The sequence below is a fragment of the Eurytemora carolleeae genome, unplaced genomic scaffold, assembly GCF_000591075.1.
Source record: "Eurytemora carolleeae unplaced genomic scaffold, Eaff_2.0 scaffold136, whole genome shotgun sequence".
In the NCBI taxonomy this organism is placed as follows: domain Eukaryota; kingdom Metazoa; phylum Arthropoda; class Copepoda; order Calanoida; family Temoridae; genus Eurytemora; species Eurytemora carolleeae.
The window spans coordinates 109,091-171,151 of record NW_019396066.1 but is presented as its reverse complement, the minus strand read 5'-3'; the positions used below and the strand labels follow the sequence as shown (position 1 = coordinate 171,151).

General features: G+C 31.8%; 2 protein-coding genes across 8 annotated transcripts; one reads left to right on the top strand and one right to left on the bottom strand.

Annotated features, from left to right (window-relative positions):
* Positions 1-4,085: 4,085 nt before the first annotated feature.
* LOC111710135 (anoctamin-4) lies at positions 4,086-36,669 on the bottom strand. 7 transcript variants are annotated; one of them, XM_023484222.1, is made up of 38 exons: positions 36,510-36,669; positions 36,173-36,255; positions 35,572-35,605; positions 33,899-33,987; positions 33,806-33,826; positions 30,745-30,786; positions 27,390-27,469; positions 26,694-26,751; positions 26,053-26,094; positions 25,927-25,955; positions 25,019-25,075; positions 24,638-24,744; positions 24,433-24,540; positions 24,008-24,092; positions 23,475-23,534; positions 20,274-20,379; positions 19,223-19,298; positions 18,016-18,052; positions 17,373-17,438; positions 16,246-16,312; positions 15,287-15,378; positions 14,489-14,568; positions 14,231-14,315; positions 13,646-13,746; positions 13,479-13,527; positions 12,540-12,683; positions 10,916-11,015; positions 10,466-10,553; positions 9,905-9,965; positions 9,273-9,334; positions 9,147-9,208; positions 8,405-8,484; positions 7,934-8,048; positions 7,509-7,564; positions 6,354-6,405; positions 6,033-6,123; positions 5,269-5,337; positions 4,381-4,518 (listed from the first exon to the last, which is right to left on the bottom strand). In XM_023484222.1, exons 1-38 carry the CDS (start codon positions 36,667-36,669, stop codon positions 4,445-4,447), a joined length of 2,868 nt encoding a protein of 955 aa, XP_023339990.1. In that variant the 3' UTR covers positions 4,381-4,444. The 7 variants fall into 7 exon arrangements, with proteins under 7 accessions (XP_023339974.1, XP_023339990.1, XP_023339959.1 ...); XM_023484191.1 differs by lacking the exon at positions 19,223-19,298 and adding an exon at positions 19,082-19,157; XM_023484182.1 differs by lacking the exon at positions 25,927-25,955 and adding an exon at positions 25,549-25,598.
* Positions 36,670-45,563: 8,894 nt separating this feature from the next.
* Positions 45,564-57,299, top strand: LOC111710252 (F-box-like/WD repeat-containing protein TBL1X). The gene is made up of 17 exons (XM_023484321.1): positions 45,564-45,642; positions 46,836-46,883; positions 47,452-47,596; positions 47,982-48,236; positions 48,698-48,732; positions 49,306-49,367; positions 49,731-49,815; positions 50,156-50,252; positions 50,887-51,015; positions 51,500-51,560; positions 52,479-52,512; positions 52,723-52,846; positions 54,831-54,887; positions 56,222-56,293; positions 56,596-56,634; positions 56,893-56,939; positions 57,042-57,299. The coding sequence occupies exons 1-17, from the start codon at positions 45,613-45,615 to the stop codon at positions 57,249-57,251; spliced, it is 1,530 nt and encodes a 509-aa protein (XP_023340089.1). The 5' UTR covers positions 45,564-45,612; the 3' UTR covers positions 57,252-57,299.
* The last annotated feature ends 4,762 nt before the right edge of the window (positions 57,300-62,061 follow it).

The window sequence follows — 62,061 nt, the reverse complement described above, 5'->3', positions numbered from 1 at the left end:
AACAAATAATTCACTCAGGCATTAAAAAACTGTGGCTAGGAACCAACAAACACATATATAAATATCAATCATACTATAATCAAAACGATAAGCATAAGTATATATAAAAATAGTTACCACAGTGATCCCAGAATTCTGGACACGGTTAAAACTTGCAAGACGAATAAACATATACTGATATAAATTATTCACTACTCCGCGAGAAATCTTGCGCCTGCGTAGTCAGTCTGTAAACAGTTCCTAAAACTAGTTCTTTCACAATACATTCCGTACAGATCTTCAGGGAGAACTCAGAAATACACAGGGGTGACAAGCAGACTTTATACACGCAGCATGGCTCGCGTAACAATCACAAATACAAGGATTTCACAAAAACTACCTTGTTTTGTAAATTGCCGCTGCATGTTTGATTTGTGATTCTCTAAAATAATATAAATTTTTTCTATCTTTATATTATACAAAACTGCAATAGTATCTTCACAATTTAAGGAATTTGTGAAATTTAGAAAAACAAAATACAATTCTCAATTAAAATTCACTTTTTAATAAAAAATGTTAATGTATCATTCATCATGTTGAGAATTTTTTAAAAAAAGGTTCTTGGTGGAAATAAAAGCCAAATATTTTTTTATTGGAGCCAGAATGCGGGCGTGGAGACAGAATGGCGGGAGGCTTGGTGACGTCACGGAGGCTGGGAGACCAGTTTTGCGGGGCCGGGAGGTAATTCTGCAAATCTGGAGGCTCGGAGGTCATTTTTGCGGGGATCATGTCGCTTCTTCACCCCCTCCCTCCTCCAGTGTAAATATATATTATTATATTTGATATAATTTATAATTGCAATATATTTCAATCCCAAGAAAATATAGATAATTTTTTATATAGACTGTAGAAACATTTCCATCTATATTTTTCATCAATTGAAGCTTACACCATGAGTATTTTGAGGGATTGCCTGATTTTCTGCCACCCTCTCCCCTTAAGAAAATTACATAAATAATTTATTATAACGCTTGTAATATGGAAGTGTGTATATGGTAAAATAGTTTACATAGTTTTAAAGGTATCAATATTTTTATCAAAAAAAGGGGTTTTAAAGGGGGGGCACAACATTTTTTTGCACGCTGACAAAAAAAGCTTAACATTTAATCCTTTATTTCTTATAAATAAGACCATATTGACCTCTGTTAATGGCCCTATACGGTGTAAAATATTGTTAAAGCTTTCTTTATTGCACCTCAGTTTCGAAAATAAATCTTCAAGTACGCCACCATGAAGAACCAGAAAAATATTACGAATCTTAGATCCAATTCGCTGATTTAATTAGTGCATTTCATGATTATGGACTCCTCCGAGCAAAACTACTTTTTTAAATGGTATTTTTAGGGCTTTTAAGTGTGATTTTAAAAAATCGAGCCGTGTCACACAAGTCCAATTTTACCTTGCATGTACTGTACTTAATTATCTCTGTTAGTAATAATTATTATTTAAACTAGAAAAAACATTTTTGAAAATGAAAAACTCAACTTAAACTTAAATTCTATGAGATGAAAAAAAGGTCAAAGGTCCAGAAAATAGTTATGTCTTGCAAAAGTTTCTGATTTGAAAAAAAAGTAATCTATATAATAAAGCTCTTCGTTCATTTATATGATTGCTATGGCCATGGCCAAACGGCTGAATCAAATAGGCTAAATTTTACCCTTGTGGATGACTTAAGCTAAATAAATTAAAAGCTTTTTGTTTTAATTCTATTTTTGAAATTCCACGGGCAACGCCTGACACTTCAGCTCGTTTGAAATAAAAATAAAGATTACAAAACGGCGGTGCAATGAAAATTAAGTAAATTAAATTCAAACTAAAAAAATGGTCTTATATACTACCTCCAATCTCAAGCCTTCATTGGCATTTAAAAATAATTGTTTAACCTCGTTATCCCTGATAGCGCCCATCCGATTAGGATGTTAATGTGCATTCTAAACAGATCTTTCATTTGGACTTCTTGGTGGCTCTGGTCCACGTATACAATCTTCTTAATCTTCTAGTGCACTAAATGAACAGCAAACTAATTTTTTTGTTCTTCACTCTTGAGTTATCGATTTGAAAAGTGTGAAAGCTCTGAGTTCTAGGGGAGGAGGCCACTGCCCCCCCCCCTCCTGTTTACGCCTTTGATTCCATACCAAAGTTTTTTTCTGTTAAGAGTAGGATTCAAATTTCCCTCAATATTTTTTCTAGTGTAGTACAGCCCTAGAAAAATGACTTAGTCAATTAAATTCTAATTTGAGACCATTAACTATTTGCTATTTCCAGCAAACTGTTCAGAAGTTTGGCAATTTGAATATCCTGAGCCATTTTGTCCCTAAAAGGATGGAGGAGGGGGGCACGTGGATTTAATGGTCACAATTTCTCTTATTAAACATATTTTTTCAGCCTTCTTTATTAAATACTTTTTTGCCGGCATATACGTTTTGAATAAAAAGTATTAAACAAACAAATCCGTAACTTTAAAGATTGTTAAAATATAAACCAAAACGCGTATGATTTTGAATAGAAGAAACCGAATGCCTCTAACTCTGGTTAGTCAGGGGATTAACTCCGCTTTGAGACTGCTACGTCAAAAATATAATTTGCATAGCCCTAGAAAAGAAATTCGCATATTCACTATTTAGAACTAAATGCTAGCGCAGAGTTTATGGAGCATGGTATTTGAAAAAAGAAAAATTTATCAATTTTCCCTTTTGCACGCTCGTTCTAAATCATTTGATTTAGCGAAATTCTCTTCTATAAACTTGCAAATTATATCATTTCTAGGGCTTTTTTCAAAAAGCATCATAAATGATTTTTGACCAAAAAATTAATGTTTTGCAACCGAGTGAGGAAATGTGTTAAATCCATCCGAAAAAGACAAAGGGGAAAGCAATGCTTCCTAATTCTTAGTTTATTAAGTCATATTTTGACTGGAAAGCTAATATTTTCTCAAAAAAGATTGAGTAAGACATCAAATTTGCTTGTTGCTTTTGATGCTTTCAAATGTGTATTTTGATGCTATCAGATTACACTTTTGATGCTTTACTACAGGGCCAAAGCATCCAGTGTAAAAATTGAAAGGCGAAGCGGTATACTTACTAATTTTAAATCAACCTTTCGGACTATGTTCACATTTATAAAACAATATGTCTTGACAAAATATTGAAACTGAGACAGCTTTTGCAGAAAGTTTAAGCATTAAAATTTTGTGTACATATCTTTAAAGTTGTCATAAAATCTGGAATAGTAAAACGACTTTTAGAATCAAGTTGTAACTTAAAAAATTCCAATAAGCATGAGACATAGCAACTGTGCAGTGTAAACAGACCTATTTCACCAAACTAGTGATTTGACAAGTGTTTACAAATGTATTTGCTTTGTAACATCATCAAATACACTTGAGTAATGATATCATGTCGTCTTCCTATACTACTGTTTTCTATTTATCACTAAGTACAATAAAACAATGTTTAAAAGGCTTAAAAGATTAAACACAGTTTTTTTTCAGAAACAACTTGCACATATTTTTGTATTTTGGGATATCTAAATCTAAAATCACAACTGGCTGCAAGCTTGACTCTACAACAGAAAATCGTAGTTTTCATATAAAAAAAGGGCGCGAAGCGCAACAATTTGATAAACTTGCTGTGATGTTTTTAAACAAAAGTTGATGATTTTTCCAAAAGCTTGACTTAATTTCAAACCGATGATTTTGTCTTGATAATATTATTTTAAGATTTCCAATTTAGCTTGGAAGTTTTTATGTAAAATTTAACTTGCGATGAAATTTCAGATACAGCATAAATTAACATATTTTATACATCATAATAACAACCAACCCCACCACAACAACTTCAACAACCACAACAACAACCCCAGCCACCACCACAAGAACAAGATAAACTAACATTTTTACATATTTATATGAAATCACCAACACAACAACAACAACAAAGATTTCTCTACAATATAGCATTCTCAGTTCAAATATGTTCCATAGCCGGTCTCTCCCTTTAAGTTGTAAAAATTCCTTTACACAGTATGGCAAAAAATATAGTTTTTTCTAAACAAATATATTTCAGAAAAAAAGCTAAATTATGTTAACAAAGATCTTTGAAAAGAAAGAAGTTTCCTCGAAATTTCGACAATAGTCTTCATTCGTTAGTGTGTGTGAAAAACTTTAAGCTTCAAGCATTAGCAGATATGTTCAAAACGCAGAATTATTTTTGATAAGAATATGTATTATAAAAATCGTAAAAAAGTCGTATTTGAACTTTAAGTTAAGAATATTTTATTATAAATGAATCTCCTAAAAAGTCAAGTCGTTTGACTTTGAACTTTATTCTGTATCTAACCCTATCTTGTCTATATTTTGTATTATCTAAACTTGAAAAAAATAAAATAAAGCTTGAGCATGAAATAGTTAAATATCCACAGAGTTTTTGTGCTTATAGAACTCCACTGTCAAGGCATCAGAACTTGGAGACAAATCAGAACCTGCAAAAACATTTTTATTTTATTTTATTGATTTTAGATAAATTTTTGGCGAAGTGACAATGGCAGTGTCCTGTCTTATTTTTTATAATCAAAGATTTTTGTTTAGATGCAAAAGTTTACATTTTTAAAAATTTACTTCATAACAATTAAAACAATCAGGATCCATTTTTGTTCAAGGTGGATCCAGGATCTGTATCTGGATCCGCATCAAAATGAAGTGGATCCTTTAAGCACTGACATATACATTAAATAAAGCGTGGCTCAAAAATCTTTGACATGAAGACGACATTTTATCTATCTTATTTGTATTTGATGATATAAAGCAAAATTTTTATCAGTAGCTTTAAATTTAACTAAGGTAAAATTACTCTGTTAAGTTACTATAAATTGGTATTCCCAAGGTAATAATGCAAGGAAAGTTAATTGCGGTCGCGTGTACTCTGCGTACATATTGAAACCAGTTCTCTCTGGGCGGAATTTGTAAAATAGAATAGATGCATCAGTGTTCGTCTAGTATCCGAGGAAGATAAAAGCATTTCATTTTGATAATTTTGAAAATTCACATAAAAGTTTCCTATGACCAGAACATATGTCATAGATTATTTTTGTGAAAATAGATGTAATGTAAGACTGTCACATCCGTCTTGTGTTTACTTTTCCGCCCAAAGACAGTGCACTGCAGTACAAAAAATGCGTACACCTCTGTTATTCCAGAGTTTTATGAGTCCCACTGTAGTGTAAATTAAGTACCTGTAACAGAGGCCATGTGCGGCAAACTTTCTTGACGTGATACACCCCGGCTTACTGGCTTACTTAATTCTTCGACACAAAAAAAAACTTATTTATTTTTGAATATTATAAATGTGTTTCTATTATTTTGTCCATCTCCTCCCATATTAATAATATTTTCTGAGCTGAAAACTTTAGAATGGTGGATAACAAGATTAATGCTTAACCTCCTGGTTTTACTAAACCCAAGATTATTTTAAAACGCATTCGATATCCGAGAAAGAAGTTAAAAATTTAACCAATCAGCGTGTCACGTTAAGAAAAACTCTTTAAATTTTGAAAAACTGGTTTTGATTTCTGGTGTTGATGGTGTCATATTAATTGAACTAAACATCGATTGAACGAACGTAAGTTTTGGATTAATGTTCATTAAGACTAACGTTCAAAATGACATTATTCCTTACATATGTTTTTTAGCAATTTCATATTAACATGATAAAATTTATATTTGTTTAAATGCTCTAAAAGCCGGCTTGTGAACAGCTGACTTTAATTCAATCGGATATTAGTCCAATCGATATAGAAATGTATCTGTAATTGTTACCAAACGTAACTTTTATACACTAGAAATATCCAAAAAGAGGATTGAGAAAAAAATCAGAAGTGTGTACATTGGATAATCAGATTAAGCGATCGTGATTAAGGATATCTCATTCTAAAGTTTTCAGCTCTGGTGAGGTAAAACAAAAAAGATAGATAAAAATACGTTAAATGTCCCATTTTACCTGTGGAACTAACAATGTTAGGCACTGAACTTGCTTTAAATTCTTTTTTCAATCTTTCGGTTCGAATAATTATCTCTTTTGTCACATATGCCTAAAAATAAAACAAATTATAGTAATGAAGTTTTTTTAATTTGTTTAAGAAAGAATTTTTTAAATTATTTACCTCTCTCCGTATCCGATACTTGAGACTAGCGGACATGTCAGGTATCAGGAGTCTAATCATCAACTTTTAAATTATTTACCTCTCTCCGTATCCGATACTTGAGACTAGCGGACATGTCAGGTATCAGGAGTCTAATCAACAACTTTTAAATTATTTACCTCTCTCCGTATCCGATACTTGAGACTAGCGGACATGTCAGGTATCAGGAGTCTAATCAACAACTTTTAAATAAAAATTTAAATGTAGGAAAATATGCAAAACGTTTACTCAAAAAGGTAACTGTAAAGATTCAAGATTCAAGATTTTACACAAAGTTTTTACATCTTCTTCTATATAATAAAGTTCTTCGGCTCTTCGCTCATACATATATGTATATAAGAAAATAAGTGATTTGAAGTTAAATATGTGTATATATATATATATATGTGTTTCAAAATTGTATACAGCATGGAATACTGCTATTAGAATTCTTTTTAATNCCCTGTCCTAATCCTTTAATTTTGTTCCTAATTATCAATTTTTTTGTTCCTAAAAAATCTTGCCACCCCCTCACTTAAATCCTTTGTCCGCCCCTGCAAGAATGAATAATTTATATGTTGAAGGATTCGATGATTACGTAATAACTGAAATGATAAACATGTTATGTAGTGAGTAAAAATCAATGTTTTCTATTTGTGCATAATTTTGCAGATTTTTTCTGTTTTATTTTGGAAACCTGTATTTCAAACAAAAATGAATTTAAGCAAATTTAAACTACACCATTTATATAAGTATTTATATCTTTGTGTGTGAATAAATCTTTATAATATAATATATTTGTCAGTTATAGCTGGCCAAACGGCTGTACTAAAGTGGCTGACTTTATTTGAGAGAAGTCTAGGGTACCCGGGGGTAACATTGGCCAGTAAAACTAGATTTTCCCCTCAATATTTTATTTTTTTGTGAAGTGTTTTTTAAATTCCACGGGCAACGCTGGAAACTTCAGTTAGTCATCTATATAATAAAGCTCTTGGAGTTTATATATACATATTATATATATATATAAATATATAAAATATATATTTAAACATCTAAAATGCATATTTAAACTGAAAAAGTTGAAAATACTATATATATATAAGCAATAGTTGGTCAAACGGCTGGGTAACAAAGGTTAAAAAAATCAAAATTTTTCATCACTTGCAAGTGAGTTCATAAAAGTTTTGGGTATGGTTACCATAAAGAACTCTCTTTCTTTACGGGAATAAAAAATAAGAATAATGAAGGTTCTTTAAATATAGAAAGAGAATTTGCAATCTAAAAACGTTAATTTCCTAACAGTCATGATGGTAACAGCTACTACATTCTCAAACACAACAACAAACAACAGCTGAAAACATTTTTATGGTCAAACAAATTTTAAAATAGAAAACTTTTCCCCCTGAATTTTAAATTATTATCATCTACATTTTTTTAAAATCTATGATATGCGTACAATATATGAAAATCTATGATATGCGTACAATATATTAAAATCTATGTTCTATTTGCGAACAAAATTACTTGTGAATTTCGATAAAACAATCTTTGAATATACTTTTGTATTGAATCTAAAAATGTCATCGTAAATTCGGAAACTCAATTTGCTGATATAGAATAAAACCGGTAAACTTAGAAAAGTCCAGATTTTGAAAATTTTGATTTAAATAATAATTTGACAGGGTGCAGGGACAGTTGAATTTTGAACCATCAAGAATTCCTTTGCAAACATGATATGGTAGAATATCAAGCTGCGTTGATATTTAAACTCATCCCAGGGAGGTAGATTATAGTCCTGATATCTACATAGTCCAGTACTGTTCCCATCTCCATCACTAAACATGGTAGATTATAGTCCTGATATCTACATAGTCCAGTACTGTTCCCATCTCCATCACTAAACATGGTAGATTATAGTCCTGATATCTACATAGTCCAGTACTGTTCCCATCTCCGTCACTAAACATGATGTATTATAGTCCTGATATCTACATAGTCCAGTACAGTTCCCATCTCCGTCACTTAAGAGAGAGGTACATTAAAATCCGAAAGCTAATATGTTTGGCTTAAGAAGGGTAGCAGAAAAACAAGCGAAAAAATTAAGAATCAAGCTGGAACCCATGATTCTCATTTTTTAAAGTAATTTTTATTCATATTTTATAATCTTTAATCATCAATAAGAAGAACCTACCTCTGCTCAAAGTAGGAGAGTGTAAAATTCACATAATTTTTAAGCGACCCGTCCTCACTGTAATGAACTCGATACACAATCTTTTATCGATCAAAGCTATTATTTAAAAAAAAACGTTTATTTGCTTTTGATACCAGAGTCTGAATTTAATGAATTTGAGCCGCGTCTCAAATCCTCCAAAAACCAGTTTCAATTTAGTACCGGCTTAAATCTTGAAAAATTGAATACAATTTTAAGTGGAAGCAACCATATTTGAGCCGCGTCTCAAATTTAAGCCACGGCTCAAATTCTTTAATCTGGCCTTAGTGTTGTTCATTGGATTGAAAAACACATTTAAACTTAAAATTAATAAAAAACATTTGCGTTTTATTTGCAGCAGAGTGTTCTTTGTTTACTGTACAGGGTGAATAAGTAAAGATAATTACATATTTTAGGATTTTATTAACTAGATTGAATCCTGAACAAAAAATCAATGATCAAATAAAATTGTATAGTCGTCACTCGACATATTTTTACTGTATCTGTGATATAAGTCACCAATGATAATAATTAAGCAAAATTTAAACAAAAATTTTTATCATTTTGAAAATGGAGCTGACTAAATAATAAATGTAATTAAACACAGGAATCTATGTCAAAAACAATTTATTTCCTATTTATATATTTTTATGCCTTAATTTTGCAATATGCATAACATAAAATCGTTATTTCTTGGTTTTGCAAGAACATGTTTGATTAATTCCTTGGGTATGAACTCGCTTGTGAATGCTATTATAAAAGCGTTTGTTATAACTGCTATCCTTCCTAAAATAATTATCATTTAAAAAAATTATTAAGTCCCCAAAAAAGATTTTTTTAATGTGTTTACCTAAAGTTTCTAGAATATCAAACCATATTCCAATATCTCGAACCTTCTGAGCAACTGGTCTCCTAGACATGGCACAAATTTAAAGGTTGTAAAACAAAAGGGGGGAAACAATAACTAACCATCATAAATTAAACATTTTGAACAAACCATGAGACACCCTGTATGGTTAACTATGACGTAATCTGAACAAAGAACCAGTATGTTTGACTTACCATGATACAACTTGTATATCTAACCTTTTACGATTAATAATACCATGATACATCCTGTACAACTAACCATGAAACATCCTGTATAACTAACCATGAAACACTATGTATAACTAACCATGAAACACCCTGTATAATATAACTAACCATGAGACACCCTGTATAACTAACCATGAGACACCCTGTATAACAAACCAAAAACACCCCGTATAACAAACCATAAAGCACCCTGTATAACAAACCATAAAGCACCCTGTATAACAAACCATAAAACACCCTGTATAACAAACCATAGAACACCCTGTATAATTAACCATAAAACACCCTGTATAACTAACCATAAAACACCCTGTATAACTAACCATAAAACAGCCTGTATAACAAACCATAAAACACCCTGTTAATCTCACCAAATTCACTAACCTGTGTAGAATAAGCAACTTTTTCGCATCAAGTCTCATCTCCAAGATATTGTTCAGAAAAGCTAGAAAAAAAACATAATTATGTGTTAGACAGTTTTCTAAACATTTCCTTTAAATAAATCCAAACTGAATTTTTATTTTGTAGAACTATTTTCTGAGTATTGTTGCATGGAATCCGTTTCATTTAAATGAAAATCCATATCTTTGATTTAACCCGGGAAAAAGATAGGTTCAAGATTTACTTTCAAAATACAGATCCGAATCCGATATTTACCATACAAATTAAAATTTATTATTTAAATTGACATTTATAAAAAAATATTAGAATTGTAATAAAAATGAAAGTTAAATGACAACTTCGTATTTGTTCAATACGACAGATATTGTTGGACACCTTGAATGCTGAGATGTATAACAAACTGGAGCGTATCCTATTTTGACCGATGGTTTATAAGCAATGCCTAAAAGGTGGAGTTACGGGGGGGACTAGGAAACCCTACATCTCTGTATCTACAATACTTATAGAAAAGCTGAGGGATTATCTAAGACACCCTGTATTTACCTAGTAATGGAGCTAGAGGGAAAGCACAGACGAATATGGTTATAAAACCGTACTGTATAACCATCTCAAGATACTCATAAAACAATCCCTGAAAATAAACAATTGATTTTCATATTTTTCTACTCATCTTTAAATTCACTGCTTTTACTAGAACCAAAAAAATACTTATAATTTCTATTATTTTTATCATTATTTATAATATCTATTTTTTTCAAATTACTAACTCTATCGCTCTCACAAAACATTTCATATTTAAAAAATCTAGAATTTTTGAGAGTTTATGAATGGCATAAACTCTTTAAAAGGACATATATTTTTTGGGACACCCCATAGGCGTACAATTCCTCTACACTTGTAGGATTCCCATTCTTCCCATGCGCAAAAACCTTCTTGTTCAAATAAAGAAGACTTTTTAGTTTCTTGTCTTCTAGTTCTATGTACTCCATGTACCTGATGCCCCCACTCCACGAGCTTAAAATCTCTAACGTACTGCGGAGTGTTTTCTTCCTTCTGTTTATCCTTCCCTCCCAGACAAGAGAGTGTACCATGCCTGTACAGTTTGTAGAATGTACAATATAAAAAGTATAAAAAAGTACTAAAATTACAAAAAAAATATTGATAATTTTCTAAATTTCAATAAGGGACAATGTCAAAAATATGCAAAGTTTCTTCTGTAATCAAAATCGGGGATTCAAACCGTAAAAAAAGTTATGATCAGTCACCATTTTCTGTTGAAAAATTAGCCAAAAGTCGAAAAAATGAATTTGTAAAAAAAGCTAGGATCTAAAGAACTGTTAGAAAGGCTGAAAAAATAGATTTGACGGACTGGGAAATGAAAACCGTCAACCTTTGATCAAAAGTTGTAAAGATTTAAAATGAAATTAGTTACATTATGTTTTAAGTTTTGAAATCAAAGTTTCTATGTATGATTTTAAACCCAAAACATTCATTTATCCTTTCTTGACAAATTAATTTATGGAACCTGTCATCATTAACCAATTTTTAACCCTTCATTTTGAACTAAATTTTTAAAAATTGTATCTTTAAATTTTAGAAAGATAAAGACAATAAGTTCGCCAGAAAGAAAGCGTCAGAAAATTTTTATCATGATTACTTGAACCTTTTCTTTACATTAACTAGATCTCTTAGTTTAGCAAGATTTACTTTTTAGATTTTTTTTTAGCAATTTCATCAAATATTTTAATTTTAAAGGGACTGGAGAGTGGAAGTGTAATACTAAGTTACCCCCCCCCATCTTCAGAGTGGCATGTTATATTCACAATGGTACCCTTTAAACCTTTGTCTAATCCTTGGTCGGAGCAAAGATACACGAGATATATTTGTATAATTGAACAAATTTTTTTTTCAATTGTCGGTTCTCTTTACAAGTGACTTGACAATTCATGCTTCTTTTTAGATCGAAAAACGCATAAATTAAAACTTCCATATTGTTACTAAGATGGGGGTTCAAAGATAATATTGGGAATTGTATATGCCACTCTTAAAATGAAGGGTTTAACTTAAAATTGTGTTTAACAATGTCTATCTGTATATATATTATATAAAGTTGTAATCTCTGTTTGTCTGTTTGTTTGTCCGATCATAATTCAGGAAACCCTTAACGGATTGGCCTCAAGTTTTGATTGGAGAACTCGGAAGAACCACGAGAATGTTCTTAGCTTTTATGATTCTAAGTTAAATGTCGGTGGATTTTTTTAGGAAAAAAGCTAAAATCTTAATTTAATATATCAAGCGCGGTTAAACGGCGGGAGTATATATATGAGTAACCTGGGCAAGGCTGGGCTCCCAAGCTAGTATATATATAAAGTTGTAATCTCTGTTTCTCTGTCTGTCTGTCTGTTTTTTGTCCGATCATGAACCCCGGACAGATTTGCATCAAATTTTGATTGGGGAACTCGGGAGACCCACGGGAATTTTGTTAGCTTGGTTATGAGATTCAAAGTTGAGTAAGTCGACTTTTATCGGGATAGCTAATTTACGACCGAGAAGGGGTAAAAGGCGGTCCTGTAATTATGAGTAACCTGGGTTCCCAAGCTAGTTAAGTAAACAAAACCTTAATTTAATTAGATTGAAGAGTCTCCAGAGCAGAGGCATATAGTACTCTAGGATAGACATGAAGAACTGCTTTCCAAAGAAAATGATTCCTAACTGAATACATAGTTCCATGAAACAGCCACCAGGGGAACACTCTTCCTGCCTTAACAGACAGAACAAAATTTTATTTACTTAAATGAAGAACAAAATAAATGTTAGAAAACAAAAAAACAAAAAAATCTGTTTATCGAATTAAACTTTTATTCGGCTCAGTTTCATTTGCCATAACACTTTTGCAATAAATACTTTTGCCATAATTACATTTGCCATAATACATTTGCCATAAGTAACGCTTGCCATAAATTACACTTGCCATAAGTTACAATTGCCATAATGGTTACACTTGCCATAATTAAACTTGCTATAATTACACTTGCCATAATTAAAATTTGGTTAGAATTAACAAACATATAGATATATATTTTTTAATTAAAAATTAAATACAAAATACAATCTAATTTAGAGACAGTTCGAATTTGGGTTCGAATTCTAACTTAGCACATTTTAGCCGAACATTTCCAATATTTAACTTCCGTAGACAAGGCATTGTCTACATAGGTGTAGTTGTTGTTGTCTGGAACCATTGGTTTACCCTTACTTGTGGTCTCAACGGTCCTCCATTGTGAGAAATCAACTAGTCTGCTAAAAACAATGAGAAAACTAAAGGTTGGGAATTTTCATGGTAAAATTTCCCGCATTCACAATAAAAAAAGAGAGATTTATATCTTTTTAAAAATTAGAAAATTATGACAAAAGTAATTATGGCAAGTGTAACTTATGGCAAGTGTGACTTATGGCAAGCGTAACTTATGGCAAGTGATACTTATGGCAAAGATATTATGGAAAGTGTAATTATGGCAAAGATATTATGGCAAATGAAACTGAGCCTTTTATTCACCTATATCCAAAAAAGCGTATGTAAGCTCCAGGTCTGCCAATATATTGACCTAAAACATATTGTATTATTATTAACGAGTCACTCAATTAAAGTTTTAGTAAAGTCATTCAAAACATTAGTTTTTAAAACTTCTCAAGGTTTACTAAACTAAATAAAATAAAATTTACCTTTGATGAATGCTATGTAGAATATTGAAAAGTAGTAATTAACAAATTGGAAAAGATAAATTTTTAACGTCAGGGAATCATCAAACTCAGTCTGTGTTCTCCTGTGACCATTGTGTTTATATTTCATTTGTTTATTTTCTGACATTTTTGTGGGTAACCCTGTATCATATTTTAATCTCCCTGTCTGAAATGTATGCAAATTAAAAATTCAAAGTATAAAATGTTTTGATGGGATATTCTAATTTGTTTGATCAAGTTTCAAAGGAAAAAATAATTATTTCTTTAACGCAATTGCCAAACAAATTTCAATATCTTTTTAAAGGCAAATATGCATAGGTATAGTGTCCTACAAAACGCGTTTAGAAATCTAGAAATAAATAAATTAGAAATTAGAAATATAATTTATTGTCCCTTGCCTTTCTTGTTGTTGGTTTCTAACTTAATTTTTGTTTTGTTTTTTAATCATTAATATTCAATATTATTATTAGAGAAAATAATCACTGATATCAAGAATTAAATAAGCAAATCTAAAAATAAAATTTAAAAAAAGTTTTTGTAAATGGAATAACATAAATCCAACGATTCCTGAGTTCTTTTTCTGTCAACCAGAAGGCAATCTGTTCGTAGAACCAATTAAAGAGGAGAATAAGAACAAGATTAATCCCGGCTCCTAGAATGTGTAAATATATTTATTTTTGCAAAAATTCTGATTCAAGAAGTTATTGAAATGCATCAGAATTGAATCGAAAACCAATAAAAGAAGACATGCAAAGAAAACTGACAACACAATATTTTAAAAATCTAATTTGTTTGAGAAAAATGATATAAAAATAAATTATTTACCAGTCATAGATATAAATAGAGACCAGTTTCCTCTGATTGTACTGTCATGTACAGCGGCTAACGCCACCACCATACTCATCCTACAACACCATACATTATACACTGTAAAATAACCAAAAATCAGTGGAATGATTGTCGTCTTCCTTCCTTCTTAAAGATTTAATTTTTTAAACTGATTTATTTCTAAAAATGTACCAGTGCATTTTACAACCACAGGTTAAATTTTTTTTTTTTAAATGCATGTAAAAGAAATTGTATCCTTAATTACAAGTAGATTTTTCTTTGAAGGTTTGTTTAATCAAATTGACACAGGAATATCCATGCTTTTAGCTGTGAAAATTAATCTTTCTTAATTTGTGGTTACTCTATAGGATTCAGAAGTGAATAGCGGATATCTGCTACATAAAAGATGATGAAGGAAATTGCCATTACTAAATATTTTCAATAAAGGTTTAAAGGGTATCCATTTGAATCGGGCAAGCTCCGTTTTAGTCCCTTTAAAATGAAAAAATAGACGACAATTGTACCAAAGTTTATTTTCTTTATAGTATAAGGAAAGATTAATATTCCTTTCTGGAACTCACGCTGAATCTGATTGGATTAGTTTTGTAAAATATAAAGAGCAATGTTTTGTTAAAAAAATAATATTGGACAAATATAAGCAACAAAATATAGATATATTTGTTACGATAAACTTAAATATATCGACATATTTTGAAGAAAAAACTGAGGTCATAAAACAAATTATTGGTGGGGAGGGGGTAGGTTAAAGAATTATTGATTGATTGTCTGTGATACCTGTACAAAATAACAGCTATGACAGCTGCGACAGCTAGAAAGATGAGAAGATAGACAGATGTCCAGGATATGAGAATTCCTGGCAGTTTCATCTAAAACAGCTTCATGATGCAGAACTTTTTAGAAAGAGTAATTTTATTCTTTAACATTAATTAATTAACCAATTAAGTTGCTAATTAAATAAAAACAATGCGACAAAGCAGGAAAATTGTTCGGGTAACACTTATAAAATGAATTTAATCTCTTCCTGCGATGATTTAGCGGGAAAATGTTGAAGAAAGAATAAGAACGGAACATGGGAGAAAACTAGTAAGGGAAATGAGGAAAAAAATGCGAATAGAACAAAATGAGCAACGGGCAGAAATCACAAAGAAAAGGGGAAGATAATAAAGACGTCAATGAGGAAGGAAAATAGGATTATAATGTGAAAAAAAAGAAAAAAAAGCGATAATGTAAATGGACAGGAAAAAATCATTGCTGTGATTCCAACCATTTTGGTGTAAAAAGTTAAAACGGATACCAGATATTTCTAGAAATTTTACTAATACTATCTTTAGAAAAAAATTCGACATTTTATTTTTTTTACACATTTTTATATTTGCCTAAACTACGATTGACTAAGGAGAGATCATCAATCTCAACATTTTTATGACGTTTGATATTTGTGTTTTCAAATTTTTATCTATACGATGAAGACGTCTCTTCTCTTTAAGCTTTTACAAATTACAAGTTTACACGTTTATCTGTATCCAAACTGTTTAAAAGCTTGGTAAAAATATTAAAATCGAAAGTCGTCTTCAATGTTTTGATATAAACGACGACGACTGTAGAAGATTTCAATCTTAGGATTCGCATATTTTTATAAATCCAAAAAATCCTGAGCATTGGTAAAACTCAAGCCTTAAAAATGTTTTGAATAACAAAAGTCTTCAAGAAGAAACTACATCGCTGACAATTACCTTCCAGAATGGAGGTTTAGGTTCACTGGTCTGTGTGATGAAGTTTACAGTCTTATCCTTCACATTTCTGTAATAAAATAATATATTTCATATATAATATATATCCTAGCTGGAGTTTGTTTAGCCTGTTACCCCGGGTACCCATGGGTTTCCTAAAAAAAATGTCATCCCATTATGCGGTCTGGCCGTTTAATATAGTTCCAGCATCTATATACATGTCTGCTAAACTTTAATATTGCAAACTTTGTTTATTCTCGTTTAAATTTTATTGTTACATTCATTTCACTATTCTTTATCTACATTAAATTGTAAAATTTATTATATTCTTTAAATAATTTCCTTACATTTATATAAATATTATATTTGGTATGATTTATACATTCTTTGATAAACTTCTTTTTCTTTAGAAAAAACGCGTCTAAGATAACAAGCAAAGGATGATCAAATATAGAAAAAAAATGTTAGACAAAAGACTTAAAAAAAAGAAAAAAATTGCTGTATTAGATATTGTTCAGTATTACATTACATTAATTTATTCCTTTTTCTTATCAGGAATATGTTTAGTCAGAGAATATTAGGGATTGAGCAAACTTTCTTACTTTTTACTACCCTGAGCTTGATATTCTGGTCTAGGATGTATACCTGAGCTTGATATTCCATGGTCTAGAATATATACCTGAGGTTGATATTCTTGTCTAGGATATATACCTGGCCTTGATATTCTGGTCTAGGATATAAACCTAGCTTGTTATTCTGGTCTAGGATATATACCTGAGCTTGATATTCTGGTCTAGGATATATACATACCTGAGCTTGATATTTTGGTCTAGAATATATAACTCAGATTGATATTCTGGTCAAGGATATATACCTAAGCTTTATATTCTGGTCTAGAATATATAACTTAGATTGATATTCTGGTCTAGGATATATACCTGAGCTTGATATTCTGGTCTAGAATATATAACTCAGATTGATATTCTGGTCTAGGATATATACCTAAGCTTTATATTCTGGTCTAGAATATATAACTTAGATTGATATTCTGGTCTAGGATATATACCTGAGCTTGATATTCTGGTCTAGAATATATAACTCAGATTGATATTCTGGTCTAGGATATATACCTGAGCTTGACTAGATATTCTGGTCTAGGATGTTCTTCTTCAGGATCGTATCCAAAAACGTCCCATCTGAAAAAATGTAATCAAAATTAAAATTAGAAGAATTAAATGTTTTTGGGGTTTGTTTAGCTTTCTATAGGGTAATATTGTTATATGTATTTAATAATTTCATTTTGGTATATTTTATAAAAATTGTTGGCATTATCTGCTTTAGAAAGCCCTCATATTTTTTTTTGCTTGATCAACAATTAAGCATAAGAGGGAGAGATTGATAGGGGGTTTATTTAGTTAATATAAACAGGCAATTAATTAGATCTATTTATCAGATCTCAGGTTTTTAAGTGACCCCCCATTTAAAAAAAGGGGCATGCCTTATTCTAAACAGTACAATTCTCAACAAATTTTTGAAAGTGAAATCATGGATATCTCATTCATTCTTGATGAGATAAAGGTGCCGTCGTAAATCATAAATGCAACTTTGTGAAAAGGGGGTCATTTTAAATTACGTCCACAGTACCTTTAAGCTTTGTTCATTTTTAGACAAATGATATGGATAATGATAGTTTTTACAAAAGATTTTTTTAACTTTATCAATTTATTTATTTTTTAATTTTTTTTTTTTATGAAAGATTCTATAATTAGTTACCTGTGGGATATTTCCGCTGAATATCGCTTCCAGCATTCTTTTCAAACACAAATTTTTTTCGGCATTAAAGAGGGGATTTTAATAGGATTTGGAACAATATTTCCGAAATTAAATTCTTTTTCCATTGTTTCTACAAAAAGATTTCCAAGTCGTTTGTAATGAGCTGATTTTAATAAAATAAATTGAACATTTTCATATTTATTTCAGATATAACCAACATTGCATTGGCAAGTGTAACTTACTAGTTAATAAAAACAAGAAAATCGACTTTGATGTTATCTTAGTCGATTTTTTATTCAGAATGAACGGAGACAAATTTAGTTAGATCGTGTATGTAATATTCTAAAGTTTTTAGAAACTTTAATTTCTTTTTCTAGTCTGGACTCTGCCCCATAAATCATATTTTGCACTGAAGGATCTATTCTCCTGCTGCTAGGGAATCCATTAAGGGTGTATAACGGCTAGTCATTGAAATGAGATTTGCCACATTAACTCTTCTCTTCCAAAAAAAACTACAACTTTTCTAATCCTAATACCTTTGCAACCCAATCCCGGAGACTTAAGATATTTCATGAACTGTGAATTCTGTTTCAAATATCAAATCTTTACATATTCAGGGTGAAAAGATATAGGGATTAGCAAATTTGAGTTTGTGTAAATAAACTGAACTCCTTTGAGAGAATTTTTTGGATTTAAATATTTAAAATTCAGAGATGAATTCTTGAAATAAATCCTGAATTATTCCTGAAAACATTCCACAAACATTTTTAATATACTCTGATCCATGTATAGCACTGTGTACTATTCTGCACATTTTTGAAGGAATTTCAAATTTGAATATCACTTTCTGAAACAGTCCTTGATTAGGTCGAGTTCTTTATAAATATTGAACTGGTAAATTTTTCTAGTTAAAATCTGAATGGAACAGAGTTCAGCCGTTTATTTGATTTTAACATTATTTTGAAAGTTTCCATTTTCTTTTCTTTTAATTTCGTCACAATCACTATTAGTTTCGTTATTATTTTCAACAAAAAAACTTAGATTAATTGATTGATTGTGTTTATCCCTAGAAAGAATACGGCCCAAAGAGACATGAAGACTGCAAAGAATACTGTTGTACCATTGTCAAACAAATACTTGGCCTAAATCAACAATATTCCTAACATTGGCTTAGATTAATTGATTGATTGATTGATTGTGTTTATCCCTAGAAAGAATACGGCCCAAAGAGACATGAAGACTGCAAAGAATACTGTTGTACCATTGTCAAACAAATACTTGGCCTAGATCAACAATATTCCTACTTTTATTACTTGTTAAAGTATGCGTCAATTATTAGTTCTTTGATAAAAATATGTAAAAGGCAGGGTTACCCACAAATAATATTTCATTAAAACGACTAAAACTTTAAAAATAACTTTTGCATAATTTCTTAAGGCTTTTTAATAAATATTGACAAAGGAATTAAGTCTTTGTCACAAACTTTGTCCCCTCCCTTCCGTCACTAGTAGAAGATACAGTATTTTCAAAGGTTTTCAAAGGTAATTATTTGTTTGTTATTCTTAAATTTTTAAATCCCTATATCTTTGGAACCCGATGGAGTGATATTTCAAACTTAGATTATTTGATCCAACAGTATACTTAGTTTGAAATATATAAGGTCTAAGACATTGGGTTGCAAAAATATAGGGATTGAAAAATCAGAGTGTGTAGAAAAGACTCAATTCCTTTGTATTAATCATTTATGATAAAGAAACTGGATAAGTTGCCACAAATGCAAATTTTCTGATCATTTTATTTTCTAACCCTAAAGGTGAACATTTCGGATATTTCAAATTTTTACTATTTCATCTAGCAGAGTTTAGAGTCTGAAACAAAGTGAGATACAAGGATTAGAGTTTGTGATGACTAATCAGTTCCTTAGTTGAAAATATAGGGGAGAGATGTTTAGAGAAAGTAAATAATAATATTTAAAAAATATTAACAATATCTATCTACAGTGATAACCAGAATACTGCAGAATAGGAAGACGACATTTCAGCAAAAATTAAGTTATTTTATGGTGATACAAAGCAAGTTGGAGAACTCTGTACGACGACGAAATTAATCTTTGCTTTTTTTAATTAGTTGAGTTGGTTGACTTTTGTAATGAAAGTTTTAAACCAGACAAAGCCAGGTTCCCAAGCTTAGAAATAAGGAAGAAAAACTTGTTAATTAACTAAACTAGTTTCTTAATTAATATTAATTGTTGGAATTCCCTTAGAGAGATGGCAGGCGTCCTGAAGTTTCCAGGGTTCGCAGAAATTATCACAGATCGGGCACATTGTGGTGTTTGCCATCCCACCACCAGGACATATATCATCACTGCAAATAAAATATTATAATTAAACCCATGGATATGTTGGTCACTCTAAACCGCAATAAAGTTGACAATAGAGATTATTTCTACATTTTACCGAACAAATATTTTGGTCTGAGTAGACTCTTTTCAGATTTGAGCATTTGTTACTAGAATTACGATAATAAAAAAACTTGTTGCCGTGTTATGTTAACCATAGTTATTGTTTAAATGCAGTATATATATATGTACTTTGAATACTGATCATTGGCAAGTATTCAATCAATGGAACATTTCAGTATGAACCAATTTTTACAAACGGGCAATTTCACCCCCTCCCCCCTGCACACTCTAACCTAGTCTTAGGCGGAGGGCCCCTTGCCCCTACGTACACCTATAATAACCTATATTTACTTTGTCCTTACAGCCGAGGCGCTCTGCTCATTGCTTATCTTAGCTGCGCCGCCCGGCTTTCTAGTCTATTCTTTCAACAGTGCTCGGCTCCTTAGCCTGTTCTTTCAGCAGTGCTCGACTCCCTATCCTATCCTTTCAGCAGTGCTCGGCTCCCTAGTCTATTCTTTCAGCAGTGCTCGGCTCCCAAGCCTATTATTATGGCATTGCTCGGCTCCCTAGCCTATAATTATAGCAGATGCTCGAATCCCTAACCTATTCTTACGGTGTTCTCGGCTCCCCAGCCTATTCTTTCAGCAGTGCAAGGCTCCATGGCCTTTCCTTGTTGAGGCCGGCGCTCGAATCCCTAGCCTATTCTTTCCGCAGGCAGTGCTCTGCTTTCTAGCCTATTCTTTCAGCAGTGATCGGCTCCCTAGTCTAACCTTTCAGTAGTGCTCGACTCCCTAGTCTATTCTTTCAGCAGTGCTCAGCTCCCAAGCCTATTCTTTCAGCAGTGCTCGGCTCCCTAGTCTATTCTTTCAGCAGTGCTCAGCTCCTTAGCCTATTATTATAGCATTGCTCGGCTCCCTAGCCTATTATTATAGCAGTACTCGGCTCCCTAGCCTATTATTATAGCAGTGCTCGGCTCCCTAGCCTATTATTATAGCATTGCTCGGCTCCCTAGCCTAATATTATAGCAGTGCTCGTCTCCCTAGCCTATTTTTATAGCAGTGCTCGGCTCCCTAGCCTATTTTTTCAGCCGTGCTCACTTCTTGTCACCCTAGCCTATTAATATAGCAGAGCTCGTCTCCCTAGCCAATTAATATAGCAGTGCTCAGCTCCCTAGCCTATTATTATAGCAGTGCTCGGCTCCCTAGTCTATTATTATAGCAGTGCTCGTCTCCCTAGCCTTTTAATATAGCAGTGCTCAACTCTCTATCATATTCTTTCAGCTGTGCTCGGCTCCCCAAATCAAATCAAATCAAATCATGAATGTTGGGGAAGCTTTAGGCTCCATTTTCCAACCAAGAGTTTCAATTCCTGAATGAGAAATGGTTTTTCAGCCTGGATATGAACTCAATTCTGACTTTTGCAATGTATCTAGTTAAAGGATAAATTCCAATATTTGGTGACGAAATCCCAACAACACGACCAAGTTTGAGCCATACAACCATTTTTGGCACCCATTCATTCATGATGGATCATCATTATGGTAAACATGAATGAAGGGGAGCCCCCCCGATGGTTTCCTTTGTCTCTGCTATGCATTCCTGGGAATATAAAGCAGAGTGGATGTTTTTCAGCAGTTCTAAGCTCTCTAGTCTACTCTTGCCAGCTGTTCGGCTCTTTAGCCTGTCCTTACCGCGGTGCTTGGTCCTATAGCTTCTAGAAGCCCAGCTCCCTACCTTGTTTAGCAAACAAGTATATCTCTAGATCCGTATTAATTTTATATACAACATATTACATTTTCTGAATAATAACAAATTCTGAGAATGAATATTATTCTCCACAGGGGAATACAGTTTACAAATTACAATATACAAATTATAATATACAAATACAGGGGAATACAGTATACAAATTACAATATACAAATTATAATATACAAATACTGGGGAATACAGTATACAAATTACAATATACAAATTATGATATACAAATACAGGGGAAAACAGTATGCAAATTACAATATACAAATTATAATATACAAATACAGGGGAATACAGTACACAAATTACAATATACAAATTATAATATACAAATACAGGGGAATACAGTATACAAATTACAATATGGAAATTATAATATACAAATTACAATTCACAAATTACAATATACAAATTATAATATAAAAATACAGGGGAATACAGTAAACAAATTACAATATACAAATTATAATATACAAATACAGGGGAATACAGTATACAAATTACAATTCACAAATTATAATATACAAATTACAGTACACAAATTACATTATAAAAATTACACTACACTAATTGCAATACACAAATTATATTATTCAAATTACAATATTTTAAGTATAAAATACAAGTACAATTTACAAGTACAATATATCTACAAATTACAATGTTACAAAATATACAATACAAAAACTACAATATACAATGCTGAATTACGATGTACAATACAAAGATTACATTATACCATATAAAATTTACAATTTTTTGCATATTTAGAAAGAGTTTTGTTGCAAATCACAAAAATCCGTATCGAAATTATATAATGTAAAAAAAGGCAATTCAACACATCTCTGATTCCAATTGGTTAAAGTAAAAATCTAATAAAAGTATACAATTTCATGAGAATTTGCATTGTACAGTGTACAAACTATACAGAAGATATATTTACCCGTTATTTACTAGATGCTAATTTCATGAGAATTTGCATTGTACAGTGTACAGACTATACAGTAGATATATTTACCCGTTATTTACTAGCTGCTAATTTTCATGAGAATTTGCATTGTACAGTGTACAAACTATACAGTAGATATATTTACCCGTTATTTACTAGATGCTAATTTCATGAGTTAAATTTTATTCTTTCATGTTTCTTATATCCTAGATATGTGAGGGATGGATCCCATTATTTTCAAAGCACAAGTTTTTTTGTACGTTTGATAGTTAACTGATTGAAATTGTGGATACAGTGGTTACCAGAAATACGGACGAAAAACGATTTTAATAACAATGTTTTATTTTCTTACCTGGGAGTATCAGTACTCATTGTAATTAGTCCATACAGGAAACAGATCAACCCTACCAAACTAAACCAAACCATTTCTTCATTAATCCAACCAAACTAAACCAAACCATTTCATCATTAATACAACCAAACTAAACCAAACCAATTCTTTATTATTCCAACCAAACTAAACCAAACCAATTCTTCATTAATCCAACCAAACTACACCAAACCAATTCTTCATTAATCCAGCCAAACCAAATCAAACCAATTTTTATTAACCCTACCAAACAAAACAAGACCAATTCTTAATACAAACCAAACTAAACCAAACTTTTGTGGTGAAAACAACCAAACTTCACTCATCAAAACCAATAAAATATAATCTAATAAAAAACTATTCCAATAACATTCATATTTTTTTTTCAGGGAATTCTACCGATTAATTTTCCAGCAAGGAGAGAATGGGGTTAAATTATTCCTGCCATCTAAAAGTTCCAAGCTCAAGAAAGCAAAAATTTCAAGTATATATGCAATATGCATGAATTAGTTTGCCTAGGAGGTATAAGCATAAAGGTATAGAACCCCAACCAGGCAAAGTAAAGACCGATTTTAACTCCAAAATAATCTCGGACAGCATCTGATAAAAATATATATTAATAAATCAATTTTAAATACTGTTTTGAAAAAATTTTGAAATGGACGAAAAAAACGAATATGAATAACACAATAACATCGTCTCTTGTATTATCTGAAGTCGAAACTTTTGATTGTGAATCTCTAGACTAAGCATTAATCTACTTCTTGTGCAGATCTACGGATCAATTTAATTCCTCTTCTATATCCCCAAGGGATCATACCCTGCCTGGATAACTAAAATGAAGGAATCAAGACTTGATCCTTATATTTAAAAGTGCCCACACATCAGATATCGAGATCAAACATTCAGAAAAAAAATGTCCGACCTCTGAATGTTTTACCTAGAGGTTGATATTTCCAAAATTTTCTAATAGACGCCCATTCTCTATAGAGAAGATATCGCATAGATCCAGGAGTCTTAATTGTGCCATCATGCAGCGGATACGCGGCTAATCAATCAATCAATCAATACAGTTTATTTTTAAAAGATACTAAAATGTACGGTTTTGAAACTTTTGTTCGGATAAAAATGTATTAAATAATTTCCTAAGAACACTCTCTCGCTGATTAGCCGGCTGATTCCAAATGCAAAATCGTCGGCCGTATTGTCAGAATAACGTTTTCTTTGCAGAAGGAACTCTATTATTCGAGATCTAAAAAAAAAAAAATTGAAATAATATTCATTATAATTCGTAAATTATATAACTGAAGCTGATAACAAGCCCCTTAAAGTTTTCAAACTATCATATCCAGAGCTACGAAAAATATTTTTTTTAAAGACAACCCAAGTAATGACATAGAGATATATCGAAGACGGCCCTGTCTCAAGATTAAAATAAATAGACGTGTACTGTTCAGTAGTATAATTATTTATTTTTATGTTTATTGTATTGTATGTAATATGTATATTGTATATTGAATACTCGCCTCGTAGACTGGGAGAAGAAATTGACCTTGTCATGATCAAACAGATATTCTTTATCCCTGAAAACACGAAAAGAACATAATTAAAAATAAATAAATTTATTGTTTCTAGAAATATTCCCTTTCATCCTTTTCTAAGACTCAACGAAAATAATAAAATTATTACTGAGACAAATGAATGGATATTTTTAAAGAAAAAATAATTTGATTTTAATTCTAAAATATAAGAACAAAAAGAAATAGAAACATTTCATAATTGATTTGCAAAAAATGTAAAGTTTTAAATTCAAGTTTTCTGTGTTAAAAATTAATGTCCGCAATGTTATAGATATTTAATCCTTTCTTAGTCGGTGAAAAAAAATAAGACAGTTTGACCAATTGAAAACTCTACTCTCTCTCCTATTGACCGAATATTTTAGTAATTAGTTAATATAAAACGCTGGACTTGTTTCAAGAAAGCTAAAATTAAAGTGTTCTTGACATAATGAAACAGAATCACTCTGGGCCGTAGTAAATTTGAATTCGAACGGGACCTGCCCAGTTTGTACCAGCCTGCCAGATAACTGCGTCTACTGACCCGATCCTATCACCATATTATGTACAATACATCGCCATAACCAGACTAACATACGACAGGGGTCAATTTTTTTGCATAGTCCCGTCGAAGGGCTAACTATGAAAACTCCCATGGCGCGTTCAGACTTTTTACAGTACCCGGCCTAATCCTAGGCCTATTTGACCGACCCCACTGGCTTAGTCCACCGTGGAATTATAAGAAATACGGCGGGAGTTTTAAGGAGAATCTTTTCTTTAAAGTGAATAGTGAGAGTAAAGACATAATTTACAGGGATATGTCAAAAACCACTTTTCACAACGTGACCATAAATAAAATATATTTGTAAATATATAACCTGGAATATATTGCTGTATACTCATTATTCTAGAAAAATCCAAAATATTGAAATCGCACAACATGAAACAGCATGATAACTTTTATATCAAGTTAAATAAAATACAAAATGTAAATATTTGGTTTCCTTCGAGTTATTCATGATGTCAGGATCAGGATAGAAAGGTTCCTAGAGAATATAAATAAATAATTCAGAATTCTGAAAAACAAATTTAAAAAAAAACTAGATGTGTTTTTAGAGTCAAATTAAATGAACTCTATAATCTGAAGTGTAAATCATTAACTACAGCATACCCAGGGTCCAATATTTCTTTAAAGACTTTTATATCCCCCTAAAAATGTTTTATTAAAAGTAAAAATGTTGGGGAAATTATTATTATTCTGATCAAAGGAACTGATGCTAGCTCAAAACTCTTATTAAATGACTTTGCAACCTAATTGTTAAACCTTTGATCATTCAATTTTTCAATTTTATTCTTGGTCAATAAGCCAAATATAAAATAGCTAATAATTTTTTCACTATCAAGGTGCAAATATATAAAAATTAAAAAATATGAGAATGAGGACGCACAAATTTCACAAAAGGAGGATTATTCATTTGGCGTCACCTCCCGGTTTTTCTTTCAAGTCTGTAATTGTACTGTACAGCTTGGTACATGAAATGAGCCCTAGTTTACAGTACGGCAATTGTTTTCTTCTCTTTTAGCACAACATCGCCTTTACCGTTAAAACATTTTAAGTATTTAATAAGAATTATTTTTTTTTTTCCTGGAGACGTTCTAACCAAGATTTAACCCCGTCTGCTACATCTGAGAAGAGTGGTATTCTGGATTCATTCAGATATATTAGATAATCATCATTTATCAGATTACACAGTTAGATATATTAAATAAGCATCCTTTATCAGATTACACAATTAGATATATTAGATAATCATCCTTTATCAGATTGCACAATTAGAAATATTGGATAATCATCATTTATCAGATTACACAATTAGATATATTAGATAATCATCATTTATCAGATTACACAATTATTAGAAATATTAGATAATCATCCTTTATCAGATTACACATTAAGATATATTAGATAATCATCCTTTATCAGAATACACAATTAGCTATTTTAGATAAGTAGAGTAAAGAGTTTTCATGATCCTAGATAGATGCTGATTTTTGTGTTGTAAATTTAAATAAACTTTCCATTTACAATAATATGCATATTTTTATATTAACAGAACAAAATAATGCAAGTATTAACTAGCGTTCAAAATTTTGAAAGAAAGGGTTTGTGGTTAGAAAATCTATTTTAGAATGTATAAATATTTCATATATTAACGAAAATTTAACTTGACGTTGACATTTTCTGAAGAAATTGTTTAAATTTGTTTTGTTAATAATATGAAACAATGCCATTGAAACTCAATGCATGATATTTGAACAGATTATTTAATAAATATCCCTGATTGAATCCATAGTACTCTCTCTACTCCCTCCTATCTGGGTCAGTTTAAACTCAAGCATATCCACTCCCTCAGCTCCCTTCGATATTGGAAATAAATATAATATCTTCTCAAACTCAAGCATATCCACACTCTCAGCTTCCTTGCATACTGAATATAAATATATTATCTGGTTTAAACTCAAGTGTATCCACTCCTTTAGCTTCCATGGATATCGGATATAAATATATTATCTGGTATAAACTCAAGTGTATCCACTCCTTTAGCTTCCATGGATATGGGATATAAATATATTATCTGGTTCTGGTTTAAACTCAAGTATATCCAGTATTCACTCCCTCAGCTCCCTTGGATATTGGATATATCCATAAATCATATCGGTCCGTTCAAACTTGATCATATCCACCCCTTTAGATCCACTCCACACTTTTAAGCTAACTTAGATGGGAATATTGATACAAAAAAACATGATAATAGAAAAAAATATATTCAAAAATTATTCAAAAATAAATCGAATCTTTTAAATAATAAACAACGAGAAAGAAATTTTTCGATTTCATGAAAAAACCAAAATCTCGTTCATTTATCCTAAAAATAAATTCATAAATAAAACTTGTCGAATGTCGACCCACAAGTTTTCAATGTTAGAGAGAAAATATTTCCAAGACTGTCGTTCAGTCGAAAGATTGAAGGGTGGCATCGTTAATTTATACGTTATAGTTAAGACGATAGAAAGTTTTTAAATGAAATAGTTCTAAACTGAATATATATCATAAAACAGTAAAAATCCAATTTAAATATTTTTCTCATTAAAAAATATTAATGAGAATTAGAAAATTTGTACATAAAGTAATCGAATTCAGCTCTAATTTTTTCTAATTTAATTTTCGAAAACATCATGTGTTTTGCTTAACATGATTCGTCACTGTGTCAAATTTAATATCCTCGATATATTAAGCAGGTTTAGGTCTTGGATAAGTATACAAGAGGTTGGCAAACAGAGAAAATAAATTTATTCTATCAGAAAAGCAGTGGTTTAGAATAAACATTACCCCCCACCCCCTCCCCCCTATGGGCAAACTTATTCAAAAAAACATTTTTATTCTACACGATGTAACTCGTTACAAAATTGTTATTGTTAAAGAAAATTAACCCACTGCAAACTTACAAATTTTAACTTAAAATTATAACCTCCCCCCCATATCGATAAATTAAAACTATATTCACATTCAAAAGAGAGAATATATTTGAACTAGCTGATTTGTCCGGCGTTGCCCAGGTTACTCATAGTTAATCACGACATTTACCCGCGCTTGGTCTTAAAAAATGATTTTAATAGCGCCTAGAATTCCCCGTGGAATTCAAACAAATTCCTAAATGTTTAAGCCTATGTTATCCACAGGGACCCATGGGTTCCCTCATAGATTTTAGCCAAGCTGTTTGGCCAGCTATAGCTAGCCTGTATAAAATATACATGGATGAGCGAAGAGTTTTATTGTAAAGATTATATCTCAATATCAATATGACAATATAAATATCAAGGAACTGAGAAGTGACACAAATTAAGGGATAATTAGGTTGGATCTCATTAATTGCTTTTCAAATTTTCACACTGAACTAGACAAAATAGATAGGTCAAATTCATGCGACATTGTTGGTACTCCACTGCTTTGCTAATCTCAGTAGTTTCTGTTTAAACTCTGTGAATCTCATTACTCTCAGTTTAAACTCGTGTGAATCTCGGTACTCTCTATTTAAACTCTGTGAATCTCGGCACTCTCTGCTTAAACTCTGTGAATCTCGGTACTCTCTGATTGAACTCTGTGAATCTCGGTTCTCTGTTTAAACTCTGTAAATCTCGGTACTTTCTGTTTAAACTCTGCAAATCTCGGCACTCTCTGTTAAAACTCTGTGAATCTCGTTTCTCTCTGTTAAAACTCTGTGAATCTCAGTACTCTCTGTTAAAACTCTGTGAATCTTGACACTTTCTGTTTAAACGCTGTGAATTTCGGTTCTATCTGTCTAAACTCTGTGAATCTCGGTTCTCTCTGTTTAAACTCTGTGAATCTCGGCACTCTATGTTTAAACTCTGTGAATCTCGGTTCTCTCTGTTTAAACTCTGTGAATCTCCGTAATTTATGTTTAAACTTTGTGAATCACGGTACTCTCTGCTTAAACTCTGTGAATCTCGGTTCTTTCTGTTTAAACTCTGTGAATCTCAGTAGTTTCTGTTTAAACTCTGTGAATCTCGGCAATCTCTGTTTAAACTCTGTGAATCTCGATTTTCTCTGTTTAAACTCTGTGAATCTCAGTACTCTCTGTTTAAACTCTGTGAATCTCAGTAGTTTCTGTTTAAACTCTGTGAATCTCAGCACTCTCTGTTAAAACTCTGTGAATCTCGGTTTTCTCTGTTTAAACTCTGTAAATCTCGGTTCTCTGTTTAAACTCTGTAAATCTCGGTTCTCTCTGTTTAAACTCTGTGAATCTCGGCACTCTCTCATTAAACTCTGTAAATCTCATTACTCTACTAGCTGATTAAACTCTGTGAATCTCCGCACTCGCTCATCAAACTTTGTAAATCTCAGTAATCTACTCGCTGCTTAAACTCTGTAAATCTCAGTACTCTACTCGATTATTAAACTCTATGAATCTCCGCACTCTCTCATTAAACTCCGTAAATCTCAGTAATCTACTCACTAATTAAACTCTGTAAATCTCAGTACACTGCTAACTGATTAAACTCTGTAAATCTCAGTAATCTACTCGCTGATTAAACTCTGTAAATCTCAGTTCTCTACTCGCTGATAAAACTCTGTAAATCTCAGTACTCTAATCGCTGAATAAACTCCGTAAATCTCAGTACTCTACTCGCTGTTTAAACTCTGTAAATCTCAGTACTCTACTCGCTGAATAAACTCTGTAAATCTCAGTACTCTACTCGCTGAATAAACTCTGTAAATCTCAGTACTCTAATCGCTGAATAAACTCCGTAAATCTCAGTTCTCAACTCGCTGATTAAACTCTGTAAATCTCAGTACTCTTTGATTAAACTGATAAAGTTGGTCAGGAACACTGGATATTTGCAAACAGAAATAGCAAAGTTTTATTTTCCAAACTTGTTAAAATGGAAGTTTTAAAACTTTGGCGTATGGTTCAACAGTATTCCGGGTAGGGCGATGGATAGCAACTTTCCAAATACTATAAACCAACTAAACCCCCCCCCCTCCCCGCCCCCTTCCTCCAATATAATAAAAAAATATATCTATTGTGTTCGGAATTTTAAAAGTTTAACTTATACAGAAAATATACTTCAAATAAAAAATGAATGTAAGAATGAAAAAAAATAAGCCAAACCTGTCGTTTTTCTTGACACGCTAGCATCTCAGCGGAGAATTTCTGAAAAAAATATTTAAGATTAATTAAAATATTCAAAAACTTGACTCAATACAATAAAATACAATAATGTAAAGAAAAATGTTCTTTCAGAACAATTTTGTTTTAAAATTCTCCAAATTTACATATTTTTGCAATTCCTGAATTTGAGTTGCTTGAAGGTAATTTGAAAAGGAAATGTGAAGTTGTCAAATGTCAAGTTTGACAGAAATATGTTCAAGGGAGAAATTTGACAAACTAAGTTTAAACCAAAATTTAATCAAAACAAGAACACCCAGAAAATGCTCTCGCATGAGAAGTACAATATCAACACAATATTTGTTAACACTTGTTCTCTTGTTAAAGGGACCGTAAGCGTGATTTACATCGGTACCCTTTTTAAAAGCTTTGTCTGATCAAGTGTTAATTAGATATTAAAATTTTGATAATCTTAGATTTTGATTGCTCCAGAAGTGACTTTACGCATTTCTACCACAGGAAAACATAAAAGGATTAAAAAATTTTTAAACCTAGGAAAACTACCATATCTTCCATATTAGTAATCAGATAAAGGTTTTAAGGGTACCGTTGTAAATCGAGCATTGCCGTCTTTCCATAGATGATTAATTAAAATAACCCTTTCTGTCCCTTAGTCGATTACTAGAAGCTCAGCCCGCCACTGCTGTTTTCATAAAAGTTTAGAAGCAAGCCCTTTTGCTTTTTATATAAATATTAAGCCTTTAAATTTTTCAAATTTCGCCCCCCCCCCCCCATTCAAAAATCAAATCCCTGCTAACACAAATAAAACAAAAGCCATGATTACGGATTAGAATTGCATTTTATCCCTAAATGTGTATTTGCGAATGCAATATTCTTTTTTCCAAGAGCAATGATTAACCATTTCTCTTGGACAGTCCTAATCTTATATTAGAAATATGCTGACAATAAATATTCTTCATGATTGGTCCTTCTATTAGGGGTGTAAGCGCTTAGCCAGGGGTAGGGGTATCAAAAATAAAAATGATATTTCGAAAAAAATATCTTTAGAAAACTTTTAAAAAAACGGGTTGAGATAAGAAATTCTCCCCGGCCCCCTTTCTCTGACAAGTCACAGTAAAATATGGTTTAGGGATAGGTTTAGAAAACATGGTTTGGTGATAGGTTTAGAAAATATGGTTTGGTGATAGGTTTAGAAAATATGGTTTGGTGATAGGTTTAGAAAATATGGGTTGGTGATAGGTTTAGAAAAAATGGTTTGGTGATAGGTTTAGAAAATATGGGTTGGTGATAGGTTTATAAAATATGGTTTGGTGATAGGTTTAGAAAATATGGGTTGGTGATGGGTTTAGAAAATGCCAAAATTACAAAATCCCCCGAAACCATTAAATCCAAGTAATCATCCATTTCCCTTACTTACAAAAACAAGGAACAATTAAATACAAAAAATTATTTTTGGAATAAACATGGAAAAAAATATAAAGATATATTTTTGCAGCCTGCATATCAAAACCAACAAACAGCTAATCTCTCAAATTTTCTTGCTTCTTTTTTAAAATCAATAAAAAAAATGTAATATGACCGTCGCGTAGACCCTTCACAATAATACAAACATATATATTTAGAAACGTTGTTTTGTTTTTAAGCATAACTTGTTTTTTCATTTGTCCTAGAAAATTAAACCAAAAATTGCATAAAAACATTATATTAAGGAGTTCAATCTATAAACTAAACTTTTAAAGAAATGAATAATAATAACTTAAAATTAGTTGAATTTATAATAAATAAATTTTATTTCTTCTATGAGTATAGATCAGTCAGGCTCTTAACCTCTCAGACTGAGTGTTAGTACTAGAAGACTGTATATGTCGAACTACGAAACCATTTCAGAATAACGAACATTTAGTCCAGAATTCTGACGATAATGTCAGGGTCCTCAGGGATATCTCACAACTGTTTATTTTTCTATAATTTTGTTCACAATTCGACAAAACTGATGCTATTTCGATACTTTCGATTATTTCGAAATTACAAAATGTTCATATAAGCAATCTCTAACATTCTGTTCGGGTTTCTTCTTTCAGAGTAGTTGCCTTGTAAAAGTTCTTTATCGTAATTGCATGCAGTTTGCTTCTATCTACACCAAAAAGTTTTCATTTGCAAAGTGTTTAACTATATAGTGAATAGTGAATCCTATAGTGTATTTAGTATGTTTAAAGATTAAGTAGTAAGTATACATTGTATAAAAGAAAAATTAATGGGGAAAAAATTTAAAATAAATTAAATCTTTTACAAAAAAGACGATTTTAAGGTATTACTTTTCTAGGCAAAAAAGGATAAATACCAAAATAGGATTCTTTACACAACGTTACATTTGTGAAAGTTTATTCTAAAACTTGTTTAAAATTAGGGAAAATAAATCAAGTGCGCTCGTTGATTTTAAAACCTTAAACCGAATAAAAATTTGAAATCAATTCTGCATTACTGCATTAATGTATAGTCAAACGGGAAAAAATACAAATATCCATAAATACTTCTTCAAGATTTCCTAAATTCCTTTATAACCCAAAAAAAAACTCAAAAACTTTTCCCTTTTTTCATTTTATTTTAGGTCGAAACTTATTTAAACGGTCGGGTGGAGTTTTTTTTAATTTTCGCATCAGTTGACCTTCTTTTTTGTATATTTTTAAGCCACTTGGATCCAGATCAAAGAAACTGAAATGTCGCGGATCCATTTTGATCCGCTAGGGATTCTTCAACGTTTTTTAACAACTGTGCAACTGATACTATATTCACTAAATCTAAACCACTTTGCATACAACATGATTTTCCCAATATTAAGCTTTCCTTCTCTCCTCTTATGTACTGAACACATGCATTATGTGCTGAACTGCACATTAAGCTTTTTTAATCAATTTTCAATTGTAAACAAAAAGCAATCCTCCAAAAGACAGTGACAGAACTAAGTAAAGCGTTAGCAACAAACAGGCATTTTTAAAAACCTCAATTTTTCTTGAACACATTTAAAAAGTTGAAATTAATTTACCCTGATTCTCCGTATACCGTCCTAAACATATTATCCATGTATTGAATAAAAAAGATGAAAAATAACAAAACTAAAAACGAGAAAAAAACTTACCCTTATTGGCATTCTAATCTTTAATATTTCAGCATATCTCTTCAATAGTTCCATGGGTGCATGAATCTTTATAAAACTCAATGCACAGCCTACAAATAAAAATATGTTAAATAAGGTTTAAGAAATAAAAATTCTATTCCTTGATAAGAATAATTAGAACTTGTAATAAACTCGAAAATATTTAAGCTTTAAGAAGAATATATAGAACTAGCTGAAGGGTTTGGCGATGCCCGTGAAAAAAAGGTTATTTTAAATAGATTTTTAGAACTTTTTAAATTAGATATTGAGACACACCGTTTTAGAGTTAAGCGGTTAGGTCACGAACAAAATATCTGGCAGAGTAAAAGAGGAATATATACTTAATGATATTAATAGATGTATGAAATACATTATTCAGAGTATTCAAAAGAAATTAACGAGAAAATAAGAATTTATTTTGAAATATTAATCAACAACAGAAAAAAAGTATAATCTTGAAATATTAAAAAGGGGGAAGAACAAATGAAAAAAAAGAGAAAGCGCGGAAGAAAAGTTTTCTCCTTTAAATATTTAATTAGAAAAGAATAAAAGTATAAAATATGATTTTCTCTTATTATTTATTAAAAGAGAGAAGAGCGATATATGAGAATTCTCAAACTACTATCTAAGAAGTTAGGATTTTCAAAAAATCTATTTGATATAATTGTATCAATATTATTTTACAAGATCGTTTATTAGTTTCCAAGTAAAGAGTTCCCGACTGTTTTATAAAACCATGAATCATAAATCCACACTTTGCAGTTTAAACATGTTTTAGCAATGACTGTATCTAAACAGTTTAACCAACTAGTATTGTAGAATGATTCATTTAAGGAGGAGGATTCTCGTAAAATGAAACCCCGGGGGATAGGTTTAGAAGAATATTTTGGTGAAAAACCATTTTCCAAATCTAAAATTCCAATTTATGTCTGATATTTAACAGATCAGATACACCGGAAATATTGATACCGATTTAATACTTTAATAAAAAGGTATTAACCTTTCCCCTCTTTATGCGAACACTCCCTTTAAGTTTAGTCTACATAACTATTAGTCATACTCTTTCTTCCAATATACAATGTTAAAACCTAAACGCTAAATATGGTGAACACGAAACAAACATTGGAAATGAATAATTCACTTACAAATAAACTTTCATTTTGTTCCTTTCAAGTTCAACTTTAAAAAAGAGCAGTAATTATCCTTTCAAATAACCCCCATTTAAAGAGACTGTAAGCGTAATTTCAAGTGAGCTAAGGCATTCACAAGCTGTATTTCTAATTCACAACTGTATTATGTTCAACCGTGTTCTGACTTCGGCTCTATTGCATAAATCCTAAAGTTCCTTTTGTAGAAAATTCAAGAATATATCATCATTTCTGCTTAGAGGAAGGTTTAATAAAGTACCGTTGTGAATCAGGCAACACCCACCTTTAAATGGAGATTCACTTTGAATTGATTCAACAATCTCTTTAAGCTAGAAAGTGTCGAAATGGTTAAATCTCTAAAAAAATATAACTGTCAAAGAAAGAGAAATGCAAATATCTTGAAATAACAAGGTCATGCACTTCTTTTAACCCATTCGTCACTCGTCTTTTGAATTCTTCAACCACAAGACTAGGAGTGCGAAGCATCCTAAATTTAGCAATAATTACCTCCTGAATCCTCAATCTCTAGCTCTAGTCCCTCCTGTCAAAATATTCATTTATAGAATATTTTAAAAAAAAGATAAAACGAAATTTTATTTGACTTTGAATATTTCAAGAAAAAAATAGATTTAAATTTATATCAAAAAGGGAAAACCGCAAAAAAATACAAAGACTGACAACAGTTTTTCTTGTTTAAGATTTTCTTGTTTCCGGTTTTAGAGATAGAGGAACCCAAGCAGATAATGAGAGAAATAACCTATTAAGTGCTCTTGAAGATAAAGAGGGGAAATTCTGAACATTCATATGAAAACGTACAATTAAGAGGGGAAATTCTGAGCATTCATATGAAAACGTACAATTAAGAGGGGAAATTCTGAACATTCATATGAAAACGTACAATTAAGCTTTTAAAGGGAACATTCACATACTTTAAACTGTAAATCATTTTCCAATTTAGAACAATTTAGAATTATTTTTTTGCTTCACCAAAAAAATTATCATTTAAAGTTTTGATCGTTCCTGGCCTCAAGAACATCTTTTAGGAGTAAGAAAAATTTAGTGTGCTCCTAAAAATGAGTCCTATAAGTATTTTGAAAAAGATATTTTCCTTGAGCAAGTTTTCTGTAAATACAAATCTTTTGAGAGATTTTGAGGTTGCTTCCATGTCCTCCGGTTTTGGACTCTCGTAAGCTGAACAAATTATACTTCTTATTATTAATACTTATTCAGTAGTTTAAGTTACTATTCAATAAACATAGGTTAAACTATAAAATACGTATTCTGAATAAAAAATCGATATTTAAAAGAAACAATCCAAAACTAACTAGAGAAAAAAACTTAATAACTATTTCGAAACATACTGAAAGCCATTCTAAATCAAACAAACAGTATTCTTTGACAATCAACACAGTAAAAATAAATCGAGTAAAGAACCGGAGAGTTACCTAGAATAAAATCGACTCTTTTCTGTTGGTCCTGAGTAAAGTAAAGACTAGATATCAGATCATCGTTCAACCCAACCTCTTCCTCATCCACCGTCTCCTCTGTGTTTAATCCCATCCTTAATCTTTGTTCAACATCTGTAAATATTCTAGTTAAGCGCATTATGGGTGGCGTTTCTTTAATTTTTTATTTAAACAACAATTATTTTTAATTGCGGTTTCTCTACCTTAGTAACAATGGAGGAAATTGTAAAGAATTAAACCCTTTATAAGGTAGAAAAACGACGCTATCTTCATCATTGCTCAGATAAAGGGTTAAATGCTGTCGTATTGATTCAGGCATGCCACTTCTAAATATCTGGCCAATATAAGTTACAATAGTTATTATAAATGTGTTAACATAAATTCGAAATATAAGGAAGACGATTGTACCGACTCAAATGCCTCTGTTAATTCTCTAGATGTGTGTGTACACAGGATCCATTTCCGCAATGAAGCACACCACACATGTAACCTTCGCTCCTCACCTCTCTACACCTCCCGGTATTCAGTCAGCTATAAACACTCAAGACATTCACAACTCCGTCTCAACCCTGGCTCCTTCATGATGATGATTCAGATACAGAACTAACAGCAGAAGACACTGCTTACACCTCCGCGCTCCACAATGTTCCAGAGTTCAGGGCGAAACCAGAGTTCCTTCCATTATCCTGCATGCACGATAAGTCCGCAATCTCTCTCCTTTAGACTAAGCCTAGTTGTGAGTAAGCCTGCCGTCAAGATTGATGATCTGCACCACCATCATGAAGTTCTACAAACACCTTCCAACTGATATTCGTCTATAGTTTCTTTATTAATTTCTAAACCAACCAATTTTAACCCCACTTGGGAAACTATTTTATAACCTATTGTTTTAATAAATAAAGATTAGAAATACCTTTAGATCTCTTTTATTTTATCGTATTGACTTTTTTAAAGTCAACAAAATGAGTAACGGATTCCATGGATTTGGTAAATTCCAAGATACGGAACCTGAGTTCGGTTTTTCCGCAATACAGTTTCTGAACCCGGTTCATTTTCGGATTCGTTCTTCAGAAACACTTCAAGTGATTCTTAATTTAAAGAGTTGCATGTACAATTTATATCGGTACCCTTAACCCTTCATCTGATAAATAATTTTCTGAGGAAAATGGGTGTTTTCTTTAGATCATCTATTTTAAAGATTTATGACAAACCCAATTTTTTTTATCAAAAAATATATAAATTATAAATAAAACTTTAATCTTCATGACAGAACCAATCTCAAGACCTGACGAGTGACGAAGGTCAACCTAGACCGAAATATATTTTCAATAAAATGTGAAACTAACACCTCCTTTTTACTATACAGAGGTTTGGTCCATCACCATCACCGCAATTTTATGTTTAAAACAATATTCGTTGTGTAGTTTTTACAAAAAGAAAGCCCAGTCAAAAAGTGAATTAAAAAAGAAAGCGAATAATGTTGACCGCTCTCTTGTGTGTATTCCTAATCCTACGTCATGAAGTTTTGTAACTTGTCCTGCGTGAGTAAAGTATTAGTTTGCCCCCCCCCCCCCCTTACATGAAAACACAAAATTTGTATTTTAATTGTCTTTCTCTGGTCAAAAATTATAATTTTTCAAAGTACACAAAAACAATGGTTGAGGTAAGGCGGACTTTAGAACATTTCTTTGATGAAAAAATGTCTGATTTTGTTTACAATAAAATTAAGCATCTTATTATTTGCAATACAAAAAATGAATCAACAATTTTTCTTATTCTAATAAAAAAATCATATTGACTTTACGAATAGGGTTTCATGTATAGGTTTCATACTTTTTTCCGGATTTTTTTATTGTAAAATAACAGTCTTTTAGACTCCCCTGTTTAATGTTTGTGCAAAATAGAGTTGCGAACCAGTTAGTCACGAAAGAGCTTGAAATAATATTAATTGTTACAGCGACTACAAATTCTTAAGAATTATTTTTTATCGAACTTCTATTGAATAGAAAGAAACAGCATGAATAAAAAAAATAAAACTTTGGTAGCACAAAATTTCTCCCCCTATCAGTACGGAGGTATACAAATTATTGAATTATATAAGGTTGTGTGGCGCCCCTGGATTCCCGGAATGCAGTACACAGCATATTCCATACTTCACATGTATTCATTTGGTCTTATTCATTTGGTCTTATTTCTTTTGTCGCTACAGTTGAGTTAAAGGCTCTGTTTATATTTAACTTTTACTTCTAAGAATCTCCTCATAAAATAATGATTTCACAAACCCGTCCTTTCTACCAGCATCGTTGTTTTTAGCTTCCCATTTTCCCTTTTCCCCCTTCCCCCTTCCCTTTCCTCCTTTTTCTTTACCCTGTCGCCCTTTTAAGCTTCCCTTTTCCCCTTTCCCCCTTTCCCTTTCCTCCTTTTTCTTTTTTAATGTCCCCCTTTATAGCTTCCCTTTTTCCCCTTTTTCCCTTTTCCCCCTTCCCTTTCCTCCTTTTTCTTTTTTCCTGTCCCCCTTTTTAGCTTCCCTTTTCCCCTTTTTCCCTTTTCCCCCTTCCCTTTCCTCCTTTTTCTTTTTCCTGTCCCCCTTTTTAGCTTCCTTTTTTCCCTTTTTACCCTTTTCCCCCTTCCCTTTCCTCCTTTTTCTTTTTCCTGTCCCCCTTTTTAGCTTCCCTTTTTCCCTTTTTCCCTTTTCCCCCTTTCCTTTCCTCCTTTTTCTTTTTCCTGTCCCCCTTTTCAGCTTCCCTTTTCCCCCTTCCCTTTCCTCCTTTTTCTTTTACCCTGTCGCCCTTTTAAGCTTCCCTTTTCCCCTTTCCCCTTTTCCCTTTCCTCCTTTTTCTTTTTTAATGTCCCCCTTTTTAGCTTCCCTTTTTCCACTTTTTCCCTTTCCTCCTTTTTATTTTTTCCTGTCCCCCTTTTTAGCTTCCCTTTTCCCCTTTTTCCCTTTTCCCTCTTCCCTTTCCTCCTTTTTCTTTTTCCTGTCCCCCTTTTTAGCTTCCTTTTTTCCCTTTTTTCCCTTTTCCCCCTTTCCTTTCCTCCTTTTTCTTTTACCCTGTCCCCCTTTTTAGCTTCCCTTTTTCCCTTTTTCCCTTTTCCCCCTTACCACCTTCCCTTTCCTAATTATTTATTTTTTTGTTAATTTTCCCCCTTATTAAAGTTCAACAAGCATGTACACAATCCTTTCCCCTTTTTTAGTGCTACACAAATATTTTGAAAATGTATTATGTGAGAGGAATTTAGTAAAGCTCCCCTGCCGTGAAAGACCTCCATGGTTCAATATATTCCTATTTGGAATCATTTTATGCCCCAACTGAGAATTATCAATATACAAAAGGGATATTGTTTAATACATAATATAATATTTACCATTTTTTAATGATTTCTGCGTTACAAAAGAGAAATAATTTGCTATAAAAATTTATATTATATTTTACAATCTTTTGCATAAACTATATATCTATTTCCATTAATTGATATATTAGTTTTAAATGTCTTTTTAAATGTATTTCCATGTCCATCATGATTCCATCTAACAGTTCAAGTTAAATCCCTAATCATAACACTTTACAGTATGCAAGTAGCGGGTCCGTCATAGTAAACAATTTTTGGACCCCCCCCCGGCCCCCCNATTGAGTCCATATGTCGAGAAGATTGGAAAATTATTGCTAATTTACAAGTAATATTTATATTTGATAACGTTTTTTTCAAAAAACCTCCTCCACGGGGTTCGGAGACTCTCCACGGGGTTCGGAGACCATTCCACAGGGTTCGGAGATTTTCCACGGGGTTCATGGCTTCTTGGCCTTCCCAGCTTGCTGTTTTTAGGGTTAGGTTAGGTTAAGACACATGGGCAATTATTATATCCATATCTAACATAAATAAGATCCATGTACAAAATTGATAGGAGAGGGGGGCCTGGGGGGGTCCAAAAATCGTATACTAGGAAATTACCCACGTATAGTTATGTTTTCACTTTTGACATTAATTATGTCGTATGTATATTTATAACCTCATCATTAATAAAGATGTCAATGTGGTATGAAAATTGTCTTTTTTAAGCACAAACAAATAAAAGGATTGTAAAAATGTGTACGCAACTGTACTCACTGTACAACACAACCGGTCTTCCCTTCTCTCAACTAACTGTAGCAGACTAAACTGAGCTGAGCTGAGAATGAGATCAGCTGGTTTGTATACTCTCTATAGCGGGCTATCCGCCAACTTTAAACTCTATCCTCGGGTCCCAACCCTACACGCCCTTCCACTTCAACCTCCCCCGCCCCCCGGTCAGAGTTCACAGAGTACACATATATTATCATTCGGAACTTCGGTTTACGAAAGTTTACGCAGCGAATTCATTATCACTGTGTGATTTCATAAAACCCTATCTTACGAATCTTACACATTAAATGTCAACTCAATTTTAATACAGAAGAGAGATCTGAACTTTTGAATTATATGTTTAATCTCGCGGGATCAAGAACTGCAATCTTCAACTTTTGCAGATCAACGGATTAATTTATTTAATCGGTGAATTATAATAAAGAGTGCTTAAAAATCACGGTTTGGAACTTTCTTCCCCTGGAATCAGGCCCGTAGCTGGGGGGGGCACTAGGGCACGTGCCCCCCTTGCACAACCGAAGGGGGGCACACTTTCCGAGACAAAAAAGATGAAATAAAAAAAATAAAAAGAAGAAAACGAAAAAAAGAGAGAAGGAAAAAAGGGGAGAAAATTGGTCCAAAATCTAATTTTTGTTTCCAACATTAGATTTCAAATTAAAGAAAAATTTAGTGCTTTCTGAAATAATTTTTTTTGCATTTTGAGAGACTTATTCTTTTCCCTTTTATAATTTTATAGATTCATGATTGATTCTAATGAACATCGTACAGCAAATACTAAAAACTTAAAAAGTAACAATTGGAGACAAATTAAAATTCTGCAAAATTTGGCCAGGATAAGGAGAAACTGTTTCGTTTGTACTCATTCTCAAGATTGAAGGGGAGTTTTTTCGAATTTTAGTTTTGTGAAAACTGAAAAATTTCAAGCTTGAGCTTTTATGATCTTTATACAGGAATTTACGTCATTTACTTTCCTTGAATTAAGAATTAAAGACTAAAAAATATTGGCTATTCGTGATTCAAAATTTCTCAGTATTACATTTATAGTTTAACTCAAAGCCCTACATCTTAAAACTCCATTGTATTTTGTTTTGATGCAAATACCTTCTCGATTATTCTTTAGAAATGAAGGGATCGTATACAGGCAAAATAATTATCTTAATAAACTATAATGTGTGACAAGTTAAAAATCTAGTGTTTTAGTCTATATTCATTATAATTTTACCCTCATTAATTTTTGGTCAAAAAAATGTTTCGCCGGCGGCGCGCCCCCAATTCATCTATCTATCCTTTTTTACTTTTCTGCCCCCCCTTTAGAAACTCCTAGATACGGGCCACCTGGAAAAGGTCTGAATATCCTGGTTTAAAATAGAAAGAATTATATCCCGGTTAAGAACATGTTAACTAAATTGTTGTTGTTTGATGTTTATTCAATTCTCAGAACATATATTCTGAGATTCAAATGAAGAACAAATCTGATTACATAAATTTGGTTATCCAGAATAGGAACACATTTGAGTATCCAGAACAGGAATAGATTTGATTATCCAGAATAGGAACAGATTTGATTATCCAGAATAAGAACATATGATTATCCAGAATAGGAACAGATTTGATTATCCAGAATAGGAACAGATTTGATTATCCAGAATAGGAACAAATTTGATTATCCAGAATAGGAATAGACAGAATAGGAACAGATTTGATTATCCAGAATAGGAACAAATTTGATTATCCAGAAGTGGAACATATTTGATTATCCAGAATAGAAACATATTCGATTATCCAGAATAGGAACAGATTTGAGTATCCAGAATAGGAACAGATTTGATTATCCAGAATAGGAACATATTTGATCATCCAAAATAGGAACATATTTGATTATCCAGAATAGGAACAGATTTAATTATCCAGAATATGAACATGTTTGATCATTCAGAATAGGAACATATTTGATTATCCAGAATAGGAACAGATTTGGGTATTCAGAATAGGAACAGATTTGATCATCCAGAATTGGAACATATTTGATTATTTAGGAACAAATTTGATTATCCAGAAGTGGAACATATTTGATTATCCAGAATAGAAACAGATTTGATTATATCAAGAAGAGGAACATATTTGATTATCCATAATAGGAACAGATTTGATTATCCCGAATAGGAACATATTTGATTATCCAGAATAGGAACAGATTTAACTATCCAGATTAGGAACAGATTTGGGTATCCAGAATAGGAACATATTTGATTATCCAGAATAGGAACATATTTGACTATCCAAAATAGAAACAGAATTGAGTATCCAGAATGGGAACCGCTTTGATCCAGAATAGAAACAGATTTGATTATCCAGAATAGGAACAGATTTGATTATCCAGATCATTTTTTATCATCCAACATGACAAATTCTTTGATTATCCCTGCAGGTTTAGAGCATGTAAAAATATAAGTAAAGAATAGATTTTAATTTCCAGTTCATTGAATATACAAGTTAAGAACAGATTTGGATGATATACATATGATGGAAGTTTTAATGCCTGAGAAAAAAATGGACAGCTAGCTTTAATGTCGTCTTGGTTAAAAAATCACAGAGGAACGGATTGATTAGAGACTGGAATATGATTTACCTGTGGAATAATTATCACAGGGTAACCTTTAACGTATAAGACTTTGAAGAAAATTTGGTAAATGAATAAGGACGTTTAAAGCTGGAAGGAGCCATAAGCAAAATAGATAATTAGATCATCTTTTGTGAAAAACCCTGTAGGTTATAGGAGAACGTTTTATCCAAGCCCTTCTTTAAATATCAAGGAGAAATGAATAAGGTTTAGAATGAAACTTTTTTTTGGTGAACTCTGATGAGACTTCAGAGACACAACGAAATTTTAGCTTTTAACCTGTAGCTTTAAAATAATTAAATAAATAATTTAAAAGGCATATTAAAGATCTTATTCATGACCCAATTTAACTTTCAGATCTTTAAAAATTTCAGATCGTCTTTTCAGATCGTCTTTTCAGATCGTCTTTTTAGTCTCATCCTTTGTGGGTAGAATTAGAATCACTATTTAAATTGTTACCTCCTCACAATACCCAAATATCTGAACAATCTCTTTAACTTCTATTTTTAATAGAACTTTTTTCAGTTTTTAACCAATCTTTAAGGAAAATACAAATACTAATGAAATGTGTTGTCTGCATTATCAATGCGGTATAAAGTCATGTTTAGGATTATAGTCTTTCTGATGTAAAATCTATTTTAAGCTTTATTCATACCATATTTTAAATTATGAGCATTCTTAATTATTCATAGCATTATTAATATTTATAGTTATTGATTAAACATTGAAAAGCCTTTCACTTTTTCTTAGCTAATAAAACATATAGGTTGAAAACTAAATCAAACGATCAGAATAAATGCATTTAATATTTTAAATTACAGAATTTTAACATAGTTTCTGTAAGTGGAGTATATATGAAAATAGTTTCTGCATTATCAAAGTTTTCATTTTATATTCCTCCCATATTACATTGATAAAGGAAATGAAAGAAAATATCTATTTTCGTATCAAACTGAGAAAAAGATGATCCTGCCACTGAATTTTCAGTTAGGTAAATACAGATATCGTAGTCGTCGATAATCAGATAAAGATTTCTCTTTATTCTCAAATTAAATCAAAACTTCATTCTGAAAACCTTAAATTTTATTTCACGACAAGAATTTTAATTTTTGGGAAAATATTAACTTTCCCAAATTTATTTCTATAAATAGGTATTGAATGCAAAAGAATGCAAAATCAGGGAGCCGGACTGTAAACAGTGTATTGTATTAAAGTGTCGTCAAGACATTAACTTTCCCAGGGTAGACCTCCCCCCCCCACACACATACACTCAGTTTAATAGAAGGATTCGAACTAAACCTATACCGCTTGAAATAAGAAATCATGACTGAATAATGACGCTTACCCCCCCCCCATACTCAGTTTAATAGAAGGATTCGAACTAAACCTATACCGCTTGAAATAAGAAATCAAAACTTGAAAATGAATCTTCCCCCCCCCCCCCATACTCAGTTTAATAGAAGGATTCGAACTAAACCTATACCGCTTGAAATAAGAAATAATAGAAGGATTCCAACTAAACCTATACCGCTTGAAATAAGAAATCATGACTGAATAATGACGCTTTGATAAAAATTATTATCAAATATCAACACTTTACAAAAACTTCTATACCAAGGGATTATTTATTCAGTTTAGAATATCGGGGGGGGGGCGGGGGTAAATGTTGCCCCCGAACTCTGATACAGGTTCTAGAGAGGGGCCAAATTTTTTAAACATGGGATTCCCAAACAGTTCTTCATGGTTGTATTGTATTTTAAATGATCATTGATCTAATAAAAATATACATAAAGAACAAGCTTTTCTTTCCTACATGATTATTGAATATTCACTCTATCCCATTAATGCAGAATCTGTAAAAATGTCCAATTACCACTTTCCTTTAAAGATACATCTTGTATAACTAAACTTTTGATTTCTTATATCCAAGTTCAATCAATTTCCAAGACTTCTGTCGACTTGGAAGTGTCGCATTCGCACCGACTTGGCTTTGATCTCAGTGTTACATAGCCCTAGACTTGAATATTTTAGAACTAAACTAAACCACAAAGCCTTGTTTTTAGCTTTAGTTTTAAAGAAGTAATCGGCAAAATACTAATAGATTTTTGTGTGAATTGTAGTAAATTATAAAAATACGATAAATTGTTCAAATAGGCAGATTTATTTGCTCTTTTTTTATAAATACTGATAAACTTTAAACATTTTGAAGTTTTTAACTGTTGAATCTCTAAAAGTGGCCAAAGACTGGATATTTACACAAGATATAAAAGTGAATATTATAGATCACAACATAAAATATTTCTAGAATTAATAAAAATGGGATAAACCAAGAATAATGCAATGGGCTGCTGTGCTTCAGCTAGTAATCAGGTATATATGTGCACTTTTCTACAAAGTCGGCATTTATATCAATACAATGAAGACGACCTTTTAATTAAAGTTTTGATTTTAACAAGCTTTTTTTAAATTATAAGTTAACATGAAAACAAAGGGAAGTTGTTAATTGAGAGCTTCTCTTTGTTTCCATGTTTATGTGCAAGTTTGAAAGCATAATGGATAAATCAAAATTTAAATCGAAAGTCGTCTTCATTGTATTGATTAACATATTCGACGACTACTACAGTAATCTGATCATTGGTCGGTTCAGATCCAAAAATTGGATTTTCAATCCGGCTTCTATTCTTACTATTCTTTCTATAAATTCAAATTGTTAAGCCTCCTGATGAACAGGACTGAATACGAGTTTTTACATCAAAACCCATCAAGAAGAAAATTTTGAAAATATTTTTTTGATTTAAATTTTCTTTCTTCATCAAACAAATTCCTTGGTTTAATTAAGATTTTATTTTCCCAAAAAGTTTCTATAATGACAGGGAAATTATAGTTATTCATTTTAAAAGAGATTTTAAAACACGTCAATTTTATTGTTTTCTTGTTGTAAATATAAAACACTAGACTTTTATGGCGCTTCGCGCCCATCTTCTATTTACATTGTGAAGATGTTCTTTTTGTTTACATTTTAAAACAAAGAAGAAAAATTTTTTGCTGATTTTAAAAAAAAAATCTCGGATTTTCAGGAATTTAAATTTTTTACAAAATCAAAATCCTAACACACTTTTTTTATCATTCATGAACCTTCCCTATGGTCACGTGATGTCCCACAAAAAATGTGGTCCCGATCGGTTCAGCCGTTTTGACGTTTATTGGATACAAACAAACAGACAAACAGACAGACAAGCCAAATTTATATATAGATTGCAGTAAGCCATTAAAGAATTTAAACCGTGTCGCTGAACCGCAAAAAACCGGTTCCAATAGAGCGCCCCGGCTCATGTCACTAAATACAATTTCAAGTGGTACAAACCATGTTTGAGCCCCGTCTCAAATTTGAGTCACGGATCAAATTCTTTAAGTACCCATCTTTAAAAATCCTTAAACCAACTGTGGATTTCAAAGTATAAGATTGCCTTTGTATGTAGTAAGATGAAAAATAAAATAAAAACTGAAATTTGAAAATTAAACAATTCATTTTAAAACCATTAAAATAAAACAAAAATGTTTAGGTCACTCCACACGATACTCCAGTTAAACATAAAAAATATGGGTTCGAGGTAAAAGTATGAAAGTAATTAATGATTATTTTTTAATTTCAAAGGGAATGTCAACAAATTTTAAAGTGACCCTTAAAGGGACTGTCAGCGTAATTTCAAGGGACCCTCCATGCAATACCCGATTTACAACGGTACCCTTAAAATCTTTGTCTGATCAAGTATGAGTTGTATGGATATCAATATTATAATTTTGAAATTAATTATTTTTAATTTTAAGTTCTCTGGAAAAGTGACTTGTGTGGCGGATATGAATGTCGTCATCTGAGTTGTTTCCAGAGAAATCCAAGGGGGCGGATTCGATCAGCTGATTCTAACTTGTGATATTTATTCCAGATATTTCTTTCATCATTTACTATATAGATTTAGATTTTTAATAAAGTTAATCGTTCAGAACTCTTTTTCCTGTTCAGTAGTAGCGCGCCAAACTTGTGCATTTCACTGCAGAAAATCCTCAGATTTTAAAACCTAGAAAAACTACAATATCTTCCACATTATTGATATGATAAAGTTCCTTAGAATTACGCTTACAGTCCCTTTAAGAGATTTTTAAATTGTAATGTATTGTTAGGAGAAGGAGATTGTATTAAGTAGACAAGATACCTCCTCCACAATACTGATCAATGATACCAAATCTAAGGGAAATAAACCAAACAAAATACCAGACAAATCTTCAAAACCATCAGAACCCGTCAAACCGTATGTCCCAATCAAACGTAAGTTTTAACTTTTAAATTAAACATTTCTTTATATATTTGGCTCAGAAATAATTTCTTTATAGGAGGGGCCNACAATGCTGCTCATGTGGTCATGTCTGATTTGGAGGCAGTCGAATTTAACTACTTGAGTGTTTAAATGTACAATAAAGAATATGTGTTAATACATGAGAGTGTATCCATAGCTAAAATTTCGGATTTTTGAAAGAAAAAAATCAAAAGATTATTTAACACAATTGTAAGGGTTAATTAAAAATTTGCCAGGAAAAGAATTTAGAGTTGTCAGGGTATTCTTTACGTATATATTGAGCAAGTAAAATGCTTAAAGATAATCTAATGATATGGGACGCTTTTTATTCGAATTTCTAATATCATATTGTTTCAGCTAAACCACCTCCACCGAAGAAAGAACTTGAGATAATATCCAACTCTATACTTGACGGTCATATCCAGTATGTAGATTTAGCAAGCTGGGCTCCAGCTGCAGATACTGTCTTTACGGCAAGCCGTGACCGGCGCGCTATCCTGTGGGACGTGAGTGTGCCGGCTGCCGTAGAGAAGGTTGAACTGGAGGGAACGGATCTGGAGTATCCAGTATCTTGTGTGGGATGGAGTGATGACGGAGAAATGATCGGATTGGGTTAGTCCCGTGTTATTTTAATAAAAACACCTCAGCTGGAAGTGTAAAGTTTGGTTCTGGCTCAAAACTGCAATTTTGAATTTAACAGTTCTACAAACGAACAGAGTTTTTTTTCACAAACTCTAATTTTTTAATCCCTGTATCTTTGTAACCCGATATCGTTTTAAAATTAGTTATGCTGGTCAAATTGTCTAATTTTGAAATATGAAGTTTTCCACCATCCTGTTTAAAAAATATGATTATGTTGCATAAACCTATTTTTTGCGGTTTTCTGAATATTCAATCATGAATGAAGACGAAGTTAACAGAGTTTTGAATTTACTCCACGGTATTAAGGATCAATGTTTTTTTTTCATTAACTTCTAATTTACTTGTAATTAAGTAGTATTAGACTTACTTAAATTTATAAAGCTTATAAATATAAACAAATAATAAATAAATAAATAAATAAATTGTTTCAGGTCATGAGGATGGAAAAGTCAGCCTTTGGGAAAAGGTAATTACGTTAAACTAAATAAAACTGTTTCTGTGGTTACCACTTTGCACCCTTATACCGCCTTCAGAGGAAATTTCAAATCCAAATAAGACAAACTTAAAGATGTTCAAAGTTCTTTTTATTAGATACAACACTAAATTCCGATTAATTTAAAATTTTTCGTACGTGATTATTTTTTACCGGCCCGGCCAATAGTTACAATAGAACGAAACAATTTTTCATCAGATGAAAAAACCTTAAATTAAAGAAAGGCCTAAACAGAACCGAATTGCTTCGGAAAAAATTGGAATTCCTAATCATAGAGCAGATTTAATCCCAGTACGGTAGGATAGGGCCGGTACAAATTTATTAGAGCAGTCCCCATTCCTGACATTTCTAAATTGTAGTGACGTAACGTTATACTTTTACCGATAGATTGTCTCCTAGAATTGGTTTTACTAATAATCCCAAGCCAGGAATATTCAAAAATGTTTAAACTAAATCTATTTTATATGCAGTAGAATAGAGTGATTAATGAATTTATTATTTCATGCTGCGTCAATATTTTATATTTTGATAAATGTTTATGTTTAGACCGGGAACCATTTGTTTACGTGGTGGCCACACGAGGCTCCCGTCAACTGTGTTTTTGTCAGGTAAAGATAGTCCCATGTAACATTTAGATCTTTGAAATCATTTGCCGCATTCATTTGGCACCCTACTTTTTTACTTCATTTAATAAACCAAAATTGTCGAAATATAACAAAATTCTTAGATTCTGGTGATATACATATTTAAAGCACATGAAGGTATTTAAAATTGGCCTTTATGCAAAAATGATTTTTTTAAAGAGATAATTGTGCAAGAAAATGACCGATATTGAATTGTTGCTTTCTATGGTAAAAAACAAGGATTTCTGTGGCACTGATTATAAGATACATGTTCTAAAAAATATTGATTTGGAACGTTGTTTTTCATTTAAATTTTTTTTTTTTTTGATTTAAGATTCAACTTTTTAGGTGGGAGGAAACAGGTCCTACAGTTCTTTCAGCAGGAGACTGTGCAGCAGCCAGTAAATATATATTAGATGCAGAAGTACAGGAGGTATGTACAAAATACAGATTTAGTAAATATATACACTAGAAGGTATTTATGTACAATATACAATTAACTATTATACGGGATTCAGATGTATACCGGAGAACAGAAATAGTTAATATAAACATAAACTAGATTTAGACGTATGCACATTGGAAAATGTACAGATATATTAAATATGTATCATCGTTCGTACGGTGCAACGTTCAGGGTTCAAATGTACATATATTTGAGATCAATGAATGATTGAAATGTGCATAGTACAAAGTAAACATAAATTTTACGTTGATAAACAATATACATGTAAAAACACAGTTTATACATATTTCCATATCGAATATTTTAGTTGACCCAGCTGTACTTCAGTAACTCAGTAGACCTCAGCTGGGTTGAGTGGGTTGATCAAACTAAATTCTTAACTTCAGATGTGGCGGGAAATATTGGTAATTATCAACTTAATACCGAAGATGGTAGAGCAAGCCAATAATGATTTTAGCAAACCTTCACTTTAGTTGGCTTACTCTACCATTGTTCATAGAGTAAAGAAATTGAGTCTTTGCCACAACATCTGATTTTCCTATTTCTATAAATTTTGCAACCCAATGTAGATACTTCAAAATAAAAATATCAAAGGTTTACACTATTAGGTTACAAAGATATAGACATTATAAGAATTGAGTTTGTGGCAAAGACGTTAATTCCTTCTGTCGCGGCTTTACTAGAAGCAACTGTTGATTTTTAACAAAAATGGATGTTTTAGATTTGGATCGGCTCATACGATTACGTTAACAGTTCTTTTATAAACCTTTTGATTTTAATATATATACATATAGAATGTATTTACTCATACAGTGAGCAGACTGCACATATAATCTTGAATTTTACATAGTTCAAATAAGAAAAAAAAATAGATTGGGTTTAACTTATTTGTAGAAATTGCAATTTTCAAAACGTTATTTCTTCTAAACATTTTTTTTATTAGTTCTAAGTTTTATTTCAGTCTCTTTGCCCCACTAAACATCACATAATAAACCTCAGCCCTCAGCATGTTATAAATCTTATCCATTTTCCATTCAGAGCTTCATAATTTTGACCTTGAGAGATTACAGAAGAAGATTAAAGACGGTAAATACGAAGACAAGGAGAAGGCACACAGAACCTTCCCTGGACACTCAGCTGGGGTTTATCAGGTTAAAATGAAACCAGGTAAAAACAAGAATAAGGGGACGGGAAGGAGCTCGGAAAAAATATCATAAAAGTATATCTTTTGCGGATTTAAAAAAAAGACGTCTTATCGTATGGTAAAAGATGGCAAGGAACGGGAGGAAAGGAACGGTGGGAAGGGATTTTGGGAAGGGAAGGTGGGAAAGGACGTTGGGAAGTTAAGGTAGGAAGGAAGGCTGGAAAGGGGCTGTGGGAAGGTAGGTTTGGAAGGGAAGGTGAGAAGGATGGCTGGAAAGGGACGGTGGGAAGTGAGGTTGGGAAGGGAAGGTGGAAAGGGACAGTTGGAAAGGAAGGGTGGAAACTAAAAGGATATGGTTTAAAGATTGGAAGGTAAGATGATTAGGGAAGGTAGGATGAGAAGGGGAGAAGAGAAGGTGAAAAGGGAAGGTTGGAAGGAAGTTTGAAAGATGTGAAAGATGTGATGTGAAGAGAAGGTTAGAAGAAAGATCAAGAATATATTCTCCAGGTTCTAGTGGAACCTTTGCATCCTGCTCAGTTGATTGCTCCGTGAAAGTCTGGGATATCAGGTTAGTTTATAAATACATTTTTTCGACTTAACAATAACTGACTAAAAACTGACTTTAAACAGACTCAGTTTTAGGCGGAGGTCGCGATTTAAATCCTTCAGAAAAATAAGATCTCAAGATTTCCATTCAGACTAAAATAAAGGTCGGGCCTTGAGATGGATTGGAGTTCATTTTTATTTAAAATCTAAAAAAACTCATAATATCGTGTCTAACTTTAAATATTAGGTATTGACTTTTATTTCTCAAACTGACTTTAATGACTTTGAAAAAAACATGTGCTTAAAGGGATTGTTCGCTAAAATATTAAAGGGGGATATTTCATAATATTCTTTATTTTAGTTATGTATGATGAAATTTAAACGACGATTAGTTGACCGCCAGGTGTCTCTGCTCTCGATGTATCTGCTTGGATTCACGTGGCAGAGACACCAGGCTGACAAAAAATCTTCGTTTTTAGTTCATCGTATATAAAACAAATAGAAATATTATATGGTATCGACTATATACGAATGTGTCAAAAAAGGGTGATTATAGATTGTAATATCTGAATGATTTCTTTAGAATTAAATTGATTTGTTCACGATCTGATTCGAATATTGCAACTTTGGAAATTTGTATGGACGCTACGTTCTTCAGTATTATTCGTGTTTAACCATTTTCTCCTTATAGACGCAACAGATAGAAGTAAGATTTGTAGAAATCACTATCGAATATTTTTCGACGTAAGCCTATACCCCCTTTCATTTTTCGCGAACACTCCCTTTTAATGGATAGTATTGAGATTCAATTGAATCAGCCTAGAGTTGTAAAATTCATCTGAAGAGTGAAGACTAGTAGTTAAGAATTTTGACTAGTTCACAGACCACTTTTCTTAGTTTATTATATAAATTATTGTAATTTAATTAATTCGTGTTTCAGAAATAAAGAAGATCCTTTGGTGCACAGTTTAGAGGTTATTATTATTTTGTATTATTATTATTATTATGATGTTTTTAACCCTATCAAGCATTTTTAAAATTACGAGTTTAAAAGTAAGCAAAGAGATTCTGTTAATTGACAACACTTCTCTTTGCTTAAATGTTTAAGCGTTTCTGCTGTTTCAAAGCTTGGTAGAAATAGAAAGTCTTCCTTCTGTTGATAAATACGACTACAACTTTATCAGGATCATATTGGATATGTGACCTGCTTATGCTGGGTTCCCTCTTCTGATTTGCTTGTCTCTGCTGGATTCGATTATACTGTCAAAATATGGAACTCAAGAGCTGGTTTTCTCATTCATTCACTTGGTAATAATTCATTTTTATCTTAGATTTACTAAAGAGTTTCATGTCGAATTCACAACGGTATCTTAATCTGAACAAAAATTTTCATTATACATACCCATCACAATAATCTCACAAGAAGGGGATGATTAATGGTATACTGTACCTTTTTAGCCGTCTATAGTCTGTTTGTATACTGTACAACTTTCCCTAACTTCCTTAAAGAGATTGTAAAGGAAATAGAAGATTGTTGCTGAAAGATAATCACTTTAGCTCTTGATTGCGACCCAGGAAAGTTAAATCTGATGTTCCTGTCTCAAGAAATTGATATAAAACTGTGTCAAATTTATACGAAAATTCGTATATATATTCAATTTTGTATAGAATTAGTAGGTTTAAACAGATCATATTCAGCAATTTCGCAACCAATCTAAAAACGAAGATATCCACGAGAAACCTAACTGTAACTAAGGTTTTCTCCAATTAATATTTTATAATTTTTTTTTTTATATTTTAAAAGATATAATTGATGATATTATTTATAAGTCTTTATTATGTCACAAGAACTCCCGCCAATGAGAGTGCAGTATAGTGGTCACGTGTCTCTTTCTGTATCATGTGATGATGTGACTAGTATAATAAGGATCAGGATCAGATGCAGAAATATGGTTCTGTTGAAGCATCAGGCTTGGTTGAAGGGTCTGGTTTGGTTGGAGGATCAGGTTCAGTTAAAGGATCTGGTTTGGTTAAAGGGTTTGGATTTGTAGGAGGATCTGGTTTGATTGGAGTAATAGGTGCAGTTGGAGATCTGGTTCAGTAGACGGATCAGGTCCAGTTGAAGGATCTGGATTGGTAGGCTGAAGGAGGATCTTGTTAGGATTGGGTTGGATTGGAGGATCTGGTGTACTGGGGTCTTTTTCAATTGGAGTATTTGGTGTAGTTGAAGGATCTGGATCAGTTGCAGAATCCGGTTCTGTATGAGGATCCGGCTTAGTTGAAGGATCTGGTTTGGGTGAAGGATCTACAGTCAACGTGAGATCAACAAGTTTAAGGCCAGTAGGGGGATCCGGGATGAAGGTCCTGACAGGATTGATTTTTGCCCATGTGTTGAACTAGCCGCGGCGGAAGGTGTTAAGTGCTGTAAGAAATCCAGTAAGTCGTAGAAAACCCAGTAAACGACAGGAGTATGTGAGCTGGAGAGGGAGTGGGGAGTTCCATAATGCCCTCTTAGGTTTCATGGAGGTAGAAGGAGTTATAAAGGAAAAGGTCTGGGTTGTTGATGGTTTCCAGTTCCTTGATGTCTTTCTTCTGAGAGGCGCATTGGAAAGCCATGGTGAGGAGCAAGATGTGGTGATTTACTGGTGGTTGAAGGAAGGAGCTGAGGATGTTCAGGGCAGTCTGTTGGGCTTTATGGAGTTCAGGGCAGTCATGGATAGATGGTATATGTGGTCCAGTACCTTGATGTTATTCTCCTGAATAGCGAGTTGAAAAGCCGTGGTGAGGAGCAAGATGTGGTGATTATCTGGTGGTTAAGGTTGGGCATGGCGGGGGGTCAGGAGGATCGGTGATGCGTTGCTGCTGTTCAGGGTTACATCTGGGTTGGGGACATGGTTGATTGGTGTGCTGCAGCTCTTACATCCCTGTTGTAGGCAAGGTGAATTTCTGGTGCATGTTTTCTGAGGTTCCTGGAGAGGGGTCTCAGTGTTGGTAGGTTTGATTGGTAGTTAGGAGATAGGTTTTTGGTCAATAAATGCTTTTACGATATTGTATGTGGAATTCATTATTTTGATATAACTCTTTACTTTGATTGTATTAGATAATCTGAAAATCACTTTGATGAAAATATTACAATTTTATCTAAAAACAGAAATATGAAAAGTTTGTCAAACGCCGAGTGTACACAAACTTGTCTTGGGTGAAAATATTCTCATTTTGGAAATGTTTGTGCATTATTCTCTAATCACGAATTAATTAATTATAGATAATTATTATAATGAATTATTTTTAGAAAAACACCATGATGCGATTACCCAGATATCTCTCTCTCCAGACAGTTTGTATATAGGTAAGTTTATGTACACGGTTGCAGTCTATGTACAAAGTATATTGTAAGTAAAATTTACGTAAATTGTACATTATATGTACAGAGTGTACGTAAATTGTGTATACATTGTACACTGTATGTAAAGTGTATACTATTAGATTTCGTCCTTCGTAAATTCATTTAACAGATTTAGGGAAACTTAAAGCCAATTTTCCTCAGTTAAAATACAGTTTATATTTTTTTTACTGCTATAGTGCAAATATACTCAGGAAGTACAAAAATATCTTAATGTTGCCACTTCTTTTAAGTGTGGACAATATTCAACGTGACACCGGGTTTTGAAGTGGAAGGTTTGGTAAACTCTACTTAAACTTTAATCCTCTAAAAGCTGGAGGTTACATAGACGGACGGGTCTCTAATTACATCATTATAAAAGATTATATCAGCTCATCAGAATAAAGAATAAAATGAGTAAGAATGAAAAATGTGAAAGATTTTTAAAAAATGATTTTTTTACAACGAGACATAAAAAACTGCGAAATAGGAAGGTGACATAGAAGCATCTTAAAAATCTTGAAAACCAACTTATTTCGTGAAATGGTTCTGTATTGTTATGTTTCATGGCTAAATGGATTATTTAAAACTTAAGTCTAACAGTCGTCTTCTATTGCATAGTTTTAAGTGTTTTACGGTATTCGTTCTTTTTACCTTTCTGTTTCCCATCCTATTTATTTTCTATTTTTTATGCAGTGAAACCTATAAAACTGTGGAATATGAAGACGACATTTAAGCAATTTAATGAGTAAATAGTTTGACCAGTGGCTTGAAACATGTTCATGGGACTTTTAATAATCATAAACTGAATCATCCTATTCCACAATATGATGGGTCTTACTGAATCTTTATCAACAAATGTATTATTTTTATTGAAGAAAATCTACTGGGAGTTGAGTTCACCACTATTTTATCTTCAGTTTTTTGGCCGGACAAAATTGAAAATAATGAAATAAAACTAGAAAATATACAACATTAGCTAAGCTCTAAGTCTACTATATAATGTTAATATCTCTACCCGTTTATCAAATATTTAACCATTAAGCTGTATATTGCAGTATACAGTCTAAACACCCTTTTTCAGAGTTATATGAAATTCCCTATATTTTCTCTTTAACATTAGCTTATATGGACAATTCAATTTTTGGCAATTTTTTTTTTGGCTATTCTCTCTCTTTTTTTTAAACTAAAGAAACATCCGATATCTAGATTATTATTAGAAATAACTCTAAAACTAAAACTTCAATTAGGCCATTGACAAGTGTAATGAGGACGGTGTCCTTGATTATGTAAATGTTTAGTGTCGGCAGGACAGGACGGGGATCTACATTTCTGGAGTTTAGAGGACGGTGTCCTGGTTAATACATACGAAGGTAATGAGAGGAACATCTATGAATTAATCACAGATCGTAAATTGTTTTGTGCATATCTATAACGAATACCAAACATTGTATGACTAATTACAAATATTGTTATAGTATAGAGAGAAGAGGAAGATATTAAAATAAGGACAATGATCAATATCAGGAGAACGGAATTATAAAAAGGACAACGGAGGGTATTAATGGTGGTATTCAATAAGGACAAGAGGACTGTATTATTATTAGAATAATAAGAATGTTAATTACATTGATTATTATAAATAAGGACATTTTTTATATGTTTGTATTTGCAGGAGCAGGACGTATTGTACAAGCGTCCTTTAATCACACAGGTAATAATTTTTTATTTATAAAACTAGCTTGGGAACACAACGTTATCCAGGGTTATCTTAGTTACTCCCGCCGTTTACCCGCACTTGGTCGATTTTACCGGGAAACTAAATTTTCGCTTTAAAAGTCGACCCACTTAATTTAGGATCTCAAAAGCAAGCTAAGAACATTCCTCTTTACTTATAGGAGGAAGACGATATTTGAAATCTGCCTGGAGTCTTCGCTAAATTTATTGCAAATTACATTTATCTATATTACAGGAATGAATGTGGTAGCTACAAGCTACAAAATAGTTACACTTCTACAGGTAAATAGAAAATATCTCTTTGAACTATTTAAATAAAATAGTTTTATACTTTAGGAAAATCTATTTGGACCTATTCATTTTTATAAAATATTGATTTTTCAGTTGGCCTATGATGAAAATCAAAGAGCTCTCAGAATGCAACCAAAGAAGGAGGAGAAGGGGGGAGTACCGGAAGAGGAGGAGGCGGAGAACGATCATAAGAAAAAGAAGAAAAAGAAGAAGCATAGAAAGCATAAAGAGGATGAACCAGAAAATGATTATGAAGAAGAGGAAGAAACCAAGAAAAAGAAACATAGAAAGCATAAGAAATAGCATAAGAATTGACATCTATAATATAAAAATAAACATAATTATGTTATATAGACGTCATTTTTGAAGTTTGTTTCTAAAGATATTTAAAGAAGATATGATAACCGCAACTCGTTAACAGAAATGCGGCAAATTATTTTATATTGTTTAGAGCCAATTATCATATTTTTAGGAGGGTCACAGTCAAACAGATACAGTACCATGCAGGATTTGATATTTGTTTATTTTTATTGAAAAGGACTGTAAACATAATTTCTTAAGTTACCCTCCATTTAAAGACTGGTTTACATCGGTACCCTTGAAAACTTCGTCTGATTAATAATATGGAAAATACTGTCTTTTTCTTGCTTGAAATGTGTTCCAATCTGATAATTACTCCATTATGTTCGTAACGAGAAATGCGCAACTCACTTTTGTACAAAACCCACAAATGAAAATAACTAGTTTCCATAAAAGAAAAACAAGGATATCTCATTACTTGATCAGACAAAGGTTTAAATGTAGAAAAAAAAAGAAGACGACGAGAATTTCACAGTTTTCTGGTTTTTACTGCAGTACATCAGTGATCCTTTTATGTGAGTTGTATCAGTATACAATAAACATGTATAATATTCGCTATATGTACATAACTGAAAATCTATCTACATTGTCATGCTACTTGAATTTGAAATTGTTAAATTGAGCATCAAGGTAGTTTTTGATGAATTTTAAACTATATTTTGTTCCTCCACAGTTTCAATTTACTGGACTTTACTTATATACAAACTTTTATCTTTTGTTCCCTAGAGTATTTTACTTGATTTTAATAAGCAGAGAAAGTTTTAAAAAAATGAAGGGATGATTGGTCCATGAAAGGATGAACGGTATTATGGTCCATGAAAGGATGATTGGTATATGAAAGGATGATTGGTCTATGAAAGGATGATTGGTCCATGAAAGAATGAACGGTATTATGGTCCATGAAAGAATGATTGCTCCATGAAAGGATAATTGGTCCATGAAAGGATAAACGGTATTATGGTCCATGAAATGATGAACGGTATTGTGGTCTATGATTGATTGGTATATGAAAGAATGATTGGTCCATGAAAGGATGATTGGTCCGTGAAAGGATGATTGGTCAATAAAAGAATGAACGGTATTATGGTCCATGAAAGGATGATTGGTCCATGAAAGGATAATTGGTCCATGAAGGGATGATTGGTCCATGAAGGGATGATTGGTCCATGAAGGGATGATTGGTCCACAAATGAATTATTGGTCCATGGAAGGTCCAAGGAAGTCTGTGAAAGATTAATTAGTCCATGATGAACGGTTGGTAAGTTTTATTAGTACCTAAAATGTTGATTGGATCTATTAAAAGTTTTAAAATTCTTGTTATTGTACTGAGCAGTTCATAAATCAAGGATTTTTTATGTTTGATTATCTGTCCGTGCACTGGCCAGGGTTGCATGGAATATATCCCGTTTATAGAACTGGAAAAACCAAATAAAACCCTTGTAAGGGAGGGAAAAGTTTAGTCTACAAACGGAATTATAAAAAAAGGATTGGAAATCTCCTTTAAGGTAACCAATAGAGGATCGATATTGATGAATAATGAATAAATGTAAGAGTGGATGAATGATGAATGAATGTAAGGTAACCAGGAAAGAATGGATCTGCCCTGGATTTATGATATAGAATGTAAGGTAACCAAGAGTGGGCGGATTTGAATAAATGAATGAATGTAAGGTAACCAAGCGTGGATGGATCTGGATGAATGATAAATGACGAATGAGTAAACGGATAAATTTGGGAGTGGATAGATCTGATTGAATGATAAATGAATCTAAGGCAACCAAGAGAGAATGGATCCGGATGAATGATAAATGAATATAAGGTAACCAAGAGTGGATATATCTGGATGAATGATGAATGATGAATAATGAATAATGCATGATGAATGAATAAATGAATGAATGTAAGGTAACCAAGTATGGAAAACTAATCCTATGGAGAACTCAGTAAAAACTAATGAGAAGCATAACTCACAGAACCACGATATACATATATATATAGATATATATATACATATATATAGATAGATAGATAGATAGATAGATAGATAGATAGATAGATAGATAGATAGAAAGATAGATAGATAGATAGATAGATAGATAGAATGTTTCCAGGTAATATTTCTATATAAATATCTAATGATAATATTAATATTAAATAGTTCCAAGAATAGCATATCAAATAAAATGCGCTACAAAAAAAACTTTTTTATTTATATGTATCATATTTATATTTATAAGTTATTCTATCTTGCTCAAAGGGACTTCCGACATAATTTCCTTAAACCGGCCATTAATTGGAATAACAATGAGAAATATATTCAATTTGATCCATTTTTTTTCTTTTTTAAAAATATCGATGTTCGAATGTACGATTTAAATCTTTCAGTGTATGATACTTGAATTAAATTTAATTACCATTTATTATGTACAGAGCAGAAGTACTGTACATATTTTGAACCTCTTAGCTATTCTAGTTTGATTTTTTTAAGTACAGGTATTCCACGAAACATGACAATAGCAAGACGACTTGAAAGTCGTCTTTGATATTTGAATTTATTTTTGACATTTATTTTTCTATCTACTTTAACATGTATGATTCTTGAAACAATTATCACATAATTCTCCTAGCCCTGGCATTTCCAAAAGTGGTCTGCGTTTTTTGTGCTTTCAGTATTACTTGAGATATAAAGAGTTTGGTTCAGATTTCAATTTTGTTAAATAAAAGCAAAATTGTCGATATCTGAACAAAATTGTTCATATCTCGGGCAATATTGAAAGCACAAAAAATGCAGACCACATTTTAGAAATGGCAGGACTAGGGAAATTTTGTGATTATTATCTCTAGAAATTTACTTCTAAAAAAGGTTGACAAATAAATGCAGCAAATTATATCAAAAATCAAGACGATATTCAAGTTGTCTCGCATACTGTCATGTTTCGTGGGACACCCTGTCTGAGAGAAAGAAATTTATCCTGTTACATATTAGAAATCAAAGCATGTTTATTCTTCTCAATATCTCTTCAATAAGAGGAGTTATGATTGTAAACATAAGATTTCAATCCCAAGTGTAATATATAAACAAAATATGTTTTACTTAGATAGATTTATAGTCATACATATATTTACATATTACATACATTACATATTTAGATATGATAAATAATACAGAATGCTGGTTTAAGATTGATTAATGTATTTAGAGTTAAATAAGGCGTACAAGTTCAGAACCAGGCGATTATTGATAGTTCGGAGATCAGCTGATCATTCAACTTGATAATGGAAATGTTAAGAGTTATTAATACATTCATATAGACATATGTATTGTATAATCATATATTGTAAAATAGAATATATTCATCAATTGTAAATTATTTATAACCTTCTTTACAGTAGGATTTTTAGCAACAACTGACAACGACCTGATGTCTCACGTCAAATTGAAATAATTTTCACGTTATATTGAAAGCAATTACATGTTTCCAATCCTAACTCCCCTTTTTTTAAATATTTGAAACAGCAATGTTCCAGACATTTAATCTTCTTCTTCTTTCAGGCCAAGTGAGGAAGGCCAGCCATAAAAAATTTCTCGTCCTAGCCTAAAGTATTACAATGATTACATCACGTTGGAATCTTCAAACCCATGAGAATGATGTCAAACTTTATTTAGGTAAAACTTAAATCACTTTTGCCTCCATAAATAGCTTACCTTCGCGATAAAAAAATAAATAGCAATATATTTGTCATACAAAAAAGACTGAAGTTCTATAAACTCGGAATATCTGAAAATGCGTGTAAAAATGTGAACCTTTTAAGAACATTAAACTTGAAAATTCATTTAATTAAAACATTTTTTTCGATTTACAAAAATTCAATATTTCATTTAAGGCCCTAACGTGGCCCGATTCTTAAAAAATAATTTTATCTGTGAGAATTAGGCAATAAAAAAAGTTTTATCTGAGAAGATTAGAAAATAATATTGGCTAGACGAGGATTTCGAGGTGACTCGGACGAGATATTGTGGTAGGCCTTCCTCCCCCCTGTATGTATAAAATGCCTTATTTTTCACATTAGCTTTATGTGAGGTAAATAGAAGGTAGTTAAAGTAGTAATAATTTAAATTTTAAAAATAAAGATGTGTATTGATTTGTATATAAATGGTAGAACTCAGGGTAGTGGGGAATTGAAAATAAATTCTTGAATAAATGTTGATAAAAAAGTTTCAACTTGTCGGTGGTAGTGAGGGTAGTGGNTTGAAACTTTTTTTTCAACATTTATTCAATAATTTATTTTTCAATTCCCCACTACCCTCACTACCACCGACAAGTTGAAACTTTTTTATCAACATTTATTCAAGAATTTTATTTAAATTAAAAACTACCCTCACTTCCACTGATTTTTCAAAATCTTAATTTCAACATTTATTATTTTTTTTCATTTTCAAACTACAGTCACTTCCAAGACAAAAACTTAAGCAAGTCTTAAAGAAAAAAAAGAGGCAATTTAAAGATTTTTAAAGTTGAATTTCTTGCTAAATATATTTTTTTTTATCATGATTTTACAAAAAAATCTTATAGTTTTATAAGAAAAGTATCTGCTTACTACCATACATACCTATGTTAATAAAAAATTCACCTATTTTTGAGCAAAAAAAGGCATTTTATACGTTCACTCCTCCCCCTCGTCTAGCTTTGTGTTTTGCAATAGCAACATATGTTCTTGGTAATCACGCAACCTCACTCAGTGAAATTATTTT

What these genes read in the sequence shown, in the direction of transcription:
- LOC111710135 (XM_023484182.1), bottom strand. Translation starts at nt 36,669, where the DNA reads ATGCGCTTAACTAGAATATTTACAGATGTTGAACAAAGATTAAGGATG. An exon ending in TTGGGCCGTATTCTTTCTAG is followed by an intron (nt 18,053 to 19,222) that starts GGATAAACACAA and finishes GTGTTTGAAAAG; the next exon opens with AATGCTGGAAGCGATATTCA. An exon ending in TTCAATCTAATTAAATTAAG is followed by an intron (nt 11,016 to 12,539) that starts GTTTTGTTTACT and finishes CAAACTGTACAG; the next exon opens with GCATGGTACACTCTCTTGTC.
- LOC111710252 (XM_023484321.1), top strand. Translation starts at nt 45,613, where the DNA reads ATGGGCTGCTGTGCTTCAGCTAGTAATCAG. An exon ending in TAGATGCAGAAGTACAGGAG is followed by an intron (nt 49,816 to 50,155) that starts GTATGTACAAAA and finishes CGAATATTTTAG; the next exon opens with TTGACCCAGCTGTACTTCAG. An exon ending in TCAGGTTAAAATGAAACCAG is followed by an intron (nt 51,016 to 51,499) that starts GTAAAAACAAGA and finishes TATATTCTCCAG; the next exon opens with GTTCTAGTGGAACCTTTGCA.